This window comes from Lytechinus variegatus, chromosome 5 (genome assembly GCF_018143015.1).
Source record: "Lytechinus variegatus isolate NC3 chromosome 5, Lvar_3.0, whole genome shotgun sequence".
Classification (NCBI taxonomy): Eukaryota; Metazoa; Echinodermata; class Echinoidea; order Temnopleuroida; family Toxopneustidae; genus Lytechinus; species Lytechinus variegatus.
Window position 1 is genome coordinate 38338275 of NC_054744.1, and position 72089 is coordinate 38410363.

Consider the following 72089-nt stretch of genomic DNA (forward strand, 5'->3'; position numbering starts at 1 on the left):
AAATTGTGAGAAGTACTTAAAGGGATGCTCCAGGCAGAGAATAGTATGATTTAAACAGATAAATAAAAAATAGACAAACAAAACACTGAAAATTTCATTAAAATTGGACAAGGAATAACAAAGTTATATTATAGCATTTCAAAGATTTGCATTATTCCGGTGAAACATTTCTAGGCATGTCTTCATGAATATTAAATGATCAAATTGATGATGCCATATCCTCACTTGTTCTTTTCTTGTTTATTGTATGAAATTAGATTTATTCAAATTCATCTTCGAAGAACTGGAAAAAATAGATTGACAACTGATTTAGTTCATTAGATATTCGTGACTGCAACTTATTTCATTATAAAGGAGACAAACTATTCACACATATTTGATCTCATGTAATAACATAAGAAAAAGGAAAGTGGGGATGCGACATCATCAGCCCATCTGATCAATATTCGTGATGACGTGAATGTATTTTCTCGAAATATTGCTAAACTTTGTATTCCGATTTTGATGAGATTCTCGGCGTTTTAGCTCTGTTAATTTTTCCACTCTATTCATTCAGATATGAATATTTTGAGCCTGGAGCACCCTTGAAAGGATTAATACAGGCTAAAAGTAATATTATTTCAATATATAAAGTAAAATCAGACAAGCAAAACAATGAACAGTGGCCTGTAACACAAACCTTAGCAATGATCGTAGAACATTTTCCTACGATCGATTGCATTGACTACAATGTACAAAAATCAAGCGTAAACAAATCAAGCGTACGATTAAGCGCTAACCTTTGTGTTACGGGACTCAGGTCATCTCTACCGGGCAAGGCATAACAAAGTTATGATTCTTTTTTTTACGTTTATCATACTCCGTTGAAACAGGTATATGTTTCCCGTGAATATTTTTTTTTTCAATATGCAATGAGCAAGCCGATGATATCATATCCCTAATTATTTTTGCGTATTTCATTATGTGAAATTATACATGGATCGGCTAACTCGGTGATTTAATGTGTAAGACGATCATTGCTGAAAATTATTTTGTAACAAGGGAGACATATACACACTTGTAAGAAAACATTAAATAATTACGATTTCAGATAACAATGTTAGAAAACGGAAAAATGAGTACCTGCATATGACTATTTTAGGAAAATGTTGCTACAATTATTTAAGTTGTTGACAGATTCTGATGAAATTTTTAGCATTCTCTTTGGTGAATTTTACTCTTTTTGTTAAAACAAAATATATAAATACTTTAAGCCCAGACTACCCATTAAATAAAGTATGTGTCAAGTGGCAGATCGAGGGGGGGGGGCGCCTGAACTTCTTTTACCCATATTTTCCCCGAATAGCCGTTCAAAATTGATTTTTTTTTCTTGAAAGAGGTAGTCCTAACAGTCACTATAGTTTAATTCTTTTAAAACAACATAAATATATGATAATCCATAAGCCTTATCTAAATAGAGCGAGCGCGAAGCGCGAGCTATTTTTTTTTGCAATTTAATGTATTTTGTCCTGAAAACTGATTATTCTTGGCAATGTTTGTGATCCTGAACAAGATGCGAGCGCGAAGCGCGAGCAATAGGTTGGTTTAATGTACAATATAGAAAAGGGGCATGTTAATGAATGTTTGCAGTTAGCCATTAAGACAATACATATTTCAACAATCAATGCGGGCGCGAGCTAAAATTTTTGATGTTCTGACCTAAAAATGAATTACAAGCACTTTTTTTTTAATCATAAACAGGATAGGTATATACATAAACGATTGATGTGAGCGCGAAGCGCGAGCGGAAAAAGAAAATAGATTAAAGAAAAAAATGGGACATTCTATTCATCTTTTGTGAATCATGAAAACTGGGCAATTGAGTGTATTTCTACATACATGCGAGAACGAAGCGCAAGCAGGACATTTGTTTATATTCTGATCCCAAATTGGATGGTTTGAGGACGATTCAAATAAAGAACAAACTGCGTATCTCGGTATACATACGTGGGCGTGTTTTAGATTTAGACCTAGAATATTGGCATTCTAAATACATTTTTTTCATGAAAATCTATAATGCGAGCGCGAAACGCGAGCTGAAAATAATCCATATTCTAATAAGAAAAGGTGCCAATCTATGCACTATTTAAGCACTGTGAAATGGATACGATTGTACTTAATAAATGATGCGAGCGCGAGCTGATATTTTTTTGAATTATCATTTTTACCTAGGATCGGGACATTTTTTTGAACATTCGTCATCATAATGAAAATGATGACTATCCTCCTATTCGTCTTCCTAAGTGTGCGATGAAACTTGCCGATATTCCATTCTGAAAAAGGGACACTTTATAGGAATTCATAGAAAATGTTTATTAATCTAAAAATCTAATGAGAGCGCAAAATGCGTTTATATCAAGGCCTGAAAACTGGATATTTTAAACACTTTCAGTAATTATCAATATGATGCATGGGTAAATATATTTTTAACAATTGATCATGCGAGCGCAAATCACGAACATAAATTTTTCATTGATGAACCGTCTCGTAAATGGGATTTTAAGACATTTGTTATAGAATTATTTTAGAGGTACACATAACCCAATCAAAATGCGAGCGTGCAGCGCTAGCTGATACGTTTTGACAATCAGACCTGAAAAGGTATATGTCTAGAACTTTATTGAATACACGAAAAGTATAGGTACTTGACAAATCAAATAATGCGAGCTGAAAATGTTGATGTTCAGACCATAAACGGACATTTTACAAAGACCTTTTAAGAAAACTAGTTTATAAATCAAACTAAATAATTAAAACTCGATGTCCAAATTGAAATATGCTTTGTCTATTGACTTCAAACTTGATATTTTAAGCTCTATAGCATCCTACATGTTGACCAAGATATGTATCATCGATCAGGCAATGCGTGAGCAAAAAATTTATATAGTGACATGAAAGATTTTTTTTAATTTTTCATTTTCCAAGTCTTCCCCTCATCTTATTTTATTCATTAGTCTTCCTCATCTTATTTTTCTTTTGTTTTTCCTTCTTCCCATTTTTTTCGTTTTTCTCCGCCAATATGGCGGGTGATCGGGCCCCTGGCTCCCCTGGATTCACCTATATGATGTCAGTTTTCACTAAACAAAATCACTTGTACGCCATTATAGTGCAAGTAGTAGTAGTAGTAGTAGTAGTAGTAGTAGTAGTATTTAGTTCCGTATTAAAAGCACAATTATATACAACAAAATAAGGTGGATAGCCCACATTCAGCGTGACTGGCACAGTGACGCTGGTCTCCCGTGGTGTCCAAATTGCAAGACGCAGTTTAAGTAGTAAATATAACATTAAAAAATGACTCATTTTTATAACATAAAAAAATGTAACATTAAATATAACATTAAAAAAATAATACGTAAAAAAAAATGACGTTAAAAAATGACTGTTTAAAAGTAATATGTCAACTGCTAGGAGAATCTTTTTCTCCGTTTGATTTTTTTTCTCATGTAGTGATTCAATTCAATACAAATGCGTATTATTTATTTTAGGGTACATCTCTATTGCCTCTTGTAACTCCTCAATTTTCGAGGATATTCAGTTAACTTATCGGATGATCATGTAACCGCTGAAATGCAAATCTAAAACCTGATGAAATAAACAGGAACATGGGGATATTGGGCTTATTTAAGGTACTTTGAAGAAATGAGTCACGATTAATCTTGCAACTTATCAGGGGCAAATGTAAGAAAGTGATTTTTATTAAACGAATTTTAATTATTTCGATGGCTGATATATGTAATGTATCGAAAATGTGTCTTTTATTACTGTGTTGGTGTGTATAAAACACGCTATTCCGTTAGAGTTCCTTTCTACGTATACAGTAGTGATATCGGGTTTTACTAAAATATTCATTCTGTAAATATTAAAACTTGAATTTTGCAACATGTCAGATTAACGGGATTGGTTTAAGATTGCTAGAAATGATTCTGGGTGATTTTGACTTCCCGACTCCATCCACATGTGAGCAACCTTTTTTCCTTAAAACATATATAATTTATCTCTGTATATTACATGTATGTCCCCTCTAAACTGGTGTGCTACTTATTACAAGCTATTTTCTCTCTTAAATACTTGAATATTCAAAGTAAATTAATGATATATCTCCAGGCTTTTGCCGTTTTATGGGATTGTTTTAGCGAGATAAGGTTTCATCAATGTAATTTCAATTGGAAGAACATAAATCGTTAATTGAAATGGATTGAACAGTTTTATTACACAGGCATAGATGCAGTGCAAAAATGTAGATAGAACTTGCTTTACATTCCACCTCACACTCGTTTTGTAAGATGTCTTTTTCCAGGGACGCGTAAAATATGGAAGATATGACGTCAGTGTTGAAGGTTTAGATGATTAGGGAAATTTGCAACGAAACGTTTTTATCACTTGGGATTTAGTCCTACTTCAAGATTACAAATATCAAACCTGATATTGATCATTATCAACTAGCTAGTCAAGCTAGTGTCATTCTCATCGCATTAGATTTTTTCCAAAACGCTCATGGATAATTATACGTCAAGACATAGTATTTCAATTAAGTAAATAACAAACTTTATCTATATATTGATGGTGATATTATTCCCCCTTCGCAATTCACTCATGGAACCCTACTGTTTATGATTTTTTCGTACTTGAAGTGTGACAATGTATTCGAATGTAACAAAAATAATGCATGTACAGAGAGATATTTCGATGTATTAAAACACGGTCGACAAATTTATCTTATAAGATTTCTAATTAGTAACCAATGATCAATATTCAATTATCTTTTGCAAAACAATAAATCGGGGGAAATCACTTTCTTTATACACATCCCGTTGATTAAAAAGTTCATTTCTAACGAAATGTAAATTTCTGCCTTTTCCTACGATTAACACCAATTTAATAATGCACCACTTGTCTGCTTTCATCTTACGTCTATACGTCTAAATTTCTAAAAAACGATAAGGTTTTACTGCTATTCCATAAGTATTAAAGAAGAGTATTGGGAAACTTAAGAGGCCGGTGAAACAGGTTCAGCTTTATGAGAGTGAAAGTAATTTTCCAAGGAAGCGTTACCTAGCGACCAACCATTGTAAGAGGCCGTTCAACGGGAGTTTGCAGGATGATCCAACATTGTTTTGGCAATGACGCAAGTTAAGGCTATAAAAATATAAACGGCACACCTTATAAAAGGGTGTATAGATGTACTGTACGTGGTTTATTACTGAGCATTTCGTTAGGCATTCTAAATCTGGCTTATGTTATGAAATATAAACACAAAAATAAATACATTCATTTCTGTATTTACCTATTTAATAAAAATTACTTCCACAATCTTTAGCTGAAATATAAAAAGATAAAAATCGATATCAAGAATACTTGTGGGATTGCCAATACAAATGTTGAGTTGTAATGGGACATTAATAAGATTGACATATTGTGAAAACATGTCTAGCATTTGCTAATATATGATATTGAATTAACAGCATTTTTTCTAATGTTTGGTAAGGACTTACATAACATTCATGGTAACAGATAGCAATGAAGATGTCGAGTGTGATAGCAAATATGAACACATAACCTTTTTATCACAATGAAGCGATGTCGAATAAAAACATTCTTGGGGGGTTCACGAGATCAAGAAGCAAAACAAGAGAACTAAAACTCCAAAAAACTTTATAATGAAATTCCGTCGAATATTAAAACTTTTTTCTCAGTGATGATCTAAATCAAATCGAAAATTTTAACGGATTCTACTTTGAATCTACTCGGATAATTATTAATTTCGCTGTAAGTAAAATGTTGCTATTTTATGATTTTAGTTTGTACTGTTGCAGTTGCCTTTCACCTATGACCATTCGGGCCTCTTTGCTGGCAGTAATAATGATCTTTTCTCTGCTTAGAATTATGGTGAGCTAACATCCTTTTTACCTTAGAATACGTGAACACGATGTTCTGAAGGCAACGAATATTTTTTTAATATAAATTTACATGATTTTATGACGCAGTTATATTCATATTTTCTTTCAATTGTATAACTTTATTAGGTTTTTAAATGTTTATTTTGTCAATCGAAAGAATTAAATCGTCTCTATAACATTCTTTGTGATAACTGTGTACATTTCACGAGGTATATTTGACATGGGTTATCTCAAAGTTTTCACTGGCTGAACATGCTGAATGTCGCAAGTTATCTGCTTTCAGTATTGCTACAGTCACAGACGATATGCCATTCGGAATAAATTTAGATTTGATCGGTCTTTAGTCGGTTTCGTTGGAAGTTTATAGTAACCGACCATTCAGTTGCCATTTTACTTCATCGTTTGAACAAATATTTAAGTGGCTAGTTCTGCTTCTTTGGTGTAGTTGCAGCATTCTTTACAGTATCAATATTTCAAATTATTTTCCATGATTCTTTCATTGACAATGGTATTGTTCTTTTTATTTTTTTGGGGGGGCAGGGCGCATTTGCTTAAATCCTGTCAACAGATTATCTCAATGTCGGGTAATAAATCGAATCGACTTTATTACATACTATTAATTTACATTGAAATTACCTTGCGATGACCTAAACTGACTCACTCTGAATGGTCAGAAATTTGTGGATTTAAAGATCAAAGGGATTATGAATCAGCCCGGCCTCGACGTGTTGAAAAGTTTTCGTTGAAAAGATCTAGTTACTTGTTAATGACAAATTTGATAAACATTTCCGTCAATATTTGAGTATATTATTTCAGTTCAATAAATTGTCAGCACTCCCTTTTATAGTTATACTAAAATCATGTAGCTATTTATTTGCATATTCATGGTCAAATTCGACAAAAAACTAATACAAGAATGGGAGAAAACGCAGATATCCGGTTGCTTTTGTTGTTGTTGTAGCGCTATAGCCAACAAATTGAATGATTTCCAACAGGCTTTGACTGAACAGAGAGGGCGTCTTCCAAACCCTTCGTCAAGTTACTGTTAAATAAAATTTTCTAATAGTAATGAAATTTATTAAACCTTAAATGAAGAAAGTTCAATAATTTTACTCGATTATCAATCATTATGTCTTTAGTTTGACAACATCTCTTAATCAATGTTTATTATTAACTGAGCTATTGTGACAACTTCCAGAAACTCTGTGATGTGGTACATGAATTAAGATAAATTGCAAAAAACTAGCGGATATATAATTTACCCAGAAAGACCATGTCCAGTCAAATTTTAATACCTTCATATTTAACAGGACTACAGTGATTTGACTTGCCCCTTGGTTAAAAGACGTGTGACTTAACTTTGCCTCGTAACAAAAGACGTGTGACTTGAGTTGGCCTCGTAACAAAAGACGTGTGACTTGAGTTGGAATTGCAAGAAATGGCTTGAAAATCTTGATCGAACATGCAACAATGATTTGAAACCTTAATTGTACTTTACTTGGACTTGTAAAAAAATGACTTCCATATATCTCTCATAAATTGGTCCATCTGCACGTGTAATTCCATGTTTTACATGTTTTAGTCACACACTGAATGACTATTTTTTTTGTGAAGAGGAACGCTGGGTAGACGCCAGATGCTCGATCAATTCAGAGTCAATTTCACAGTGTAGTGACTAGTGGGTGAATCATTGTCATGAATCTTAATATCATAGGTGATAGGGTGATTTCATTTTGGGTGAGTACATGTAAAAAGGGAATTAAACAAGGGTGAGCAGACACATATGCCAGTCTCCGAGTTATAAAGAAACAATACTTTTATCACATGAGTCAACCATAAAAACTGAAATACCCAGAAAGATCATGTCCGGTCAAAATTTAAAAGGTGCTTTTTTGTGGGGGGGGGGTGGGCTATGAAACCTTTCTTTTGTGAAGTAAGCTAAATGACGTCTGGTAGCAATTAGTTAATCGTATAATTCTTCTATGTAATTTTTAGGTATACGGTATGAATCCCAACACAATTGCAGTTTTGCTAAGTCTTGCCATAAAGTAGCAAACATCTGACAATGTTAAAGGCGTATAATGTCATTATCCGTTTCATCTCTTTCAAAACATATTCATAATTATGTTCACTTTGCAGTGGTGAATATGAAATTCATGAATATTGTATGCTTCTTGTTAAGAATGTAGATCAAAGATTTACCATACAGAGCGGATCCATAATTTGGTACTGACGTCTTGTATTTCAAAACAGCCATTTTATATGACGGGAAGTTAGCGAACCAGAAAAAAATATATTTGTAATATTGTAGCCCAACATGCCCAATGCCTTGCTTCAAATGAGAAGGTACTGGAAGCCACAGCAAACCTCGCAACAAACCCGTCCAAATTTAGTAAGGTTTTATCTTACGAATAATCATTTCACGAAACTTAAAAACCTGATCCCAATGCCTATCGACTTCATACCCTGCACAGATTCCCAGAGGATCTAGAGGGCGTGGTAAAGGAACTCAAAGTCTTCTCCAGCAAGATCTTTTATTGATGCCCCCGAGATGTAGTTAGCAGAAAGGATATAAGTGATGGCGTAGTTAGCGTAGTTAAAGAGGCCAGGGGTAGCCAGCTAAAGGGGAAGGGGGGGGGGCAGAATGAGAGCAGAAAGGGAGAGGCTGTGAAGCTATCTTTCAGAGAATTTTTTCTTCAGACAAGTATCATCTGCTTTCCTGGTTTCAAATTCAAAGCAATACGGAGCAAAACCCCTCCCTCCAAAAACAGGTTAAAGTGATTGGTTAACATTAAAAATCTGAGCTACAAGGTCACACTCGTCACCTGTGTCTGTGATATGTTCCAAAAATGAAGCCCAGAAAAAATTGCGTTCGAAAATGGTTATTTAGTGCTTCAAAAATTGAAATATAAAGTGACCGGAAACACCATCTTAATTTCATCCCGTACACTTATGTGTACTATTTAGGTGTCTATAAGACGCCTATTTACAAAATCGGGGTTTGCCTTGTAGTTTTAGCTTTTCATTCTCAATAATGGTTGTTTTCAGGGTTTATTCGTTCTAATACATGCACTTGTAAACATGTTTCATCTTGGTTTGAGAATTTTTTAAATCGGCTGCTCACAAAGTTTAACAATACCTTTAAGGGGTACTCTGTGTTGAAAATAATTATATTTAAAGTATAATTCACCGAGCAACGTACGGAAAACGTCATCATAATCTGATAACAAATAACGAAGTTAATGAAATCTAAGGTTTAATTAGCAATAATTGTGAAAATGGTTATGTGCTCTTCGTCATATATATTCAATAGTGGGCTGATGATATTACGTCCCCACTTTCCATTTTCTTACGTCATTACATAAAATCCTAATTATTTAATTTTTCATTCACGTGTGTATGACATGTCTCCCTTATCATAAAATAAGTTACAGCAGTGAATATCTAATGCATTAAATCAGTTGTCAATAATTTTCTTTAAAGTTATTGGAGCGAGAACTTGAATAAACGTTATTTCACTACAATAAATTACAAAATAACAATCGGGGATATAACATCATTAGCTTGCTCATTAAATATTCATGAATACATGTATAGAACTGTTTGACTGATATAATGCATGTTTTTGAAATGTCATAACTTCGTTATTCCTTGCCAGATTTAGATTAAATTTTCATTCTTTGTCTGATTTTTCTCTGTCTGTTCACGTTATATCATTTTTCAGCCTGGAGTGCCTACCCCTTTATAGGCCTAGCCTTTGGGCTTCGCACCCCCATCTCTATTGGCACATCTAGAACATGTCAAAGGGAATGTCATCTTCGGAGACCACGAACCGGAAATGAAGTGATATAACCAGAAAACCTGGGAAAGTCCATCAAGAGCTCGAAAGGCAAGGGAAATATCATTACTCATTCAGGATCCCTCCCACTACCACGTGACGTACTGAGTCTTAATATAAAGACATTGGTAGACGTTTTGGGCTTTGCTATGTAGGCGTTTGTTATATTAGTATTTACTAAGTTATGAAACGCTACAACCTCTTGTCTTTGTGTCTGAGCTTAGACTATGGGGTATACGAGCGATAAAATTCACTTCACAATTCTGACGCTCTAGGACAAAATTCAGATGAAAGCAAGGCATGATACCTTACCATTTGTTGGTAACTCACAGTCTTGCAGAACTTTGGTTTACCTGCACCTTCACTGCGCAGCAACTGTTCTGAATTGCAGTGTCCAATTACTTACCTCTAGAATACTACACATTTTCATAATTACAGTGGTAATGCTCTTGTAGTTACTCTGAGAAAAATGTGACGGATTGACGATCGCCATTTTACAGAGTAAGGCCTTGCATATCATGCATATCATGGTTGATATAGATTTGCTATATTGTCTGAATGAAAGGAAGCTAATGCAGAAGAACTATACTTTGCACTTAGAGGTTTCATGACGCCATTTTGGATGACGACCTAGCGTTGACATCGGGCAAATTGCGGTGTTCATGACAGCGGGTGCCTGACTGTAAAGATGGGACACGTGATGTAGGAAACATAATAACCTCGGTGAAGGAAACCTAAAAGAACATGTGATACCATCTCCCTTGACTCCATTTCTCCCAGTGGACACGGGTTCTTAATGGCTGTGTGATAATCTTAGTTTAATTAATGAGTGACGGGTCGAATCAATTGGCTACCTTTTTAAAGAGCTAGTTGTGTTGAAACCCTTTGGCATTTTTTCTTTTTAAATCTCATTTGAGTAAATTGTATTACAACATTATGTATTCGATTGTTATTATCCCGAATAGATAAATTCCTCTAACCATGGTAAAGACTTTGACGCCTGTGCAGCATCCCTCCACCCAACCCCTTCTGATAAACCATGAATCTGTCAGTGAAGGGCCATCAATGGTGAAGTAAACATTGTGTTGGTTTCGTGCGTAAGGGAAAAGTGAAAAATACTGTTAAATTGGCAAACCTGGGGGAGACCAAGCATTGCGTTTGATACGTTTAAACTCATACAAAATGCAAGTGGCTTGACATTTCCATCAGTAGGCTACTTCCAGACAACGAAGTCGTTTGAATTAGGAGTGCTGCAGATTATAAGACTATGAAACTATAACAGAGTGATACCTGTCGTCTGTAATGTCAGCCATTATGACTGATTAACCTAGACGTAAAATGTTTCCTAGGTAATTGGTTATATACCAGCTTGGCGTTTACCAGCAAAATGCTGTCCTGCCGAGTTCCTACGGGAGTTACCATATAAACAGAAATAGAATTCGCTTCGGTAGAAAATCCTATAAAAATACTGGATTATTAATTCAATCAGGCTTCATATGTAATTACTTGAATTCACAGGTTAGAAATCATTCATCGTGATCAAAATACTCCACCTCATTTGATCTTTAATCAATATTAATCAATCTAATCAAGCTTCGTTAAAAATAGCCACATTTATTTCAGATTACAAATGATTAATTCATTGCCCTGATTAGTTCAAGTATGGTTATCAGACTATTCTGAAATTGTTTGAATTTTTTCCAACCATATTTGGAGGAAATTTAATGACCAACCATGGTAAATACATTCACTGTAACATGTGTTATAATTTTTTCTTGACTTACATTGACTAAAACTCTATTGATGCCAAATAGTTACCAGGTACATGACATGTAACACGAAATTGTAGAAGTCAAAACAGCATCCTTTATAAAACCAGGCCTGAATTTGTTATATTCAATTACCAAGCTTGAGGTGACGTATTGATTAATCCCGGGCCAACATGCTCATGATTCATACAAATTATTTTATTAATTAGAAGCTTTAAGCTAAGCTCTTAATCCAGTCACATCCTCTTGGTTGGCATCCAAAATAAAATTTGATGAAATTCCATACACTTTGAACATTCAGGAAGGGGGTTCGAACGTCACGGAAAAACGCAGTAATTCATTTTTTAGACGCCGGTAAATATTGAATAAGTTTAAGAAATTATTCCTTTTGGGGATTTTTTTTTCAATATGTAGAATGCAGTCATCAAGAGGACATTTGACAAGTGGCGACCGTGATTTCTCCCACTGTACCTTAAACAATAATGGTAAGGCAAAAAAAAATATGTCAAATCAATCCTCACATAAAATCTTGTTGACTCTGATCTGTTCATTGCTCTCGAAAACTGAGAAGGAATAAAAAGGCGCAGAGTTGAAATATATTTTTGGAATTACTTGAAATGTAGGTTTTATTGTGAGTTTGTTTGCATTCAGCTTTTGCCTTTCCGTATCCAGCATTTAGCTTGTCGGGGATGCAGATCTACAATTAGAACGGCAGACCACTGGGATCTCCATTCGATAGACAGACGGAGCTGATGCCCCGATTTCGGGACTCTTCATGTAACGATATTATTCATTTCATAAACAAATTATATGAAATATTATGATTTAAAAGAACCTCCATTCGGCACAGCAGACCAAACACTAAAAGGGACAGATCTCAATAGATGGCGCCATGAAATTTACATCACTTAGTGTTGTTGCTCTCCTTTAAACTGTGATTTTTTTAAAGAAAAATAAATGTCAACTCCTTTACAAATCGAATTGCAGACACTCTTCTGTTTTCACTCGCCTTTTCGTTGTGTTATATAAACATGCAAATGATAACCAAATCGAGCAAGAAGATGAAACATTATCTGTCTGTGAATCGACAGTAAGCTCAGACTAGACTAGATTTCCTTTTATTAGATTTTTATGTAAATTACAAGCTTCGTAGCCTGGCAAACTTCCTCTATCACAAATGAAATTATGACATAAAAGGTTTATGAAGTACCCATGCAAAATAGACTCGAATTGAATTTCTTTAGGGTTGTGCATTTATGCAAGAATTTCGTGATTTACTCTGCATGCTTTTGTACTTTATTTAGGCTAGATATTTACTTTTAATGGAAAACAAACCTCTCGATTTCTGCGGAGTTGGGAGAATGGGGAGATGCATGTACCTACCTTCATCATTCACCATTTTAGAAAAGCATACATCCCATTGATTGGCGCGTTGCATTCCAATTACTTTTATTATTCAAAATTAGTTCTAAAACATATATATTTTTTCCCAATCTCAAACTTTATATCCCCAGCATCAGCCATTCTGTGCAATGATTAAGCTATCATCTAAACATAATGTACTATGCTTTAGTGTAAATGATCATTGTTATTCAGGAATTAATATATGACCACCTTCCATCTATTGAATACTCCTTTTAATTAAGGGTGAATTTTGATGGTATTTCTGGTCACCCATAGCAAATAATTAGATCGTTCAAATTACTTATATAACATTATGTTACGAGATATCGAGGGATGTACTACAGTTAGTGTGTTTCAACAGAACAAAATTAGATCCTCATATGCTTATTTCTACTTGAGAATGCAATATCGTAATTTCGAGAACGTTAGAAGAAATTTGGTTACATTACCGGGGACAAGAAGTCATGGGTTTTGGAAATATAAAGTAATAAATCAATGGCATTATTCTAAGTGCATTGTATTAAAGACTGACGGGGTTGAACGGTAGTAAACTAAATAGAAGTATTGCTTAAATTTTGCAAATCGATTACAAATCATCGTATTATCTAGTGCTTGGGAAATTATGACGGGTCTAGATTCACCAGTGAACGAAGTTCAAATGGTCTCTTGATGGGATAATTGTAATTGAATTTACGACCAAATATACGAATGTGGATGTAACGAGGCTTTATCAATACAAACATGATAAAAGTAATAAAGATTATGTATCATGCAGAACAAACATTATTCCTTCAGGTTGTGTAATTCAGATTGTCGAATATGATTTAATGTGTTCATAATTGTTTAGACATAATGTATGTAAACATTTGGAATTTAATCTTTATTTTCCTCAATGCTAGAATAACAGGGAATATGTATCTAGCATATATAAATAGATCGTACTAATCCGAGGAGGGATAAGCGATCACAGAGATATAAACTATGTAAATCTGATGAGGAGATAAAATAGTGTTTATCATCATCCGAAATCATTCTATGCCACCCACTTCTTTGTATAGCCATCCTTTTTATGTGAGAAAATCATTATTCATAATATAAATTGCTACGAACCCGTCCTCTCTTTTGGGGCCAACCCAAGAATTCGAATCTACTTAGTCATTTATGAGGAGGATAATAAAATAATATCATGTCGCCCTCATTTATTCAACTGAGGGTTGAATATTCGTTATTTCATTTGTTTAATGATAATAAGAATAATAATAATGATAATATTAATAATACATATAACAAAAGAACATTAACAATATGACTTAAAGTCGTTTGTTAGATTTGGTTGCCTTGCTTATTTTATCCTTGGCTTCCCCTCCACGTATAAGTTAAGTTTTGTTATGTTATTCCCATTTCCCCAGCCCAAAGTGTGTTGTAGAAACGTTACGTATTCTTTCATCTTCCTTTCTTTTGAATCCAAGATCTGAGATGTGGAGCCTCTAATAATTCGGCTTCCGGGAGATGACGCGATGATGGAGCAAGATACATTATGAAAACTTCAAGATAATCGCGAACATGGACTACTCTTTAATAATACATCGGTCACATTTGCGCTCCGGCGGCCGTAAGGCGAGTCGGAAACAGCCGTTTAAACAAAAATTTCGTACAAACTACATGTAGGTGGTTTGAATTAAAATTGATAAAACGGCTGTTTCTTGACTCACCGTACGGCCGCTGTAGAGCAAATGTGTCCGAGGTATTAATGTCAGCCATGTTTCAAATACAGACAGAAAAACAAATTACAAGAACTCGAGAGTCAATCACGCAGAGATGGCGACATCGGTTGTACGCCCTCATACGATCTACATTTTGTCCAAACCCTCACTGTTTAATGCATTCATACAATTTAGCCGAATTTCCTTCAACAGTGAAGGGATAAGGTTCATATGCCCTTTGTATTCATTAAACTTAAGTGTTCATATAGTTAGATGAATGGGACTATGCCACATCCTACTTAACATAGTGGTTGACATGATCTAAATAGGATTATTCTATCCAAACTGGAACCTTTCATTCTTTTTAGTGCGTGCTCTTTTGGAATTTATTTCCACCTTCGTACACAGAAGATGTCAAAGATATTATTGCAGTAGAAATCACAAAACATCAGAAGACAAAGCATAGTACAAAATACAATACAGAAAAAATAAATTTATCTAGAATGTTGGGGAGCAACAAACAAAGGTCAAATGTTTCAATATGATAAATACAACCGATTTCTTTTTTATTTGGATGAAGATGCATTTGTATATTGATATCTTTATATGTAATTTGAATGATGATTTTTAAAATTATGATTATGATGATAGTGAAACTTATAAAGCGTGTCTCTTTTCATTAATATTATTAACCTGCTTTAAGCTCGACTGCCATCCAGGCGGAGAACCGTATCAAGGAGTGAATATTCGTGTCAGATATTCATTTCCTTCACCTGGGTCGAGTGCAGCGCAATGGAGATGAATTTATTGCTGATGTAGGTAATGCCGTGACAGAATTTCGGACTCGCGACCTACTGATCGAGTGGTGCATTAAAACCGCTGGTCCGAGACGCAACAAACAGTTTTATTTAAAATAAATCTTTTATTTGAGAGATCCACACTGTGCAATTAATATTATTTTTTTTTTTGGGGGGGGTGTTTGATTAAGAACAAAGAATCAAACTTAAAAATTATTTGTTGCTTTAATAATCATCTTATATTTTGTTCTAATTATATGAAAATATAAGGATAAATGTTATTTGATGATATGCATCATTTACAAACTTTGTTATTACTTTGAATTTTTAATGTTCATATGTGGCAAAAATCAATTTGTTACGGCAAATTTTCGTGACAATTTGGGAAATTTACCGAATGTCCAACTTACCAAAATGTACCGCAACAACATTCACCTGTTTTTGTCTTCTATATAGTATTGTCATGTTCTGTTGATTTGAATTTCAGTCAATTTAGTTTGGGTAAAAAGAAAAAATTCGAAGAAGAAATACATATGCCTTTTAACAACTCATTAACGGTGCCAAAATAAAGGAAAATTAAACATAAATGTTGATCGGTTGAAATAAAGTGAAAGCGAAATTAAGAACAACAGAGGGAGGGAGGGAGGGAGAGAGAAAAATATATTTAAAAAAAGGAGAAGGTAAGCATTACAGAAAGGACAAGAAATACAGCGGGAGAGAGAGGGAGAAAGACTCTCGTGCGCATGCATTTAGGATAGAGAGAAGGGGAGAATGATAGAGAAAAGAGAGACACAGGTACATGTATAGAGAACGAAAGAGAGGGGAGAGAAAGGCAGACATATACACGCCCCCACAGTCATGGTGTAAGAACAATTTCGAGAAAGATGTATTTTGTCATATTGTGGCGTCGATAGAAAAGAGTGGTATTGATACAAGTCATTCCATCATTACACAGAATCACGTGTTACCAGCAAATTATTGTCGGTGGTTGAACTGATTCTGAACTCAAAGAAACTGCTGCATAATCGAGCATGCCCTGATTTAGATAGTCTGATTGTTAGATCTGTTTAATTTCCGTTCTCCACCTTCTCCGTTCCATAATTAACATTATTACACCTGGGTGAGAAAAAACTTCAACTATTAGAAGAGTCGTTGAATTAAAGAGAAATGCCAGTAATTGCAGTAAACACTGCTTTCATGAGAAAATCTGTAAAATAAGGCTTAATTGTCAGTATATCATCGAGGATCTATATTTGGTACGGTTACATAAACTGAACTTTGTGAAATCTTCAAATCTACGCTGAATAATGTTCACACTGAAGATCCCCAACATAGAAAAGCGCACTTGGGACAGTGTATAATTAATGCATTGAATGTCGGGCCCGACGCTTGACCAAAATCGTGTGCTTATTTGCTGATTTCTAAGCAGTTACACAATTTCTTCCAGAATCCTTTGGCACATATATTTTATCTATACAAACAGACACTTTGGTGGTCATTTCATTGGATTCTGTACGAACTCATTTTGATATCGTTACCAAAACTGGCATTTACCTTTAAATACATCTTAAGGTAGAAAATGCGCTTATTGTAATATCACAGGTTATTCGATAGTGTCCATTGCTGTCCCAACACATGTGGGGCAGTTGGGTTATATCATTTGGATAATTTCAGCCCATTCCCCCCCCCCAAATGTGTGTAAATATCTATTCAACGTCTCTATTCACACGACGACAAGTATATGAACTGCTTGACACGTAGGCCCTTGCTATTATAACAAAAAAAATATCCATCGTCTAACATAGATTTCGATTTTTTCCCTTGGTTATATTGTTTGACTTTCTTTCGTTCTCGATATCCACTGACAATTATGTACAATTTGGAGCATGAGTCCGTGTCTAAATGGAGTAACTAGTAAGCTCTCCAATGTACAGTTTGTAACATAAGTCCATGTCGAAATGGAGTGACTTGTAAACTCTCCCATTCACAATTTGCACGTGAGTTTGTGTCGAAATGGAGTTACTTGTAACTCTCTTATGAACAGTTTGGAGTATGAGTCCGTGTCAAAATGGAGTTACTTGTAAACTCTCCTATGTACAATTTGTAATATGAGTCCGTGTCGAAACGAATTGACTTGTAAACTCTCCAATGTACAGTTTGGAGTATGAGTCCGTGTCGAAATGGAGTGACTTGTAAACTCTCCCATTTACAATTTGCACGTGAGTTTGTGTCGAAATGGAGTTACTTGTAACTCTCTTATGAACAGTTTGGAGTATGAGTCCGTGTCAAAATGGAGTTACTTGTAAACTCTCCTATGTACAATTTGTAATATGAGTCCGTGTCGAAACGAATTGACTTGTAAACTCTCCAATGTACAGTTTGGAGTATGAGTCCGTGTCGAAATGGAGTGACTTGTAAACTCTCCCATTTACAATTTGCACGTGAGTTTGTGTCGAAATGGAGTTACTTGTAACTCTCTTATGAACAGTTTGGAGTATGAGTCCGTGTCAAAATGGAGTTACTTGTAAACTCTCCTATGTACAATTTGTAATATGAGTCCGTGTCGAAATGAATTGACTTGTAAACTCTCCAATGTACAGTTTGGAGTATGAGTCCGTGTCGAAATGGAATGACTTGTAAAATCTCCTATGGACAGTTTGTACCTTGAGTCCTTGTCGAAATGGAGTGACTTGTAAGCTCTCCTATGTACAGTTTGGAGTATGAGTCCGTGTCGAAATGGAATGACTTGTAAAATCTCCTATGGACAGTTTGTACCTTGAGTCCTTGTCGAAATGGAGTGACTTGTAAGCTCTCCTATGTACAGTTTGTAACATGCGTCCGTGTTGAAATGGAGTGACTTGTAAACTCTCCTATCTAAAATTTGTAACATAAGTCCATGTCGACTAAATGGAGTTACTTGTAAGCTCTCCTATCTACAACTTGTAACATGAGTCCGTGTCGAAATGGATTAACTAGTAAGCTCTCCAATGTACAGTTTGTAACATAAGTTCATGTCGAAATGGAGTGACTTGTAAACTCTCCAATGTACAATTTGGAGTATGAGTCCGTGTCGAAATGGAGTGACTTGTAAACTCTCCCATTTACAATTTGCACGTGAGTTTGTGTCGAAATGGAGTTACTTGTAACTCTCCTATGAACAGTTTGGAGTATGAGTCCGTGTCAAAATGGAGTTACTTGTAAACTCTCCTATGTACAATTTGTAATATGAGTCCGTGTCGAAATGAATTGACTTGTAAACTCTCCAATGTACAGTTTGGAGTATGAGTCCGTGTCGAAATGGAGTGACTTGTAAACTTTCCCATGTACAATTTGTAATATAAGTCCGTGTCGAAATGAATTGACTTGTAAACTCTCCAATGTACAGTTTGGAGTATGAGTCCGTGTCGAAATGGAATGACTTGTAAAATCTCCTATGGACAGTTTGTACCTTGAGTCCATGTCGAAATGGAGTGACTTGTAAACTCTCCCATTCACAATTTGCACGTGAGTTTGTGTCGAAATGGAGTTACTTGTAACTCTCTTATGAACAGTTTGGAGTATGAGTCCGTGTCAAAATGGAGTTACTTGTAAACTCTCCTATGTACAATTTGTAATATGAGTCCGTGTCGAAACGAATTGACTTGTAAACTCTCCAATGTACAGTTTGGAGTATGAGTCCGTGTCGAAATGGAGTGACTTGTAAACTCTCCCATTTACAATTTGCACGTGAGTTTGTGTCGAAATGGAGTTACTTGTAACTCTCTTATGAACAGTTTGGAGTATGAGTCCGTGTCAAAATGGAGTTACTTGTAAACTCTCCTATGTACAATTTGTAATATGAGTCCGTGTCGAAACGAATTGACTTGTAAACTCTCCAATGTACAGTTTGGAGTATGAGTCCGTGTCGAAATGGAGTGACTTGTAAACTCTCCCATTTACAATTTGCACGTGAGTTTGTGTCGAAATGGAGTTACTTGTAACTCTCTTATGAACAGTTTGGAGTATGAGTCCGTGTCAAAATGGAGTTACTTGTAAACTCTCCTATGTACAATTTGTAATATGAGTCCGTGTCGAAATGAATTGACTTGTAAACTCTCCAATGTACAGTTTGGAGTATGAGTCCGTGTCGAAATGGAATGACTTGTAAAATCTCCTATGGACAGTTTGTACCTTGAGTCCTTGTCGAAATGGAGTGACTTGTAAGCTCTCCTATGTACAGTTTGGAGTATGAGTCCGTGTCGAAATGGAATGACTTGTAAAATCTCCTATGGACAGTTTGTACCTTGAGTCCTTGTCGAAATGGAGTGACTTGTAAGCTCTCCTATGTACAGTTTGTAACATGCGTCCGTGTTGAAATGGAGTGACTTGTAAACTCTCCTATCTAAAATTTGTAACATAAGTCCATGTCGACTAAATGGAGTTACTTGTAAGCTCTCCTATCTACAACTTGTAACATGAGTCCGTGTCGAAATGGATTAACTAGTAAGCTCTCCAATGTACAGTTTGTAACATAAGTTCATGTCGAAATGGAGTGACTTGTAAACTCTCCAATGTACAATTTGGAGTATGAGTCCGTGTCGAAATGGAGTGACTTGTAAACTCTCCCATTTACAATTTGCACGTGAGTTTGTGTCGAAATGGAGTTACTTGTAACTCTCCTATGAACAGTTTGGAGTATGAGTCCGTGTCAAAATGGAGTTACTTGTAAACTCTCCTATGTACAATTTGTAATATGAGTCCGTGTCGAAATGAATTGACTTGTAAACTCTCCAATGTACAGTTTGGAGTATGAGTCCGTGTCGAAATGGAGTGACTTGTAAACTTTCCCATGTACAATTTGTAATATAAGTCCGTGTCGAAATGAATTGACTTGTAAACTCTCCAATGTACAGTTTGGAGTATGAGTCCGTGTCGAAATGGAATGACTTGTAAAATCTCCTATGGACAGTTTGTACCTTGAGTCCATGTCGAAATGGAGTGACTTGTAAACTCTCCCATTCACAATTTGCACGTGAGTTTGTGTCGAAATGGAGTTACTTGTAACTCTCTTATGAACAGTTTGGAGTATGAGTCCGTGTCAAAATGGAGTTACTTGTAAACTCTCCTATGTACAATTTGTAATATGAGTCCGTGTCGAAACGAATTGACTTGTAAACTCTCCAATGTACAGTTTGGAGTATGAGTCCGTGTCGAAATGGAGTGACTTGTAAACTCTCCCATTTACAATTTGCACGTGAGTTTGTGTCGAAATGGAGTTACTTGTAACTCTCTTATGAACAGTTTGGAGTATGAGTCCGTGTCAAAATGGAGTTACTTGTAAACTCTCCTATGTACAATTTGTAATATGAGTCCGTGTCGAAATGAATTGACTTGTAAACTCTCCAATGTACAGTTTGGAGTATGAGTCCGTGTCGAAATGGAGTGACTTGTAAACTTTCCCATGTACAATTTGTAATATGAGTCCGTGTCGAAATGAATTGACTTGTAAGCTCTCCTATGTACAATTTGTAATAAGAGTCCGAGTCGAATGGAGTGAATTGTAAACTCTCCTTTGTGCAATTTGTAACATAAGTCCATTTCGAAATGGAATAACTTGTAAGCTCTCCTACGTACAGTTGTAACATGCGTCCGTGTCGAAATGGAGTAACTAGTAAGCTCTACTATGTACAGTTTGTAACATAATTCCATGTCGAAATGGAGTGAATTGTAAACTCTCCCATTTACAAATTGCACGTGAGTTTGTGTCGAAATGGAGTTACTTGTAACTCTCTTATGAACAGTTTGTAACATGGGTCCGTGTCCAAATGAATTGACTTGTAAACTCTCTAATGTAAAATTTGTAATAAGAGTCCGTGTCGAGGTGGAGTGACTTGTAAACTCTCCTATGTACAGTTTGTAACATAATTCCATGTTGAAATGGAATAACTTGTAAGCTTTACTATGTACAGTTTGTAACATATGTCCATGTCGAAATGGAGTAACTTGTAAACTCTCTCGTTAACAATTTGTACGTGATTACGAACTGGAACCCCTAAAAAAATGAAGTGACTGATTTTTGTGACTGATTTTTGTGACTGAGCTCTCCTATGTACAGTTTGTAACATGCGTCCGTGTCGAAATGGAGTAGCTAGTAAACTCTCCAATGTACAGTTTGTAGCATGAGTCCTTGTCAAAATAAAGTGACTTGTAAACTCTCCTATGGGCAGTTTGTAACAAGAGTTCATGTCAAAACGGAATGACTTGTAGACTCTTTTGTGTACAATTTGTAAAATTGGTCCGTGTCAAAATGAAGTGACTTGTAAACTCTCCTTATGCACAATAGTGTAACATGAGTTCGTGTAATACTGAAGTTACTTGTAAACTCTCTTATGAACAGTGTGTATGATATATGTATATATATATATATATATATATATATATATATATATATATATATATATATATATATATATATATATATAGTTTGTTGGATAATAAACGATTATCTTTTTTAAAAAAAAATATCGTAAATTGTATTGAAGCCTTTACACACTGTAAACACATGGTTCCACCTGGGATGAGAAGAAAGGGGCTGACTCAGACACATATGCCAGTCGATACGGATTTATACCGGAATTTAAATTGGTTACCTACGTCAAGAAGAGCAACCACAGACTCCTAAAAATAGCACTCACTCTTTAAGAAACTTCGGATATGGTCATGACCAAAATAAACTAGATGGGCAACATAGGAGTTCGATGGGTGTCAGTAATAACAAACACGTATCATATTGTATCAAGACAGATTTGGTCTTCATTAAGTATTGACCTATATGGTCTTCATATATGGTCTTCATTAAGTATTGACCATGCAAGAAATTGATCACTGCTTCGTATCTATGTTACCATATTTTATTCAAAATTAATGGAAATATAAGATGTCTATTCATAATTTCATATTATTGATATTAAGCAAACTTTAAAAGATGTCAAGATGTGATTATTTTGAAAACCCACTATAACCTCTATCCCCATAAAAACTAAATTTTCAAGACGAAGTATGGACGCAAAATTAAGCAGATTCATCGACCATAAAACTATGCTAAACTGGGAAGCTGTAATTATTGATCTATATTCTTGCGACATTTGGGATATATAATTACACTGTTCCACACTGTGTGAATTCTCAAAGACCGGCCATATTCATTAAGGGTTTGTCGAAGGCGCAAATCCACTACTTCCTCTTTTCTAACTCGTCACTTCACTAGTATTCACAATGTGTGTTGTGCTAAAAGGAGAGGCACCCATCAATGTCTCTGGTGATGCGTTGTTCATTAACGCTACCAAGGCACTTGTCTCTCTAACGAAATTTAGATGAGCCTCGGTATCGATAATATTTCTAATGAGAGTTGGAATAATAAAGTGAATCGTGTGACAAAGAATATTCCAAGGAAATTTTACAAGAATATATGTCTAGATATTATCACACCTAACCACATCTTCGAGATAGTCTCCAGAGCCCTTTGAAAGTCATCACTTCAAAAATCATCACTGAAGAAGTTGAAGACGAAGAAAAAGAAAAAGAAGATGAAGAAGAAGAAGAAGAAGAAGAGGGGAAAAGAGAAGAAGAACTGATATGATGATATGATATTCTTAGGGTAAGGGACATAATACGACATCCACGGTATACATGCACATGAATGCATTAAGAAACCTTAAAATACGCCACACACCCTATTTCTCAACGACCAGTCAACATTTACATTATTCTCTTAAAAAATATTTCACTTATTAGTATATGTTTACTACAACACAGTAATAACGGAAAACAATTGAATTAAGTTGAATTTCCAAAAGGTCCCGCCCTTAAGTATGGACATCCTTTTGTTATCGTCGTAGTAGATAGAGTACACTATACGAGTACACCGAAACCAACTAAAATATAATAATTCTTCTTCCTTAGTGGACATGTAATGTATTGTCTTACCAGCTTTGGCAGTTGAAGTTTTATTTTTCAAATTCAGTCGATTTGTTGGAATTTTTATACCATTACCGCAAACCCTAGAAACAATAATGGGATGTCATGATTTGGCGTGCGTCATTTTTACGTTTGTCTTCTTCACATTCTCTGTCTGCCGTAAGTATCTGACCTATACGTGTAAAGGCATCTCTTTTTGCGAATATTTCACAAGACTTCTTAATGTATATTGTTGTACTCTGATGTATTGAGAATTCAAGGAGTGTTCGTTAACAATTAATAAAAGTACTAAGTGTGGAGTGTTTTCATACTTTCTATTTACTTATTGATTTGTTTCAATTATTGATTCATCCGTATAAAGTATCAATTTCAAACTTTTATATGCTCATAATGTCACATGACATATCGTGACATGTATGTCATACACTTTAATCATATTATGCACTTCATGTCAAGCGCATGGCATCATAGCATGATCTCTATGAGCTAAAAGTAAGACAATGTAAGTGTAATTTTCAAATATATGCTTCAGTCTTCGCTGTTCGTCTATGAAATTCATTAATACAAAGCCATTACAATGTTTACACCAATGCATCTTATAAATTCGTGATCCATCATCCACTGTTTTATTGAAAAAGGTCAATTTTAAGACGTCATGTGTTTTCCAATAATTTCTTTTCCAAACTTTTCCTTTTATTTCGTTTAAATATTCGGTTACCGCTCCTGACCTACACAACGTAGATTAAAACCTTCCTCATATGTGTTATCTGTATAAATTACATGACGATATTACAAAGTAATATATTAAAGAACACGGGACCCAATCATGTTCAATTTTGTGTATAGTTTGGGGTGCAGCCAGGATTATTTGAATACCTTGTTGATACCGTTGCTACCTTTGTGACGCGAGATAATAGAACAGACGTAGGATCACAACCATGAAAAAACTAACTGAATTACGTCATAGCTCATTGATGAAAGATGGTGGCGTGGAAAATTATTTGGGCTGTTAATCTAGATAAAAAGTAATTAGGAATTGCTTTATGATTTCCTTTAAATAAGGAAATTATAGAATGTAAATCAAATCTCACTTGCACTGGTCGAAACGATGACGTATGTGGACACGGTACTCCTGATATTAGCCTCTTACTTTCTGTTCCCTTTTGCTCCAGAACGTGTTCAATATACCTGGAAAACGGGTACAGTACATTATTCCTGCGTCATAAAGAGTTTTGACATAGGTGTGCGTGTGATACGTCGAAACAAAACCCAAGAATCAGACCGAGTATAGTGTTGATGAGACTGACTGGTTCAATCTGCAATTTAATACAGAATAAACAATACTTGTGTAAGCTGAAATTACTACATGTCATGACACATATAAGTATAAGACAGTAATGGCAACAGATTTCCAAACAACAACCAAGAATGACCTTGACAAGTTTCAAGGTCACATCAAGTATAAGCATAATGTAAATGTCATGCTTTGATTATTGTACCCTAAATTCATCCTTCCTGTAAAACTGTTTCATAATAAAAGAAATCAACTACTACTTTAAATGCTTATTCGTTTACTTCTTTATGTTTGCATGGCTTATTACAATGAAGACATCACGTGCCCGAAGGCGCCAAATTCAAGTTACATACACAACTACCGCCACGTACGCTCTCTATTACACAATGCACACACGTACAGGTATACGGCGTTTTCATGAGAACTCACTCAGCTTACATAACTTTGACATATTAATTTGTAATAACTTAAACTATATTTCAGCATGCCACCCGGCTTATCTGATAATATAACTAATAAACTTCAAAATAAACAAAAGCAATACTTACGTCATTGGGCTTGTATCACAAAAATTAGGGAAATTTAACAACTAAACGGACAAGAGACACGCTTTCCATGACTACAAAAAACAATGCGCCCTCAGTCGGTGAATTCAAATCTAAATTAAAATCGATTTACAAGATAAAACAAAACATGTTGTTGTTGTTGTTGTTATCTTGAGTTTTGAGGCGCGTGTCATTCAGATGTGAATATTTACGCCTATGATCAATTTGTCGTTTTTGTGGTTATAAAATTTGACGCATAATGGACTAACGCTGCTTTCAGTAAATTTGAATGAGATCGTGAAAGGCGGCTCATCACAAATCCTTGATTGAAAACAGTATCAAAGCAAATTAGAAATTTCTAAAAACTTCATTCTGCACACGACAAAAGGTTTAACAAGAAATATAAAAAATATTACTGAATTGCTTCACCCTTTTTTAATCTTTATCTTAATATGTCTTTCCAAAATGAGTCAAACAAAATGACGTCACAGTAAGCATCTGATAAGTATTTTAAATTGTCTGCTTTTTGCTTCACTTTTTTTCCGATCGAAACGAAATAACACGTGCTGAATGAGTTCAAGCCATTAATGACAAATGAAGATCACACTGCTCCAATCTATACGTGTAATCATTTGTATTCGATATAGTGTCACGTTTGTAACATGATCGTATTAAATAACGGTAAATAATGCATATAAGCACACCATTTTTGGTACCTCTCTTTTGTTTCCAATCGAAATGAGAAGGAAGATTGGCAGGATGATAGTAAATAAATAAAAAAAAATATGCCGAGATGCATTTACCGTTGATGAAGATATGAACTCTTGACTGTTTCGTTACGTTAACGTTTCTTACACGTTTATATCGAATATCTATTACTCATCAAGCGATGAAGGGTCATGATAAAGTTGCTAATTTCTTGTGTTTTCTGTTACCGTTAAACTTCCAAATTGTCCCTGACTTCATCATCTTCCCTTCTCTCTTCCCTGCTTTCAATTCCATGACATGTACTGTATAAAGAGAACAGGGAGATGATACGATGAAACGATGAACTTTTAAATGGAAGCAAATAATGATTCTAACATTATTCCCATATGATTACCGGATAATCTAAGTACCACTAAATTATTAATTGAATGGTATTTCTATGCTACTAGCATTTATCAAGTAATATTGCAACTGTCCCTTTTGTAATTCAGTTTTAATTGAGTTGTTTGAAATTGTTTCTTTAATCTGCATGATTAGTGACCTACCATTTTTTGCCGCAAATGACAGCTACAAACATATGTTTCAGAATTTTGAACAAAAAGAAATAGTGTTATTTCATACAATCTCATCAGAGAGAAAAAAATATATAAGTTCGGTTTTATAAACAGCTATTTTTGTGGCAATTTTTTTTAAGTTAAGTGAATATCTCGATGAACACAATTAACGTCCGCACGCTAACCAACACAATTTCTGAGTGGAATAGGCCGAAGTTGGGAGCGGTGCACATCTCCTTAACGGTTGTTTGACAATATTATTGTCGATAAGTTCGAAAATATAGAGATGTATTATCAACTACACCTCATCCACCCTCGTAAGAGATCCTTGCCATCTCTTAGTTTACCCCTCTATCTGAATATATCACAGTACAGTTAGTCATGATTGCGTTCTTACAGAAATAGCATACACCTAATTCAATTGCTGTTTAAACTTTGATACGCCCTCGGTTTGTATTTTTGTTGCTTGTTTCCAGCGGCACCTGGTTCTGTCAGTTCTTGAACGTCGTACTGTGTATTGTGATTTGGTACAATTTCTTATTACCATACTTTTGAATGTATGTACGTTATATCAATATCATGTGGGCGCGTCGTGGTCTAGTGGTTCTGACCCTCGCCTTTCAAGCAGAGGGTCGTGGGTTCGAATGCTACCCATGGCGTGTTTTCTTTCAGCAAGAATTTTATCCACACTGTGCTGCACTCGAAACCTTGTATGCTGCAGCACCAAGCTCCATTTAGCAGCTGGGGTTTAGCGAGGGTAATATATAGTGCGCCATTGAATAGGCAACTAGATAAATCAGCGCCTCAAAAATGCAATATATCATTCTTATTATTAAAACCTATTCTTATGGCTCGTGTTAAAATGTGATATCTTCTTTTTCGGTACAATTGGTTTCCATATTAAATCAGGCACGACAGTAATTACAGATTCGTTGTATTGACCCTTCCATCTTCATTTTTTTTCATGATATTTAACGAAACAATAACAAATTTATTCAACAAAATTGACTAATCTTTGTTCATTTATTTCAACAGGAAATTCTTATCTAAATGAAAAAGAAAGTCGTTATATAAAAATTTGTAGTTGAAATAGGAAACAAGTATGTATGTATATTTTCACAGCTGATGTAAATTACCGAAGACTTGAAAGTTTAAGTCTATCGAACATGAAGTATTACTGAATGATACATATCTGTTGACAGTGACTAATTCAACTGATGCAGTAAACCAATGCACCAAGAACGTAAAACTCCTTTCACGATTGGTGGTGCGAATGCTTACAACCGTTGCCATTTTGTTCAACAAATATTGTGACCAAATGATCACAAACTATCACAAGAGCTATTGTGAAAGCCCCTTTGAGCAGCTGGTACTTTGTAAATACTATATTATTATCATTGCTGTTGTTATCATTATTATTATTATTACTATCATTATTATTATTATTGTTATTATTATTTGATTATTTGATTTTCCATAGACTGTAAAACAAAGCGACAAGTCATTACCGATAATTACGTCACGAAAATTCTGAGACAAAGAATAAACGGTGAGGAAGAGTTGCTGTTTCCATACTCAATGTATTGAATATGAATAAAATGACTACAAAGTTAATGTAGCTAATAGTGTATTGTATATATTATTGACCAAAATCATTATAGCATATATAAAATTTTTATTTTGTTTAACATTTGACCATTTATGTTTTCAGGCAGTGCATCCGTCTCTGAAAAGAATATTGCGTCAACGAAGTACTATAGGGGCTCAAATATGTCATTATGGTCTAACTCGAAAACCAGATTACGGTTAGCGGATCTTGCACAAACCGAAGGAGATGATGAGTATTTGAATCACATTATCAAAGCTTTATCATTGAGCAGACGAAGGCGAGATAGTAGCGAAGAGTCAGATGCTGAATCTGAGGTGGAATCTGAATCTGAATCCGAATCATCGACATCTGAATCCGAATCCGAAGTAGAATCTGAAATGCAATCGGAGTTTGGACTGCTGGCTAGCAACCTGACGAGCTCAGCAAATTCGAGATTTAAGAGCATTGGGACTTTTTGGAGGGCAAATTGGGGAATTATACCTAAAACATTTATTGTCACCTGTCTAATTATGCTCCATGAACTTGTGTTGTCGAGATGAATATATTTTGTTAGCACGTTTCATCTCAAGCAACGTTGTTCACCAGAAAATAAAGTTTACACAACCATCAAATTTAATCACCACCGTGGTTATGAAAGCCCGGTCTTGTCATTTTTATTGATGTGATTTATATAAATTATCAACGTATGTATTAACGCGTTATTATTAATTCCGTGCACTCATGACTTTGCTTACAAAATAATTAATATTATTTTATTTGACAATGTATCTGACATTTAAGATATTGGATAAACATGATAAAGGTAATTGTTCGGTCATGTTCAGGAGGGGTCTAGAATTTTAATTTATAAATATAAATGTACACTACTTAAAATCTATAAAAAGTATGATCTAGGTGCCGGGTTGATGTTGTTTTGTTGTTGATGTATAATACAAGTTTGTGAATTAGATACATGTGTTATTTTCATTCAACTGCATGTTGGCATGGCCACTGCTATGGGCGTGGTCTGTGGATTATGCCTCGTGATTACTATTTTTCCCCCTCCCCTATGCACTACATAAATGTCAGATGGATTTCCACGAGTCTAGCATTGAACTAACCCATTTTTCAATCATAAGGAAACTAAGAGTTGGATCATAATCTAGTAAAAATGAACGGTGACAGCATGAATGTCCTTTGGAATGAATTCATGTTTATGAATAAGTATATTTCTTGTAAATCTTATCATGTTAATTACAATCTATGGATGACAAAAGCGCTTATGGTTAAGTACTACTTTATTCTATACATTCTTGATGAACCGTGTATCATAATTATGGAAGCTCTTGCAGCACTCGTAATTTTGACAAATATACTGACGCTTTATAAAGAAATTGCAGCAATGCATATAGCAAAGAAGCATTATGTAATATGCTTCTCATAAGTATAACACGTATAATGTTTGATTTCTTGGGTCCATATGCATGATATGCATGTACAGTTATGAAGAAACCAGTCCTCATATATGCCAGTGATTACTCAACACTGGCCAAGTTCTACTTCCAATTAACAAAATTAATCAATTGATTCCCGCCTTTACAAGATCTTTAGAGAAATGTAAACTGACATGTCATCTGATACTTTAGATGTATACAGTACATTAATGTTTCTACAAAATTTATCCTAGCATCGGACTAAACTGAGAAAATTATATCTTTTGGTCAACCAAGAAGCTCACATTCGTGCATCAAAGACAGTGATCGTGGTGTCAGATATCATTTCGAACCAAGACAAGAAGCTTCTTTTTTCTGAGAACAAAGTTCGATCAGTTAATGCATTTCTACAGCGTTATACTTGGTGTACATAATAAATATGTTCCGCACAGAGAATCCGTAAAAAGCAGGTGACAATTTTCAAGGTATAAGCTATTTCAAAAAAAGAAAATGATATAAATACTCTACTGACATGTCACCTGTGGTAGATACATACGAATTAATGTATATTTGAACCTATTGTGACATAGAGTCATTTATTGTGTCATTTTGCATAGTTCTTGACATAATTGATTTTTTCCTAGAGAATGGTATTACATTCTATTATTTTGTTAATTTATGTAATACAACTCACGTTATGATAAATTAACCTGTCACTACTTTCGACGACCAGAGATTCATACTTAGCGCTCTTCTAGAATTCATTGATGTATTTTTTCACCCAAAATACAACAAGAACAATGCCATGTAGGATGAATCCTGTCATCATACATCAATAAGATTACGAAGATTTTCTCTTTTTGACGGTTCCAACGCATAAATATCCTTTTTTGCATTAAAAAGGTCACACACTTTGTTCGAACGCTTCGCTCGCTTGCCAATATTTTCCAAAAGTTTGTTTCATGTTTGACCCCCTGTAGCTCATTACGCCATTGGCTGTCTTTGTGATATTTGATGATTCATAAGTAGTCCTTGCTCTTTGTCAGGTTCTGTTTTCTAATTGTAGTTATCTTACTTTCAAGGAAGCTTCACATTCATATAGTTTCAATTTTCTCCCGTTCGCGCAGGGTATTTTATTACATAATTCTATGTTACTTAAAACCCTTAACATCTTTATATCATGACAGGTTGGAAATGGTGATTAATGAGTATGTCAGATTGTATTACTTTGTTTTTTTATAATTTCCTGAGAACTTAGTCGAATTAGTACAATTTGCATCACTTCCCTTTGCAAACAAGTATTTAAAATACAAAACCATTGTACGTGACGAGATTTGATAATAATCAAACGCATTATCTTTTTAATCTACCTTGCTAATGCGGGAAGATTATCGTTAGTTTTTTTGTTTTCTGAAAGTCAGATAATATTGATATTTCATATGAGTTACAAATTTGATTTTTATTTGATCCGATGCTTTATCTCTTAATTCCCGATGTGTCACTTCATGGCGCAATTCTAAATTAGTAGAGTATCACTAAGTGTTTAATACCGGGCATATTCCTTACTTTGAAGTATCAATTTCATTTTTTGGCCAACGATGCATACAAGAATTGTGTAGTTAGTTCAACAAGCGAATCACAGATGACATTACCGAATTACTTCAGATTATGATGTGTTAAGCTTATTTTAGCTTGGAATTATAACAAGCCACTAATATGTTGAGACGCGCATGACGCATAATTTGTATTATATCTACGCTATAAGGTTTCTTAAATAAAAGTTCCCAAAATTGCGAATTGTAAATACGTCTTCTCTGAGTCACTTGGTAAATCCTTTTGCTAAATTTAACTCTGATCTTGCCAATCGGACATAGAAAAAAAGATCAGTTAACCCCTTTTCTTATATTTTTGGATAACAAATAAAAATGTCTTCATTCGAATTTCCATCATTTGCTCCATCCGCGGTCAACTTTACCTACCAAAGTTATCCTTCATTTTAATCTTTATTTGTGTTACTGATTAATGTATGTGTTCTTATGAAATGTAAATGTTCTAATCGTTAATAAGAAAATGATGTGAAGTCTCTTTAATTGTGGTCATGAAATGCAAACTATGAAAATAGCTGAAAATAAGATAAAATTGTCATACACTGCAATTAAACAAAATATTCGATCTTCACTGTAAAAATGAATATACATATATAAGAATCTATATTTAAAATACGGTTGGATTTTCCTTGACTTTCAATTATGATATGAATTATGAAGTGTAATAGATTTAATTCACGACTAACCACGTGAATTAGGCAGAAAAGTGTCACTGTTAATTGAACGAAACATTGCAATTGAGGAAATAGAAGACTTTTGACAAAATAATTTATTAGTAATTATTGTGAATTCAACACTAACGAACTGCAATTTGAACAGAAATCCCTAAAGTTTTTGTTTTAACAATGTATTTTTTTTTATTGTAACATAAAAACATCATCCAATAAAGCTTGGGGATTTTACGCATATCCATAACACTTCGTCAAAAGGTCTGACTATTTGAATAAAAATCAATTTATTAATTACGCAAAACTCACCTTAGTAATTATATCAATCTGACAGTGTGAGGATTAAATACCTTTTAAAATCAAGTCATAGAAATGTAGGTGGATCTATAACAAATAAATGATAATGTAGTGATACAATAAACACAAGAGCAGACAGAAAAAATGAATGTTTAGTGTGTAAGATACAATGGGTCTAGCGGTCAGGGGCAAGAGTCTTCCTCACTTGTAGACAGGACATAGTGTCTGTTGAGGAAGCGGACCATACCTATCGCACGTCATAATTGTTATTTCCTAACTAGTTGACGTTAATTAGAGAAAGACTATTCCACGCTATAATAAATCCGTCACTGTTGCTTCGATCTACACAGCAGGTAAAAGTAGGTAAAACAAAATGTGTTTAATGCACGTGATTCGTACAGTCAAGCATTGATTCATCTAAACTAGAAAACGAATTAGCATGTCAAACTTGTGAAATATGATCAATAAGTAATACCTAACAAAAACAACATCAACATTGATTGAAAGCATGTATTAGTGGCGAGAAGTACCCAGCAGTTGTAGAATGGAAACGTAAAGATAAAACGATTTGCATAAGGGATTGTTTATGGAAGTTTTATCTTCATATCTAAAATGTATATACATTTTCTCTTCAAATACAGTATATTATAAATATTACTATTGTATTGAATATGTACGTCATGCTGCTTTGATATTTGAATGTCATTATAACATTAAAAAATATAATCTGTAAAAATTGGAAGTTCATTAAATTTGTTTGAAGATTTCTCGAGATGTTTGCCGAGATAACTATTTAAATAATAATGTTAAGAAGAAGAATAGTTACTCATATAGCGCTTTATACTTTGTTTCTTAGCACTTTGCATGTAACCAACACTGCTCCATGCATAAAGTGCATCATCTCCATTCTCCTTGTGATCCATTTTTTCTCTCTATTGTCAATCTAATCGCATTGGCGTTCACATCCTACGGAGTATCCATTTTACACCTGGGTGAAGAGTGACAAACGTGGTTAAGTGCCTTTCCAAAGAACATTGGCACGGATAGTGATTCGAACCCTCGAATTTGGTGTAAGAGTCTTATGACTAAACCACTATACGTCACCACAGCACCTACTATATTTGACTTGAAACATATGCTTTTTACACAGCAACTTCGAAGTTAACATCAAGAACATTGACCAGTAATATAAACAATGACTTAGATATAATATGGCCAGTAACTTCATATATAAAAAATGATAAAACGATTTCATACATTTTGATTTGATTCTTATTTAGCGAAATAAGGGTATGGATATATTTTTTGAATGTATTATAATTTTTGTCATTATTAAGAAAAATAAGAAAATGATAGGTAAAATCATTCGTATCTGATGAACTGAATTCATAATCCATGATCACAATCTCATATCACTAAAGCCAAAAGGTATTCACTAACCCCGAAAAGTACATGTCAAAGTGATTAGTCGTCAATGTCACCTGTATGTTTCATTAATACCTTTTGCACTTTTAAAGTGTCATTTCCCCCTTTTCTAACCAAAAATTTACTGACCACTTATTAATGGTACACCCGAAGCTTGATATATTTGGCAGAGGCCAAAATATCAGATAATAATGTACAAAGCCTGACAATCTAAAATAATATAATTGCATCTACCTTTCAATTCACCATTTTAACATTGGACATATGTTGTATACAAAAGGTTTACGTCTGGTCAGGACTAAATCTTTAAAGCATTTTTTCGGAGAATTTTCTCACTGTGATTTAAAGAATGCATTTCAAATTAGAAATACGAAGCTTCGGGATTGTAAATCCCGTATCATCCCCTTTATCATATTGTGGGGAACACGTGATGATTATTCTATATTACATTCAAATAAATGGGTGAAAATGAATAGGTCGTTGTGGTCATACATACATACACGACAGAAAATGGGGGATTCGTCATATCCCCCATATCCCCTTCCCCAAACTCGAACTTTTCTTTATTGCGTTCTCTCTCTCTCTTTCTCTCCCTCTCTCTCTCTGACTTTCTCACTAGCCCCTGCATAATCCCCAATGTGCGTCAGAATGCAACCGAAAACAAGCACACGCCCCTTCACCGTTTTGCTATCATGATTCCAACATACAGCCCGAGAGAAAATGGGGGCTCAAGTGCGACCTTCCGACCCACGATTGGCACTCCCCTACTGGCTAAATATAGCACCCCTGCCGAAACAGGAGTGACGAGAATTGGATTTCCTTCCTAAGGCTGATTACCGACCCCCATTATTGGTCTAGTAAGAGGGGGTAGTCCTTAATGAATGAGGAGTACAAACGTAGAAGGCACCAGGCTGGCATGTTGCCCCCCTTAATTCTGAAGTCCGCCCCTCTGTTACTGCACGCAACGTCACCCTGTCTCTACATATAGGACGAGTCTCGCGGCTAATTGTCACCAATCGCCGCTTTGTCTTCGGGATAATAACTTGCCACCATTTTCGGATACTCATCTACTTTTTACTAAAGGAATCCTTCTCTTGTGATCATTTGTGCTCTTTACGTTAGCCCGAGGAACATCATATTTTATTGAGCTTGTTTACCCCCAAGCCATCCTTAATTCTCACAACTTCTCAAGTATAGTACTACACACACTATTACCATGAAGACCATCATCGCTTTATTTGCTTTTGTTGGTAAGTGGTTGGCAATTTCGGACTTCATCGATTGAGCATATGTTAATCATCCTTATTTAATTGTGATGACATTTGTTATCGTTATCTGCATATGCATTTTGTGATTTTTTTTTTGTCTATTTGAAATAATGAGTTACTTTTTTATGCACATTTTTTTTTATTTCTAATCGTATTTTCTTTACCTTTGACATAGACTTTTACCATATTTGATATTGTTTCTTTTATCTGTTCGCTGTATTATTACACTCTAAAAAAGGGTTTTTCCCCATATTGGGTAAATGGGAACATGCATGTTGGTTGGGTAGAAAGATACCCAATATGTTGTAAATTTTACGCAATGTTGCGTTGAAATAGCCCAATTTGGGGTAAAAAAAATACCCAGCAAACATGCATGTTCCCTTTCTACCCAATTTGGGTAAAATTTTACTCAGTGTTTTTAGAGTGTTATACATGTTATTTATAATCAGCAAAAGAAAGTTCAACACTAATTTATTTCAATGTACAGGGCTTCTGCGTCTTACAAATCTTAATAAGTTCTTGATCACAATCCGCCAAACCGCGCTGACAGAACTACACGTGCACTGACTCAGTCACGTGGTTGCCGAGTATGAGTCTGAGCCAGGAAAATCTAAAAATAATTCAGTCATTATTTGATGTGTCATTGATAAATATCGTCACATTTTACATGGTCAGATTTAAGAGAACCATTTTGTGAATGGTATCTGGGCATTAATTGTATTTCTTCCCTTAAACACCTTACGGAGCAAGGTGGCAAATTTAATCACTAATTTGATGGTATAGGTTTAAACCAAATCCAAGATTAAATATTAAATTGCTTCATGGAATAGCGATTTAGATAACAAGTGGATATCCTTCATTAAAGAGATGAACATTTCTGAGAACATGATATTGAATGGCATATCCTAATAGTCATCTTATCATTATATAGCAATTATTTTTGTCGTGTAAGAGGAGGAGACATTTTTAGATTTCCTCGAAACGGCAGCTATCAATAAATCAGTGAAACACAATTGCCGTCTTATTTGATGATCCTCTCTTTATCCGATGTTTACTAGACTTCTATGAGCAATTTCTTGATAAGTTTTTTTTTTACATTTTTTTTTTTACTTTTATTTTTTTCACTTATTAAAAGGTATATATCATAAAAAGAATATATTGCTTAAATTGAACCTAATCACAACCGAACTTTCATGAAATACAACGAGATACATGACATACAAAACAAAATTAATTCAAATGAGTTGAGGAGCAAGCAAGAATCTATCAACTCGAAAATTAATATATTTGTGAAACCGTGTCAATTGTTTCTTCATAGATGATAGAGTCAGCATTTATGACTTCTGTAAAAAGCAGTTGTATTAAGTGTCATTTGTCGTAGGTGGCAAACTGGAAAACGTATCATACGATACAAAACGAAAATGAGCCACTAATTCAAGTCTCCATTCTGATTAAAAGGATATTTTGCGAAATAAAATAATGTAGAACATGTCATATTGGTTGTAGCTAGAAATGGGCTAGAATGAGGGATATCACAAATATATACCTACACGTTCAACTTGATCCCGGGGAAACCACTAGTTCCTCCTCCCCAAGATTTATTTAGAAAATAAACATTCGAACAACATTTTTCAATAACCCTTTATCATGTTGACGAGTTAGATTTTTTTAAACATACTTCAGACTTCCGATGAAATACTGTAAATTAAAAAAAAGTTTATTTGTGTATCAAAATTCAATACTTATGCAATTCCATTCCATTAGTGGCACTGTAATTACGATTATTTATTTTGATGACCCTTTATATCATCAGAACCCAAGATAAAATCAATCGCAATTCAGCGTGATTATTAATCTATCTACAATATACAATTTTGTAGAATGAATGAGATATGTAATCGATCTTACAATATGTGCCTAAAACTGATCATTTCGCAAGGTTTGTCCTCAGATTTAACACCGAAAATTACCTTTTTAATCATTCAATCATTACTGTCATCCTATATGACTGATGTGTACAATGGAGTAAAAAGAGCGGAATTTATTTTCAATAAGTGACGACGAAATTTCGGAGAGCCACCCTGGTAGATGTAGGTGGCTTGAAAACAGGAAGAGGGGTCTTGTGAAGGTTCAAATATAACACTCTTGACCTCGACTTATGACGCAGGCGAATCAACTGACTCATGTTCTGCCAGTACATATTAAGACCAACATTATAGCGTCACATGCGTTGTTGGCATTGAAGGGGTTACCCGCATATATCAAGTAACCTTCATGATATTGCGTCAGCATCTATGGTTTGAAAACGTTTCAACATGTCTTATATTATAATAATATCATGACAAAGATTGTATCTACAGGATCTAGAATGTCTTCAGGGTAATATCTAATAATGTCAGTACAACGTTTACTGTACTGTTTTGAGAGCGTATAGGTCGATAGCTAATGACTGATTGTAATACGGCTCAATGGTGCGAGGCTGAATATGTATACATACTAATTCAGAGGTTCGAGGTTCAGGATTTGGTAATGTCTTTCGGATGGTAAAAGTAAAGGTCAGTCCTAATGACAAAACCGTAAGAATGTATTAGGGACTGTGTTACACCATTGGCCATAGTAGTGTTTTGTGCCTATCTCTAACCATGATATTCGATGTTGTCTTTACAGCTGTAGCAGCAGCCGTACCAGGTACAGGTACAGGAGGATTTCAAGGTACTGATGGAACACAATTCAACTTTGGTAATGGTGGTGGTGGTGAGATAGGAGCCAACGACGCATATGGAGGAGGAGGAGCCATGGGTACATCAGACTACGGAACATCTGGCAGCGCAGATGCGATGGGAGGAACCAGCTACGGTGGTTCTGACACCAGCAGTGACACTGGCAGTGATGACGACAGCATTGACGATGACGGCAGCAGCGATGACTCGTCAGAAGACAACAGCGGCGGTGCCGGCGGAAACGGACTCTCAAATCTCGGCTCTATGACTGCACAGCAGAAGAGTGGTATGGCCTTTGGCATCATCTTTGCCGTAGGAGCCGTTGTAGCAGCAGCAGGTGTCGGATACTTTGTCTACAGGAAACGCCAAAATGGTGCCCAAATGCTTTCAAACGCATAAGAACTAATCCGCTATATAGATTTATCAAAAACTCTTGACGTCTCTTTTTATATTTTACAACCACTGCCAGCCTGAGCTGTAAGTACAGCTTCAATGCCCGATCAAAGACGACAGTCATAACACCATTTTAAAAGACACCCATGTTCGTCAAAGTTGGTATTAGCTTGGCAACGGTTCTAGCCAAGAGCTATGACCTGACATCATCAACATGAATCTTACTATGCCACCAACATCACGGTGCATTGGGTCGATTTAGCGATAGACAGTTATTAACTAAATTTCAAGGGACATGATATGACAAATTCCTCTATCAGGATGGTCGTATTCTCCCTTCTCTTTTCTGATGAGCTTGAAGATACCTATCGCTCAGGGACTTGAATAGAAACTGTTTATCAACTAAGCCCTGTTTGCCTTATAACACCATGACATCCAACCCCCCCCCCCAACGGAAGAAGGTCCTGTCTTATGATTTAAAAATAACTAAATACCTTCTCTTGGAAAGCAGAAACATTTTTTCTTTGTTCTACTAACCAGTTTTTTAACTTCGGTTTTTGCCTTAAGAACTAAGTTTGCACTAAAACAATAAGAATGATTTGCGGTTTATTTGATTACTTTGATTTGTTACGTTATGTTTCTGTTTGATAAAATAAAAATCACCTTTATTCGTTGTCCAACATTTTTTTTAACGGCTTTATGGTTTTGTTTGCCTTCCACCTTCTAAGTTGTGAAGATTCAATTAAAGTATTTATCATGCTGAGTATTTGTCTTTTTTAGTAAAATAATTACTCACATAAATTATTATATACATACTTCATTATATTCCTCATTAAAAGATTTTGTCTTCGTGCGCTGAAATGCGTTTAATACAAAATCGTTTTATAGAGCTGCATTGTATTGTATGGTTTTAATAAAGTTATATCTGTTTTGGAATAATGTTTTGTCTAATGTATTCCTGTTTCTTATTTTGAAATAAATTATCCATTTTATCTGATATCGAAACAATTTCGATAATCTCCTCTGGCACAGTCACATTGGTAAAAGCGGCTCTAGATCATTCAAAGCTATTTACATTAATTCCAATGACATACCACAGGTCGATTTTAACTTGCTTTCGTTTGTAAAATTGTGGCATAATGTTACAGTTACACCAACAAACATGATTGCAAAGCGATCAAAGATTTTACGTTATTTCGAAAGGCATATGATCGGTCGGGATTCAGTCTGTTTGTTTTTGTGACTGCACTATTATGGTTACCAGATGCGAATGAATAATGCTCACGTGTTAAACATTCTTTAAATTGATTGGCTCTCCAGTGCTCCAATGATGACGTGCCAGCGTTACTTTTCATTAAATATCGAATATGATGTGTATGTCTATGCAGGAGGGTGTGCAAGGGTGGATGTTTGAATAACAGTCCAATAACATTTGAAGTAAAAAGTTATACCAGAAAGTGAGAAAGGGATGAATATGAAATTAAAAGGAAAGAATATTGTGACAGACGAATTAGGGACGACAAAATGGTTTTATAGCTGTAAAATATATAGATAGATAACAGGGTAATGCAAATAAATGGAAAGAGTGTGTGGATGTATGCTATATATAGGAGAGGAGAAATAAGAAGAACAGCAATACGAACAAGAAAATGTTTAACTAATGAATCTGTTCCCCCATGTCAAATTTTGAGAATCACCTGTTCTGTTACAATTCAAATTGTCCTGCAAATGAAATAAATTGTGGTCAAGTATTGCATTACGCAATCAATACGCAAATTATTAATTACTTCTTCCGTAATGGTGCAATTGTGAATCAAATTCGTTAGCGGAAAAGGATTAAACTTGTAATAGTCTCGTGGAAGAAGGAAATTTAATTATGTTTAGGGAGATGTCACTGGATGTTGGTGAACTTAATATCACGCGGTATGGCGGAAGAGAGGAAAGGGGGGCAACAATTTACCTAATCCAGGGCTAAACCCTCGTGATATTGTCGAGGGTTTCGAGAGGAAATATATTATTCTTTCCCTTCAGAATGGGGCCATGAAAAGTGTATGCAAAAATTAATCTTAGTTTTATCTTCTACATTTGTTTACCATTAAATATTATTTACGTTTTGTTAATTAATGAGAATTTTTAAAGAATTTCTTTTCTAAGAACTTGATTAATCTAAAAATTATATTATTTCGTCTTCTCTTCATTAATACTTCCAGATTGTTCAGGGAGTAATTTTTAAGGAAACAATATACATGTAGCTCAAATAATATGATTAAGAAGATGATTATAATTATTTTTAATCCAATCCGTATAAAATAATGGACTTGTACAGCTACATGTACATCTGAATCAATGATCTAAGATGTAATCGTTTATTTTTTTCTATTTACTATAATCAGCCTCGTTTTAGGGTGAAAATGATGGAGACCATTGATATATATTCAACTTGTTCAGCATATTTCACTTATCATTCACATCACCACATCTACCAGCACCACCATCATGATTTTCAGACGAGATATTGTTTCAACAAATTTCTTTTCTTTTTTTGGATATGCAAAAAGTACGTGCAGATAACGTACAAGTCACTTCAGTCAGACAAGTGCTAGTTAAAAAAAAAAATTCATGTCTTATTCAATTAAGCGCATAGGGACGCATTTGGCAGTGATATGCGCTATATAAGCATGTTGGCATTATTATCATTATTATCCAAAAGCTGGCACTATAATTTACATTGTTACATGTATATGAAAATTTCTTATCACATTATAGATATACGAAAAACAAAGTAAAGGTACCACCTTCAAGTCACTTCATTGTGACAAGGGCTACGTCAAAACATTGTTTTAATCCAACAGATGGCGCTATAATCTATGTTTATGATTTGTGATTAATCTTACTTATTCGAAGGTAAGGGATATGGGTAAAACTTGAGAGATGTTCTGGGAACTTCTTGACTTGTTACGATACTGCAACAAATAACAATGAAAATTCAGTTTTAAATTTGACTTCTTTTTTATTACAGGAAATAGATCATTTACTTAACAAAATAAAACAAACATCTTACATGTCTTGAAGTGTGAGATGTGCAATCCAAGGTTATGATATTAGATCCAATAAAATCCAAGTCGGTTGGAGAAGATTCCTCAAATTAAAGTTCACAATGATGGCGATGATGAAACAGATGTTGAAGCACGATGAATAACAAGAGTCGCTGTAACGAGTTGAAATGTCAGTGAAGACGATGTTGATGATGATTAACAGTCAATTTCAGCAATCCATGGGTTGAAAAGCGTTTCCGAAAGTTTGAGAAAACTCTAAGAATAATAAAGTTATTAGAAGTTAAATTATTTGATTAGTGACATTACATGCGGGCAACTTTGTTACATACATGTATCCTGCGGGAAAAAAACAATGAAATGTCATTTTCTCCGAAAATTGAAGATGGTTTTTATTGTCATTTCACACTTACAAAAAAACTCATCACGAACCATCAAAAATGAGATTCATGTACTTTATACTACATAACATAATTATGGAGCAGCTGCTCGTTTATGACGTCACAAATCCAAACCTACAATTCTTATAACTTTCTTAATCTTCAATGTATTTTCCTCAAACCTTCAGTAATAATTTTTTAGCTATTTTTTACAACAAACTTTTCTCCAGGGTGAGCTTCCCCTTTAAGTTTTGGCTGAAAGAAATTGTAACCAACCAGGAGGGACAATCGATCGTTGTCCTTGTCATAAAGAATATCCTTATGGTGGTGTCACACCTTGGCGTTTTAGACAGCGTTTGCTCGACGTATCAAAATTTCTCTAAAACGTCGGCATACGCTGAACTTTGATTTTTTGTTTCAACTCTGGGCGTATACTTAGCGTATTCATAACGAGTTGGACGTATACATAACATATTAGTAACTTATATTGAACGCTTCGTTAACTTATAAGTAACGTATTCCAACGAATGCTTAGCGTATTGCTGGCGTACACAACTTATGCCCTACGATAGCCTAACTTACGCATAGCGCGCGGCAGCGTATCGCTGACGAACACGTGTCGTAGCATATAAAAAGGCTGACGCTCGACTATTCAAATCATAACCGCACGATACATCACCGTATCAACACCACCGCCATGCCGAAGAAAACTCCTGTGAACCCCACCTTTATATACCAATTCCTATAAACGTTGTCAATACGCCATTATACGGTAGCTGTAAGTTACAGACACGTCCAGTAAGTTTTGTGGTCGTCCGGAGCACGTCTTCATACGTCAATATACGTTGGAGTTAAGTTACACATACGTTCAAAGTACGTTACTCACAGGTTAGAAGTAAGTTTAAGAGTACGCTGGACATTATCTCGACGTACATCGACTTATGAGTAACTTACGAGTAACGTGTGTCAACGTGTATCAACGATCGCGTAACTTGCCTACAACTTATGGCCCGCGTATGCGGGACGTATGAGGCATACGCTGGCAAACGTCGAAAAATTTTGTGCTTGCACAAAATATTTCGACGACCTCGCCGTATGACGACGTATACCAGCGTGTTTTAGCGTACTCTTAACGTATGCAAAACTTACCCGTAACGTATTCGACGTACGCCAGCGTATTCGCCAAATTCCTCATACGTCGGGCATACGCTGTCTAAAACGCCAAGGTGTGACAGCGCCTTTACATATGGAACGGGTTTCTGTAATTCTAACTCCCCTATTCCGAAATAATGGATTCGCCCATGTTTTCATCTCACTGTCTTTCAAGACGCTGTAAGGGCACACATGAGTATTACAGACCCCCATTCACTGACGTGTTGTATCATAGCTCATTAAAAAATCATTAAAAATCAATCCTTCGATAGATTTTGCTTTAATTCACTGACATTAGTCACAAATAACAGTACATTAAGACTTGATATGTTAATCAGGTACTTGCCCAGCTCAGTCAAAAGTTAAATGGCCTGAAATAAGACTAACCATAATTTCGACCAGTTCATTGCCAGAAAAACCAGAACTGCAGCGTTGTGGGTAATAATAGTTAAAATGAAATACAAAAATGCAGTCTAGCCTCCCCAAACGCCTTAATTATGAAAGAGTATGAACATAGCATTATCTCTATTGTTTATCTTTTGATATACAAACATTTGATCTATTTTTAATAAATTATTTTAATCAATAAAGTCACGTTATCTTTACTTACGCCTGTCCGGCATGCTTTGCGCGCAGATGAATTACTCTCGTGTGCCCTGTAACCGAGAAAGATGAAGAATTTAAGAGCGCCCTCGTTGAGCGTCTGCTGCCATGAAAATTGTGGACGTGTCGAAAGACACCGACGATAATTGGGGAGCACACATTGATTTCATCATCACTACTGGAAGTGCTTCACAATATCCCGCTCTGAAATGTTAGTGAAATACATTTACAGTGAGTTAAAACGTTTCAACATGAAAATTCCTAATTACGTATAGATACTTCTTCTTCTTTCCTTTCTTCTTCTTCTTTTTCTCCTCTCCCTTCTTCTTCTTTCACTTCTTCTTCCTTCCCTTCTTCCACTCCTCCTTTTCTTCGTTTTCTTTTGTCCGCGATCTTCTTCGTATGTTGTTCTTTCAGCCGCCTTATACTTTTATGAACCTCATTAAAACGAACCAGAAACCAATAACAAAAATTACATGTATTTCATTCACCCTCATGCATATACATACACGCTTCACACAGCTATCTGATTTACTCACATTTTCATTTTTTTTTCATTTCGGCAATTTACAAGTGAATCTGTTACAAATCAAACACATTTTAAACCCTTCTAAAGGTTATTTCTCCACGAGTTTCAAAGTACACGTCAGCTGTTACGGACGAGGTCTTTCGCGTAGCACAATTCCGCAAACTTCTGGTTTGTACTGAGGACGAATTGCGACTTTAACTTGACAGTGGGTCTCCGTGACATCAATCCCATTTGAATGCCTGTGGATCAGAAATGAATTTTCATTTTCTATTCAAGACTAAACTTTGCTGTCATCAAGAGATGTACATCAGACATTGATGTTTCATCACAATCTACGATATGGTTTGATAACAGGTGCAGGAAGTTTCAGAACACCATCCTCAGGAACAACTGCATCCACTGATTCTTATCTGCTGTGTTGATTCATCACACGCTTTCTAATCATTGTTACAGTAATCATTGAACTGCAGAATAAAAGAAAAATACTACTGTAGATTTATTTTGGTGTTTTATTCCCTCTCTATTTCATATTTTTACACATACATATTGCTGCGTAGTTACCCTGCTTATAGAAAAAAGTCTCCGTGTATTACTTTTTGCTGGAGGATTGGCTTCCTGGATTATCCACTTACTTGTATTTAAAAGTTCAAAAGAGATCAAGGAGTGTGATATCCCACTGCATTGTGATTATGTTTATGAATATTATTTCACAAAAATTACAGTGTAAGAAATAAAAATGTACTTTTAATTCGCTGAACTACCATGACTTCACATTTTCTTAAATCTTAAGTGATGTTCACGTCTATAGTACAGTCATACCCATAACTATGTATATATATATATATATATATATATATATATATATATATATATATATATATATATATATATATATATATATATATATATATATATATATATATATATATGCAGTGCGTATCAAAAAAAGTTTTACACTTTGAAAAAGTCCTGGGAATTAAAAAATACACAACACGTGGGTGATTTTTTTCACATATAATCTTGGGATTGGGTCTCATCTATCCAAGGAAAGTAAAAGTTTTGTCAGAATGTTACACATGAGTGAGCACTGTCCATTTCTGTAAAGCTCGCAGAAATCTGTTTGCGCAGAAATGCTCGTTTTCATGCTGTGTCAAGTCGAAAGGACGAAATCAAACTGACACTACGAAAGATTGGGGTGGGGTGGGGCAAAATGCACTCTTCGAAGTGTTTTGGGCAAGGAAACAAGTCAAACAATGTAGAAGATATCTTCAAATCACTTTTACTCGCTAAATTCCATGTGTTCTTCATGATTAAGGGCTACTTTTAATTCGCATAACTATTTCATATTTCTGCGCAAATCATTTTCCACTAACTTTTCAAAAATAAGTGGTGCTCACTCAAGCGGAAATATTTTTCGACAGTTATATCGTCATTTGCTTTAATGGACCTGTACCAATGTTAAAATGTGGAACAATCTTCAGAATATTACAAATGTATAATTTTACAGAATTTTTTTCAAAATGTAAACTTTTTTTGATACGCACTATACGAAACTGCAGTTACTGAAAAGTGCTCAACTAAATGTACATATATATAGGAGTTTCACGTAGTATAGTAATAGGGTGGAGCGAGTTGCTTACATTTTAGTTTTACAGACTGTTTCCCCCTGAGGGTTCATCAGCAACTAAATCAAATTTAATGTTGAACGAAAGTACAGCTAAAGAGAACAATAACTCCAGTGCAGTCAAGCAAACAAACAAAAGACACAATGTAAGGGGATGAATGACTACAGTGAACAGGTAATAGCTATTCTTTAAACTGAGTAAGGAGGATTGGAGGTAATGTTGGGGTGGAGTGGGTTTGACACATAAGGGGGGGGGGGGGTGTTCTATGGTTAACCATAACCCGAAAGGAAAAATTTCTTATTTATGATAATCATTATCAATGAACATTTTAAATCGTTTTGACAGTAATGCTTATGGTGTTTACTTGATAATATCACATTCAATTGAGATTAACATTTAACAGTCGGAACACCGATTATACAGTCTTACTATATAGATATTACAAAATGATAAAATGACAAATATGATTACAAAAGTGTTCAAACAAACAACAACTATATAGCAATGCCAAGAACAGAAAGAACAAGTATAGCTACACCCTAAAAAAAATTTACCCAATATTTGGTAAAATTGGAGCATGCATGTTGGTTTGGTAAAAAGATACCAAATATTTTGTAAATTTTACGCAATGTAACGTTTAAATTTACCCTTATAACATGCATTTAACACGGTAGGGAATAAAAATAAAATACCCAGAAAACGTGCATGTTCCCTTTCTACCCAATATTGGGTACACACTTACTCAGTGTTTTTAGAGTGTTAATTATCAAAATTAATAAAACTTTAACATTTCATGTAAAAAACGCATAATGACAATAAAATATTCATGCAATATGTAAGGCATTTATATTCATTTCTTTGAATATTAGCTGATATGAAATAAGCGTTTCAATAAAGTAAAGGATAATTTCCTTTTCGCTTATTCTTTGCTACATTGTAGCTAGTTGATAGCGAGTGTCACTGATTCATATGAAAGTAGCAGTAGAAATATGAAAACTTTTGCACAATTCGAACTTTGTTGAATGACGTTATTTAACGGGGGCAACATGTGATAATAATCAAACTCAGTAGCAAGTGACCTGGTCATTTAATAGAATTCGTATTTCTGTCTCACAGTAGCTTTGGATCTGTTCCAGATACAAGGTTTGGCCGAAGTGCAATAACGTATGTGCCATCATACAAAAATTAATGAATTGTCAAAATTATGACAATCTGAGAAAGAACATATTCCCATTCACCACTTGTCTGCTTTAGCATGAGTCAAAGTAGCCAATGCATAAACATCTTGGCCTCAACGATCGCTTTCTTACTTCTTGTAGATTGCGGAAGATGATATGAGTATACAATGGCGACCTTTCAGCGTGCCTTTTATCATTCATGTATCTGTACACATTCGGTCAGATGTAATCATCATTTCGAATCTAACTTTTGGTCAGAGCAAGCGAGCGAAGAAGGACAAGAAATGTCACTTCTTAACTGATCTTTTTAACAAGGTAAAGAACATTTTATCTCGTGTTTCTAAGCGTGTAGCCTCTCTCCTTTTGGGCATGCATGTTTATAGATATTTCTCAAACTGGTTACTACTAAACCAGCTGTGATTTTTTTTATGGAGAAAATTCTATAAAAGGGACGGGACACCAGACAAGATTCATCAGTCAAATTTTCGACTTCTTTCCAATTAGAACATCAAAATAATTGATTTTGAGCTATTTCATCTTCCTCCATTTAAACAGTTAAACAATCTTATTGGAAACATAGTCTTCGAAAGTATAGGACTTGGCTTCTTTCTCAGCAATACGAATCGTCAAAGCTTCATTAGTATATCGATCAGTGTGGACCAATATTACTACATCCTCTCTGGTAACCTCTACGAGAATCAAAAACAAACAGAACCATCATGTGCTCCAAAGGAAAGATATTCTGCATCCTCGCAACACTTATCGGTAAGTATTCATACACCTGCATGCTCCTATGTCTTGACATAAGACGGTGTCCCATCCAAAAATCATCTAAAAATATAAAGTCATCATCTGAAATAAGTAATCAACAATCAAAAGTCTACAATCATGCTACGATTACATTTTTTACAAGTTCACAGAATGTATGTCTTTGACCAAAATAATTATATGCATGGATCACTTCTAGGCCTACTATGAATTCCAATATTTGCGGTGATGTTAAACCCCATGAAATCTATGTTCGGGGTTGTTGTAAATATTCAACATACATAATCATGTAGTAGTACCTATTGATGACAGATACTATTACCGAATCCTTACACGGGGAGGGGAGCAGGCCTCCATTATCTAGTGCACCCCTTTCCCCCCCCCCCCCCTCTCTCTCTCTCTTGTTTTAGTTCATCCAAATTATGATTGTTTTATTTTTGTTGATATTTGGTTCTTCTGTAATGATTATAGAGAATTGCAATAAAGGGTAGACTTTGTCGTGACTCGCATACCACATATACCTCTCGGGAAGGGCAAATCGTTATTTGTATTGATGAATGAAGAGAAAAATATTTTCAAAAATTGAATTGCTATCGTCATACTTTTCATTACCGATAATCCTTTATATGACACTTCAATGCACTCTATACAGCTTGCTGCATGGTTGTCGACGCAAATCCCGTCAAGCTCTCAGGCCGCCACCCAAGACACGCCAAGGCCCAACATGCGATTCCTCCACCGGCTGAACAGAACATGTTTGACGCTCCCTTGAACCAGATGGACGCCGGTGGCAGCGCAGGTGACAGCAGTTCCTCTGGTGAGTCATCAGCGGAAGGCGATGTCAGTGCTGAGGGAGCTGATATCGGTGACTACGGTGGTGGCGTAGAGCCAATGGGTAACCGTCACAACGACCGTGCCCATGGAGGAAAGCTTCCAATCTTTGGCAGTCCCAATGGTGAGAACCCTGGAATGGAACCACTCAAGAAGGCATCGACGTCCAGTTCAAGTGTCGGCATCGCCTTCGCCGTGCTCGCTCTGATCGGAGCCGCTGTCGGAGTGTCTGTGTATGTCATCAAGAGAAACAAGCTCCGTATTCCTTTCATCAAGATGACCAACTGTTAGAGCAGCAAAGTGATTAACCAAAATCAGGTGCCTTTCGTATTGAAATGTTGTCCATGATACATGTGTTTACGTGCTGTCAGTTGATTTTCAGGATATAAATCCTTTTTTAGAAATGCAGTCTTCTTAATCATGTTTACTTAAAAAGAATACTATAACTACATTAGTTTTTTAAAAAGATGTTTTATTGTTTTTCTTTCAAATCATATTCGTAAAATGCAGTTAACAAAGTAAAAATTGTAAAATAAAAATATTCACCCAATTACTTAAACTCATGCAATATTTAAAGAAGCTGTATCATACCAGATGAAGTATCACAATTTAATGACTCACAAATATCAGAGAAAAAACTTATGAAAGTACAGCCGATTTTCTACCTGCCCCCTCCTTACCCATCCTCCCCATTCCTCTATGATGATAGGCCCTGGGCGATCAGATAAGATATACAGGGATGAGATTTGACAAAATAAGACGTAATTACCGTAGTACAGACCTTACAAAGATGTGTGGCATTTTTACACTTTTGGTTCAGCGTAAACACATTCAGTAAAAAAGTAGTTAGAATTAAGAAATATATAAAACACGTTTCTGAGATCCTCATCAAAACACGCACTTTAAATAAGCGTGTGGACATTTAGGTTTTCCGCTAATTACAATTAAAGAAACACCCGAGGATCACACACACTAATGCACTTTAGATACAGAATGGAGAGATAGCAAGAATAATGCAATACCGACCTACAGATGAGGGCGTCCCCCTTTAATACGTCATCCATCATGGCCACATCGCAGATGTGATTTATCCATATATTTTTAGTGATCTAAAAATCTCAAGAACAAAATATTTATCATTTACAAATATCAGATTGTTTTAAGACCTATAACCTCACATTCGAATTTTGTCATAACAGCGAAGCAGTTTTGGATAAGTTGGATAACCCAGGAAGAATATATTTTGGACATATTTCATCAACTGCAATGGGAAGAATTATAAAGCGATTGGAAAATGTGACCAACACAGCACATAACATGCATAATATCAATCCTGCTCTGCCATGTCCGCAATTTGTCAAACTTGATCACGTGATAAAACCTAAAATTGCCTACCAACCACCAACAAGATTATCTATAAAGTCACAATACTTTGACTATGTTTGAAATACCGCTTTATTGCTTCAGAGTTTTAATATGAAATATAAATGTGGAATATCAAGTGCATTCTAGCTTTTCTTCCAGAAGAAACATGCTATCACCTAATTTCAGATAGCCTTTGAAGCGATGGTTTTCATATTATTTTCTTTAAACTTACTATTTGGTTACTCACATATAAGAATGATAGGCCTATGTGGATTTATAATATATAATTTTTATATTTTCTTAAATCATAAACATGCTTGATAAAGGAAATCACGGAAACTCTCACTGAAATGTGTATGTGGTACGATATTAGCATAGGATGTTTATCGTTTTAATATAGCTATCATTTTAATTGTAATGGTCATATATGTAGGTATATGTACTTGCTTACATTTCTAGTTTATACAACCAAGCCAAAGATCATACCCATAAATAGTTGACTTTGATGGATAATTTTAAAAACCTATTGACGATATCGAACACGTATTTTGATAACTTGTGCTAGAACACACTCAGTATCTATTGTCAATAGGTTTTGGCCATAATAATTCTAATTTCACAGAAGATAAGCTACATGAGCAGGTCTATCGACATGTAACATTTGTTTATTTGCTAACAATTAATATCGATGAATCATGCAGACAGTTTAAACTGGCAACGACCTCAGAAAATGCAGCTAAGCAGTGTTGTCAAAATGTCGAGCCACATTATTAGTATAATGGTTGGATATGTTCCAATATACTTTACAAGGTCAGAGAAAGCAGTCTAAGCATTAGACATTGCAGGAGAATACAGTGATTGTCAGTATTTTGTCAAGAAAACAAATATGCATGAAATACGATATTTCAGGATTTTTGCACTTATTGACCAGCACACCATTCATTCCAAAGCATTTAATTCGACACGTACGTTTAACCTTATTGAAACAGGTTATTAATTGTAGCGTCTCTGTTTTGTATGATTAGTCATTATTTACATGATCGATGTGATTGATTTATTTTGTGCCAAGTCGAGTCTTTCATGTCTTTGAAAGACTGTTTTTGTTTAATTATTCTCTATCTCGACAAGTTGTATGCTGCACTGAACATGTTGAATAATGATTGTATATTTATGTCGGTTATATATGTATATATTCCTTAAAGTTCTTTTTATTGTAAATTAATGAAATGCAATAAATTATTGAATCAGTATGAACATTTTCCCCTCTCTTTATTGCGAAATAGTTTCTCCTTTTTTTTTACATTTCTATCCCCCCTTCCCTCCCTATCCTTCATATTTTCCCAAATCGTGAAATTGCCCTTGTTCTCTTAGCAATGCGTGGTGCATATCATTCTACTATTATGTTTCATTGTCATACACAAAATTACTTGCAATGGCCATTTTCTGTTCATGCATATTTTTTTTCGTAGTATTTTCAGTGGTTTTCATAAATATATTTTTCGCATAACATTTATAACATAATAATGAAAAATAGTTCCTGTTTTCTCTTGAAAAATTGAAAATTTATATGCAGTTCAAAATAGAAGTTCAACACATCAACATACGAATTATGTTTTCAAATTCATACTGCTTAGTTATTTCATGATGTTTAACCTCTCACATTTTTTCTCACGTTTGTCTTCAAGCATTTATTAAGATACTACTCATATTGTTAAGAATTCTTAATTTCATGTTTTATTCTATCAAAACACTGTCTTTTAGCATCTTTTTCTCCCTGTTCACTTTTCCTGTCATCATTGTTATCCGTTCCTCTCTCCTTCTCTCCCTCTCCTTTTCTCTCTCTCTCTATATGCCCTCTCCATACTCAGTTTGAACATTGTTATTGGGTGAAAGTGCTCCAATGAACACGGACACCAAGGTCATTTCGTGTTAGATTGGTGCATTTTCACTTTCATTAAGTACGTGTATGATGTGTCACACTTGTTTTGTTTTGTTTCTTAGAGTCTCCCCTTTCTCTATTTTTTTTCTCCCTGAATCTCTCGGTTTCTCTCCCTATATCTCCATCTCTATTTCACCATTAATTTTGATCATGCAGTTTTTATTCTACAATTCTAGCTTTTCCATCTCTTGATATCTTAATGATAACTCTATAACTTTTCCATCTATCTATCTTAATCCATATTGATCCATCTTCTACCGATGGTCTCACTATTCCTTCCCCCATTTGTCTACCCCCCCCTCCCCCCCCATCTCTCTCTCTCTCTCTTCCTATCTCTGTAGAGACTATAGTCTTATTCTCACTCCCTTGTCTCGAATTTTCCTTCACAATAATTACACGTGCTGTTTTCACTTAAATACCAATCAAATCTAAGCCAAAGTGAAAATACTCCAAAATTATCACAATTTAAAAGTATGAATCAACCAAGTAGTGTATATCTACAAATTTATTTTTATCATTGTAGACGAGAATTAACAGTAAGGCATACCAGCTAATTGATATTCCATCATTTACGATTCATGACACTCAGTGCCTCTTTTATACGTAATGTATTTGGGTAGAGATGACACAGACCAAAGGATGGCAATTATAAATCAATTAATTTTTATCTTCATGTTGCAGATTCATCAAGAGTCTATTAATATCACTCGATACTTCTTGCATGTTTCAATATTCATGTGATTGCCATCGTCCCTTGTCACAAGCCAAAAAGGAAAGCTCACATTAATGATTAATACATCATGTATATCCAAAAATTTCTTAAGAGTGTCCGGCAGTCTGTAAGAAATTCTGGACGAATGCGCGGGAGGTGATTTACTTAAGAACGATAACCGGAATATGGTGTCTGTACTTTTTGAAAAAGAAAACCCCCAGTGCGATTGTGCAACCAATGATAGCGAGCACGGCGAAAGCGATGCCGACACTAGATCCCGAACTCGAACCCTTCCTGTATTCGGTCATCATCCCCTGACCCATCGAGCTAGGGGCTTTACCACCAGTCATCATGAAAGGTGCTTGGGCAGCTCCTCCGAGAAAACCGAATCCACCATCCGAGAAGACTCCTGGATTTTCATGTGCCCCAACGTCTGGTGTATCAGGAGGCTCGTACTCTTCATAGTCCGGTGCGTCAGGAGCGTCGGGTGCATCGGGTGCGTCGGGTGCGTCAGGTGCGTCAGGGATATCAGGAGCATCTGGGATGTCTGGTTGATCAGGATAGTCAACTTGGTTGAATGGACCGTCAAAGATTGTTTGACGGTTGAGGGCTGCAGGAGATTTGGGTTGTGCAGGATTAACGAAGTCAGCTCCAAACGTCTTCAAGAAGGCAAATGGCTGTACGGGCCCTTCTGGTCGCTGTGGCTTTTCAGGTTTATCTGGTGTTGGATATTTCCCGTATGGTCTTGCGTCAGCAATGGTGCACAAGACTGATAACAACAAAAAGAAGAAAAAACAATATCCAGTTAATACTCACATAATAATTTTCGTTATTCATGTATTAATCCATCTTCTTGGATGCGCAATAGCTCATTCGGTAGAGCGGGGGTTTCGGATTCCGGTGACCGGATTCGATTCCCACTTGGTGCGCTAGTGACGTTTGGCAAGGCATTAATCCTCATGCTTTCAGGTAAAAAAAATCACCACCATTAATCATTTACCTCATTCAAATATATTAGTATTTAGTTTATTTCATTCACTTGACAGATATCATGTTTACTTTGTTTCTGTCGTCTCATGAGGTAAACAACAACTGAATACAAGAACATTTGCCTGGAGGACAAGTCGACAAAAATTACAAAAGCGGCATGAACTTCATTTTCTTGACTCTATAGGTTATTTTGGAGATGGTCGAATATTATGACTATGTACATCGCATGTATATGTATTTATGCGATATGAATTTCCGGTAGTTGCATTAATTTTACATTGTTTACATTTATTTTAGCATGTCTATCGTTTTTTAATGAGAAGAAAACTCTTACCAAAAGAGGTAAAAAAAATTAAAACATATGACGATGAAAATTACTATTTCTCAAAACAGTCCTGCAGTAAACAGGAATAAAGAAAACAAATAAACATTTCAAAAGTAAGAAGGGTTGACAAAGAGGAGTGCTAGCGAAATTTACTTACCAAGAACTATTATCGATAAACAAAGAACGGCTGAAAATGTATGCATTATGCTTGATAAAACTCCCAAAACTGACTGAAAGTGTATTTCTTCAGAGCTGAATGGTTAAAAACCTCATCCCTGTGATCACGAGCAACGACTGACTTATACTTATCGAATCAACACAGATACACTAATACATCACGTTGTAAAAACAAACTTTAATGATTCCGCTAAGTTTTACACTGCTTTATAAGCAATTATATTCTCCATCGAAGCAAACCATCCAGCTGTTATCCTAGAGAGAAACTCGCAACTAAGAATTATACCCAAATCCTATACCTTGACCTTGTTCCATACAGTCGCATCTATCTCCCACGTCAGCCCCGGCGTTCGGGGGGCACGTCTTCCCACCCTGACACATGCACGAATCCCCCTAAATCCACCATCTTAATCCACGTGTCTTTGCATTCCCATTGCAGTGATGATTCGTTACTTTGATGAGGATTTGCCGACTGAAGAAGTAAACTTCTTAGTCATTTCTATATCTGCATTCATAATGAGCTACTTTAAAAACCAGCCGAATTCCATGTCCTTCCGTCAATCAATGTTACTGCGGACGTTGCAGTCATTCCCAGAAACTATATTATCATTGTACATCTCGTAACATATCTGAGTAAAGACTAGTTATGTGGAGTTTGATTAATTTATTCAATAATCTTTAAATTTCATAGGTTACAATATGATGTAAATACTGTCATCGATGGACGTTGTAGTCACCACTGAAAAAATATTCCAGACTGATTAATGTTATACGTCAATACGTTGACTGACAAACTATAGGTCGGTTCGAAGTTTGTTGTTCTGCTGTGGCTGTAAAATTACCCATCACTTTATGACTTTTCCTCATCGTACGGCAAAATTTATTAGAAATTGAATAATCCTTCGTCTTATTTGGATGTTAGGGAAAAAGCTCACTGTTCATGTTAGCCACGAAAATACAAAGCTTGATTTGATTTAACTTTGACACAATATTTTTGTCTGCTGGGAACCAATTGTGCATGAAAAATTTCGTTGTAGACTGAAGAGCACTGTTCACATTATAACCATTAAGAAATGTATGCATTTCAATTTCATTCAGTTGATGTAAAAAGTACCAGTAATAATTAGTTTTATTTTAATGTGTAACTACTTGTAGCAATAACTTTGTAACTGAAATTAGACATTACTAACTGAGTATTTCCTCTCTTTTTTGTGATAAGATCCCGGCCAGTATATTCAAGTGCGAAGTTTGTCAACGGTTCCATATAGTTAGGGGATACTATACCTTTTCTTTTGCAAAAAAAAATGTGATGAATATCGTAGACAATCATCATTTTACTATATAAGATCCCATGAAAGTAATCGATCTAATCACTTTACTTAAATAAACATTCCCTTGAGTGGTCTTCTGCATTTAGCCATTTACAGATGATATCAATGAAATAGTGGCTTAAATAAAGCAAGGACGAGGACACAGCCCTGGGTCACGCCAGTTATTCAGAGCCATTTTGGGATTTCCTTGAGAGACTTCCAATTTCTCATCGATATTGATCAGCAATATATATATATATATGTTGTCCCTCCCCCTCTCTCCTCTCTCTCTCTCTTTCTCAGGATTTTTTTGTAACAAGTAAAGATGATAATAACCAGGATGATAATGTTATTGGTCTCATAGTTATGATAATTGCTTGTTAACACTTGTTGCTATGATTCTGACAATTGCTCTCTTAAAAAAAATATATATACTAGTTGCCGAAAACTCCTAAAAATTACTGACAATGGCCAGATGCGTAATTGTTTTCAGAATGAGGTATAAACAGATCTTTCAAATGACATCTGTAACGTTTGAAATAAAAGTGTTACGATTTTTTAAATTCTTATTAGATGTTTATAAAATATCTGAAAATAAATCTTCATCATATTAACGTTATGGGAAATGTGCATCAGGCTTATGATTCTACTGATGATTTCAATCACACATAATGTGATTGAAATCATCAGTAGAATCATAAGCATGACCGTCATCATCATCACCACCACCATTGACATTGTCATCATCACAAACATAATTTTCATTATCATCATTATCAATTTCATCTTCAACAGCATTAACATCATGAGAATATCTATTTTCATCAAGATCATCCTCTTCATCATTCTTTTTACTCTCCTTCGCTTCCATCTCTTCATCATTTATCCCACTAAAATAAAAACACATCGTATCAGCAACTATAACGATTTAAATCCATTTAATAAAAACTTTCAATCACAATATATATTTATCTTTATCAAAATGTTCATAAAACAAGTTCGTGATCGAATCGAAATACAATCAGGCAAAATTATCTGAACCACGTCATCCCATGAAAGAAAGGGTGATATGAGGGAGGAGAGAGAGGGTGGAATCTAGAGAGAGAGAGGGGGGGGGGAGGGGTGGTTAAAGAAGGGGAGAGGGAGACATGGGGTATATTGATATCTTCCAATTTTATATATATGTTAATTCAATTAAAGACAAATATGAATCTTAATCTATATTCAGTTCGGGAGGTATATCACTGGTATTACTTGAACCTGGCCTCTTAATAGCTAATCCAGAGACGACCACCACTGCGATCACGAGGATGACGACCCCAAAACCAATTCCGATGTGGGATACTTTACTCTCTGTGGTCAAGGGGCTGTGTTCGTTTCGCTCTTTTGATTTCCACAAACCAGATCCTGTCCATCCGTTACGACCGATGGGGTTTGGAGGTCCGGCATCAACTTCAACCACATCTAAATCGGCATCAACATCGCCAGCGACAACGGATTCGACTTCAATGTCGTTTTCGTTTTCATTGTCCGCTTCTTCGGGGTCGTTGCTGGAGGGTTCTTCTATGTCGCTATCATAGGCATCGTTATCTGCTTCCATTTCCATCTGTGTCTGAGCGAGGGTAATATCGTTGACAGCGGTTTGCCTCGAGAGGGCTTGGGCTGGCTTCGCCTCTATCCTCAAACATAAAGCTGTCAGGTATTGGAATAAGGACAAAAAAGTCATTAATATTAAAAACATTTACTATTGAAAATCAGTTAGTCAAACAATTGGTCCTCTTCTGTCATAGTCTACAACCTCATGTGCTCCATCTCTTTTGGTCTACACTACACTTACTTTGTTTCATCAAGTCGAATTTGATTTCCACTTCGTCTTTTGATTACTTTGACTTGTCAATATATAGACATTTTAATCCATAAACAGTTCAACTATTTCAAGTGCTAGACCAAGAAGATATTCAATAAAATGCTTACAACCAAACTGCATATAAAACAAAATTATAGGAGCGCTAAATAGCCGTATGACCAAATGGATAATAGATGAACTGATGATAGACGGAGTAGGATTATATCATGTGGAATGAAACCAAACGGAAACTAAACAAAGTGGGTGTAGACCACAAGGCAATTTTACTGGTTATATTTACATTTTTTTTCTGGAAAAAAATGATAATGTAAATTCAAGCAAATATTTTTATTTTTATGTAATGTGTTTTGTCATACATTGATCGTTCAAAAGATCTAACATGGGGAACTGTGTCAATTACTGGATGTCAGTTAAGGGATTAACATATATTTTAAGGAATCATTGACCCTTAATTTAAAAATACGATTTTTTTTTATATCATAAAGTTGAATTACATGTATTCATTGTTTAATTGCTAAGTTAATTTGTTCTTGGATTTATGCCATTTTCTTGTTTTGTTTGAAATATAGTTGAAAAAACAAGTTGCTATATTCATTCATTTGACAATGAAATAGTACACTTGCGCCTTTCATTAACACAAACCATAATTGTAGCGAGCATCAAAGAGAAGCAAAACAGACGTTTTTCATAATCATAGCACATGTTATTCGATATTGCGGGATTTAGTGTGGCGAGCAGCAGCTTAAGTCGGTAGGGTATTCATGGTATTTGTCATCCCTTAGCCCACTGATAAAATATAAAACTAATTCTACTCCTCGTCGACAAATATATAACGCAATTCATCTGCAAATTGATATTCATTAATGTAAAAAAAATATATATATAATAATAATGATAATAAATGAAAATCACAAAGTTTTAGAAACAATAATGACGGCAAAGAAGTAAAAAAAATCGTTCAAAAGAGAAAATCTGGGGTGAAAATGACCCTAGCGATCTCTCGATAGCGGAAAGCCTTTGATGGAGCACGGCGATGAACCAATTTCCTTTCAAGATTGATAGATCCTCCCTAAAATGACAAGAACCCGTTGCTGAGGATCTATTCTGGTACAATCAACGATATACAACCTCAAATTAATGTTAAAAACCCATTATTCCAAGGATAACCGTTCGTGTCTCTGATCTTTCACGAGATACCATACGAGGTGCCTATTCTCAATTCATCATTAACTATCAAAATATTTAATCTCACTTTAGATCAATTTTCATAGTAATGACGTGAGACGTCACATCACCCATAAACATTAGTTTTCTTTCACTACAATGGATTGATGAAATAGGTTTGCAAATACTTTTGTGTAAAATGTGTCAATCGAGGCATCGCAATATATGAAAGACTCTTCAGATCCATTTCATGAAATTGAACACTGGGTCGCAAAGTTGGTATTGGATATGTTATATTAAGATATATTTTAAAATATAGTAACAACAACTACAACGAAACAGGGAAGTTTAAGGCTTGGAAAGCTGTCTGAAGATAATTTATATATCGCATGCCTGACTGAGCTCATGAATGGTGTACTCACCGCAAAACAAAGTAATCGTGATGGAAAGATGGGTTGAAAACTTCATCGATGCCGCCATTTTTACTTTCTCCATGTATAACTCCGACTAATTAATGTCACAAGTAAAACGTTTCCTGTTTAAATGGCACAACCCTGAGAATCCCATAGACCATGTAGACCGATCGGGGAGATGAATCACTTCTTTTTATACCATCCGAAATCCAGTTCAATCACTTTAGACTTAACAGCGTGTCCACTACATCATTTTGACTGTGCTTTACAAAGTTTGTTTCGACTAATAATACACTACTAAAGTTATGAGTATCATCTGTCTCCCCTACCTTCCCCGCTCTGTTATGATGTCTTTCCGTCCCCATCCCCGTTTGACTCTCTATTTCTAGCTTGTTTAACAAAGTACCGAGTTGACCTTAAAATGACGGATTTAATTAGACGACCTCATAGTTTTTTTCACCTCTAACGTGCGTACAATTTCTGAAAAAGAACATTGTTATTCATTATGATAGAATACCAAACAGTTTTTTTTCTGTCTAATTAACGAGGTTAGGATGCGTCATTGGAGAGAAAAAAGAAAAGATATGTTTATACTAGGATACATAGTTTCGCCACTGAAGTCACGGAAACTACCACTACTCCCTCACTACTATCGTACTTACTGTGTAAGGGACTCTATTATGTTATTACATCGTCATGGTATCTTTTACATTTTTTAGAAAAATATCAGAGGCAAAATTATTTGATGTGAGTCAATCAAATAGTTTCTTTTTAATCTCATCATAATGATGAAGGAATGGATGTGGTTTACTTCTGAAAACAGTTCAATGTGAACATAAAACGCGATGAGATATAGACTTGCTTTGTACAAAAACAAGGTGACCAACATGGACTTATCAATAAGGATCATGACCAATATACCCAATTGCCCAAACAGATCGACTTGGATTTGAATTCGAGCTACACGCCTACATATACGTCCGATACCCTACCACTGAGCTATACCACACCATGAACCAACTTATACGTTTGTCTGGCAACCCTGTGAGATCAGTGTCAAATGATTTCCCTTCATAATGAACAATCGGACTTTTGAGGAAGTTCTTGCCATATTGAGTGCCAATAGAGGCGTTAAATGCACACATTTTTTGGCAGAGTTGGGCACTTGCGTCTTTCTCTGTTCGATACTACGTGTGAACTCTGTGAAGAAAACTTACAGCATGTTGGTATTTTGTCAAGTCAATCATTGTTAATCCAAACAAGACTTCCTTCTAAACACGTAAATTACATATACGTTAAATGTTATGATCATGAAGTTTTTTTTCTTTGATATTCACAGGCGGGCATGGCCGTATATGCAGAATATTTTTTGGGGGGGATGCAAGAAACAGATTTTCTCGAAGTAACTCGAAGGCAAGGGAGCGAAGGGACCGAGCTTGTCTTTGGGGCACCTTGTACTTTATAAAGTGGATTTGAAGAATATTGTGCACACTTTAGGTGCATTTTGTGGTAATGGGGTTCCTCCGCCTGCCCACAATGCAGCGTGCAGCAAGTTCCCGTTATGGCAATAAAGAACAAAAACAAATTGTCAATAATTTGTGAATTAAAACAGCAGTTTAGTCCTTGATTCTGGACGAACGCCTTGCCTTTTTCGTCAACTCTGAATCTTACGACGAAACTACTGTTACGGTTCATCAATTTTCGACAAAGACTTCTTAATTGCGTTTTTTATCATCATTTTACGGGCATTAAACAAGACATTTACTCTGTTCTTGTACCCTCCGTATGTCGCAGCTGAGCGGAAGGTCCCTATTTTCACAATCCCAACTTTTCGCATTTACTACGGGGAAACTCTACAACGAACCAACTCCATTGAAAATACAAGTCAAATCACAATGGAGAACTGTTTCCATGGTTTCTGTCGAAAGTTGGTGGACCGGGACAGCATCGGTATTTCTTGACTCTGGATAACGATATATTTGCAATTGTGCGCCTGGTGCAAAGCTTCGCATTATCTGCTGTCCCAGTCCACCGACTTTCAACAAAATCCTCTCAGCTCTCCATTGTGATTTTAATTGCACTTTCAAAGGAATCGATACGTCGTAGAGAATTAGTGAATACGAAAACTACATATTACCGCAGTAAAGACACACATCCACTCTCTGCATTCAATAAATAGCGGTTAATGCATAGCACATTGGTAACAGGTGGAATGCTAACGTCAATGTCGCTTGGCCATTACATCATCTTTACTGCTCAATGATGGAATACTTTCCAGGGAGTGGATATAGTGCTGACATGTACCGAATGCCGACAAGCCAGAATCCGATGTCCGGAGTGCGCATGTAATTTAAGCAAAATGAGGGGAGTTACAAAGTGATGGAGAGGTTCGAGATTCGAGCCCTGGTTAGTCTTCGGGATGTAAATAATGATAATAATAATAACGTTTTATTTACCCAGGGTAGCCACTTCAGTTAGGAAACTGCTCTACCAGCGGGCCCTGCATAACATAAGATGTTATTATTACCCTTCTCCAATCTATATGCTGAGCGCCTAGCAAGAAGGTCCCATTTTTATAAGTCCTTGGTATGACTCGGCCGAGAATCGAACCCATGACCTCCCGTTCATGAGGCGGACGCTCTACCGCTGAGCCACCATAACCGGTAATCACATATGATTGATACAAGACAGTAAAAGTAAAACTTTAATTCAGTTCTGTCCATGAAGTGTTCATTTAGACATTCGAGAGCAATGTTCCAACCTCCAAAACCAAATAAACCCTAATCCTTATATTTACATCATTCTGAAACAAAAACTCAACTAGAATTACAAATACAATACAATTACATTACTCTGAAATAATATATGACAGGAGCAATTGTCTCAGGAGCTTTTTGTCTTGTCAAAAGTTTCTTACCTGCACAGAGTTTGTATCATTCCACTATTCTGAAGTCGTATTTTTGGCAATAAACTATACCTCCTGCAAATCCAAAGAGGGCGATATCAGGGTCAGCGCAGGCCAGCGTAGATGTAGAAAGTAAGATAGATCAAAACAGGGAAACACTTCCCTGATCAAAACATGATTTTGGATGACGACTTACAAGGGAGGGGGATGAGTGAACATACAGACGGGCACTGCTGCTGATAGAAAAGAGAGGTGAGACATATGAAATATGTACTGCGATGGAGAACGTCGAAATCATCGCGAAGAGAGGATAAAGATTCTTGTAATATGTAGACAAAGAAATATAGTAAGGGTAAATTGTATGGTTTTAAGTGATCATTTCACTTTGTTCTGATTTAAAAAACAAACAAACTCATTTTTGTTCTAGAAAATGGGGTATATATTAGGCTTATAGTGTGAAGATACAAACACAAAAGCTTCAAATATCTAAAGGAAAATTTTTCAAAGCATGGAGATGTAAACCAAAGTTTGAAAATAATTGGGGAGTTGTTACAATGACAACATGTATGCAGCGAATCTGTGCTCCACAACAAACAAACTCTAGATGAAACCAGCATGACCTGCATACAATGTGCACAAGGTACACGTACACGAGATGAACAGTCCAGCTGAAATAGTGTGTGTATAGGACTTACACACAGCAGAAGGTAGACAACACAGACAACGGACTCTGAATTTTAGGAAAACTGGGCATATAAGTTAAATGCGTCTTACAGACAGTTACTCAAAATCACGCTAATAAATTATTCCTTGTGCCTAAATTAGAGTTTTTCATCCTATATTGTGGTTTGTTTCAGTGTTTCTGATGACAAATATAGACACTCATACTCATGTTTCATCTCAGTTTGAGATTGTTTTTAAATCAACTGCTCACAAAGTGGAACGATCTCTTTAAGGTCCGTGGTCTCATAGAGAGCGAGAGTGAGATTGAGAGAGGGAGAGAGAAAATGGGAGGAGGAGAAAAAAAGAGAAAGAGAGATGGGTTGTTCCTGATTAGGCTTATATTGTTTCATACTGATTCATGTGATATTAACCAATAAAAACAATATCGCACGCTCTTTAATCATATTGAGCATTAGGTCTCCACCCTCCCAGGGTGCCTGTGAGTCATAAATTTGAAAATTCAAAACAAGTTAAAGGCAAATCTACCCAAAGTGAAAAGTTGCTCTTTGTAAAGAAAAGGAAAGGACAGAAAAGTAAAAATGGATGTCGAAAAAATGGATTAACTTTAACATGGTTATTATTCGAGATGCAAAGGTTGTTATCATATAATAAGTAGGGTATATCGATTGGGCAATGGTGACGCCATTAGTAGTGGTCCTATCACCCTTCACTTAGAATCGCATTTTGCGTTGACATGTTGTATGAGGACATAGGTGACGTACCATCCCCAAATCAACGATAAGTCGCCCAAAATAACTTTTTTTAGAGTGTGATGCAGAAGAAGAAGACGAAGAAGGAGAATAGTAAGGAGAAGAATAAGAAAAAGAAGAAGAAAAAGGAGGAGGAGAAGAGGGGGAAAGAGGAGAGGGAGGAGAAGAAGAAGAAGAGGAAGAAGAAGAAGAGGAAGAAGAAGGAGAAGAAGAAGAAGGAAAGAAGGGAATTAGATAGATAGATAGATAGATAGATAATGCTTATATTTGACAAATCTGTAGACCATTCAAACTCGACGGAAGTACCCCCTCAAAGAGGCACATCTCACAATATACGTACCCAATAGACTCTATACCCTGGGAATTGCACTCCCATTGCTACCATTACCAGGGGTAACAACCTCACAGTTGCCAACTTTCACAAAAACAATATAATTTCCCTATTCACATGGTTTTAACCCGTTTATACAGAAACAATGTTAAAGAAATGAAGTGTGACAAGCGGCAAGGGTTGTTGGATGGAAAAAAAATAATCTCCCATTTAACGAAAAGAATCTGATAAAAAATGGCAATAAAGAATGAAACTACAAACATATATAACCCATTAAAATTTGAGCAGTTGCACGAAAGCATTTTCAATTATTTGTGAGATACCTTATATTATGGAGTGCCAAAGTAAGAGGTCATAAGTCTTTCCTCACGTTTTATAAAAAGGTGACAGTTTTCCATTAAAAAAAGAATTCAGACTAATATATGTTTAGTTCGGAAATACATCAGTGACATTTGCAAACTTCGATAGGAATTTTTTGTTGTTGTTTGTTTATGAATCCTAATTTGCCTGCCGGTTTTATCTCGTTCTTTTATTTTGAACAAAGCAATGTATGACTACAATCGTTGTAATTGCCATCTACTCTACTCTCTCAGTTGAAAATGTTTTTTTTCTTCTCTGTTCTCATAATATGATAATATCTTTATAAAACTTCTTTTGATAATTTTTCCTCAGCCTTTTTGTTCAGCTAGTTCTTTTATCGGCAGTGCCGTGGGTCAGGTCAAAAGTATCGAAACCGTTGCCCACGAATCCAGGGGTGCGAACATCACTGCATCACTTGTGTAGCCTGTATTCGTTCATTTTATTGGGTGAAACGTTATTCTGCAATTTCGCAACAGTACTTCCGGGTGTTGAATGGCGCCTTTGTTGCAAAATAGATTTTTTTTTCACTCTTCATCTATAGGTGTTCAATGAGTGTCTGGTAATTACCCGGGGGGGCCACTTCTATTCACGAGTGGATACCATGCGCGACCATGGGGTCTCGAAAAGCACCCTAAACACGTAATTTCCATATTCTGAAAATGCACCCCTTAACAAGTATTGGCGTGTGAAACCTTACCCTGAACAAGTATTGGAAACAAAACGATACTCTTGGCAAATATTCCCTGAAATGAACCCCTAAACAAGTACAGGAATGTTTTATTGTTACGGGTCCTTCGGTCGTCGGCTTTACCTTATTTGGTTTAGTACGAACCCACCTTCTACACCTCGCGCAAATAGGACTCTAAACACGTAGTGTTGGGGCAAAAGAGGACATCCTTTATAAAACATTTTAATTTTGTTTTATCATCCCCGCAAATTCGACCCTAAACACGTAATTTTCCTAGCGAAATAGATACCCTTTTTTCATTATTTTTGTGTTTTTGACACCCTTATCACGTTACGTACGTAACGTGCCCTATCGTGAAAAGGACATCCATTTTACGTGTTTTTGGGGTCGCGCATGGTATCCACTCGTCAATGTAAGTGGCCCCCCGGGGTAATTGCTACATTCCAATGTATTATTATGATAACAAGAATTAGTTTAGTTCGTTTACTTTAGAATTCGTTTAATGCAGTCGACCCACTTAAAGTTTGTTGAACTCACCTAATATTTTTTTCCGAGGTGACACAATTTGAAAATATTGGACGACTAGAAGGGGTATCCCCGAAGTTTGTAAACTGCACTGTGATTGGTTAAGGATACGCGCATGCATGGCCACAAACAGCTAGTTTATACATACCGTACCGACCTACGGTATCGGATATAGGCTAGTCGAGTCGAGTCTAATTCTAGTCTAGACCTAGACTAGTTAATCTGGTGGAAATAGATCTCGGCCTAACATTAGTAACAAGTAACGTGGCTGCTGTCATGGATGCAACTCGTCGGAGATTTGCTGATCTGGATTCTGATAATTATGAACAACTTCTGAATAACAAGGACGGTAAAAATACTCACAAAGCCACCAAGATCTCGTTGAGTGTATTCAAAGATTATCTGCGTGAGAAAAACTTAAATACAGAATTTTGTAAATACATGTAAATAAAAAACTGGTGTTCAAGTTAACTTTACAGACTTTTGTGTTAATGTTATACGCTACTTTGAGGCTTCTTCCTTTGGAGTTTGGAATGTACATAATATTTCGTGACTATCTAGACATTGGAAAACTTTAGACCTGCACTGAAAGCATATCCCAAGATCGAGTATAGGGGCCTACTGACAATGTAGTAGGACATCGTACCGTAGAGCAGAGTCAGAGTCTCAGGGCGGGAGGGTAAGTTAAAAATTATTTGCTAAAATTCTCTGTATGAATAATAATCATAATAGTGGATGTCCCATTTTTCGGTCAATACAAGGAAATATAGGACTCGCTTTGCAAAATATTGGACTCGTCTTCGACTCGTCCAATATTTATGCAAAGCTCGTCCAATATTTCCTTGTATTAACCTCAAGGCCATCCAATATTATACAATTATCAATCTACCATCAATTTTCCCCTCTGCATGGCCTCAAAGCTGCCAGGGAATCACAAAGTTTTTAAACTTGGCACGCTACCACTGCTGTCAAAAACAAAACTTTTCCCATGAGGTTATCGGCGGCTTACACATCTTATGTATGTTTTTAATGGAATATTCAGAACATTATCTCGCTTTTCCTCTCATATATCCGAACAACTTTTGAGTAAAAGTCTTTTATTTAGTATGTCGAAACGATGCCAAGAAAATGTAACTTACTTCCGAGCAAGGCTCTTTTCATCTCCTACCTCTTTCCATCTCTGTCTGTCTCTCCATCTCTCCCTCTCTCACTCTCTCTGTCCTATCTCTCTTTTTTATCTCCCCTCTCTCCATCTGCCTCTCACGTTTTCTGCATTTCTCTTCATCAACTTCTCTCTTACAATTTCTCCTTCCCCTCTCTCTCCTCTCTAGCTATCTTTCCCTCCTCTCTCTTTTTATTTCGAATCTGAAAGATTGAATGTGACGTAATTGCCCCCTTGGATGCAAGAAGTACCCCAATACAAGAAAGTGAAGTGATATTTAAAAGATAATTCGTTCTACTAAGACCTCAGTTCGGAGTCTGCAATCTCTTGCGGAGAGGACGGCATCACGAGTTAGGACACCATCTTTTCTGTGTATGCCTATGGTCTGCTTCTTTGACTGAACGCATCACTGTTTCACTTTTGTGGTGATTAAAACTTAATTAGCAATGGCTTCTTCCTTCAATGTCATCTGCCTCGCTGCGATTGTGTCTGGTATGTTGAGTTAAGATATGAATGTTTTTTTTTTAATTATTATGCCATATTTTTGTTTTATCATAATTGGTACTGTTTTTTGTAACACGAAATGTTGCAGTCTTCAGTCTCATCTATTGTGGATTATCCAACTTTTCGCAGATGGTCTCATTCTTAAAAGGTATATATTTCTTTTCTAGTTATGATTTGGTCTCACTAGGAATAACTGTTATTCTAATTCTCGCATGGTCTGATTTGTAGTTTGTCTACTTACAATTTTGCACTTTGTCAAATAAAATTTTGATTCAAAACAGCTCATAGGCCACAGTAAATTAGACAAAATTGCGAATGGGCTAAATTGTAAGGCGTCTACTCTATTCAAAAGGCATCAGCTTCCCGATTATTTTGTTCCAAAAGCTGAATGATCAGCTATTGAATAGAATCCCGAAATTGTTATCCGGTTTCCAGAAAGCCGGAGTCAGCTCGGCTTTCTGTATCCGTTGCATTTGATCAAATCGTAAGAAGCAGAAGCTGTTGACGAAACAGAATTCTACCATGTGGGATGAGACCAAACGTTAATTCGACAAAGAGGGTGTAGACCAAGCAGCAATTGAACTGTACGGCGAGCATCTTGCAAAAAAGGCAGAACGTTCCATGAAAAAAAAATCTTTGGTGTCTCGGCCTCATGGGATTGATGATCTCCTATACTTAAGAGGAGGTTGTCCTCATAAACGAGCAATCATGCCAGGTGAGCACTGCGAGGGATAACAAGCGACACATTCCCCACCCTCTTTGGCGAAGGTTGTACACGAATATATTGATATTATCCATGTATAAGATTAGTAACAACATGTCCACTGAATATATGAAAAGTGTGTTTTGTACAAAACCTACTCCTTACCCTCTTAGAAATGAAAATAACATATGTTGACCAGACCTAGAACCAATAGTTGTAAAAGATCTTTCTCTTACCGAGCTGCCTCTGAATTCAACAGAATCCCTTTGTACGTGCGTAATGTCACCACTTTTAATTCTTTTAAAAATACATTTTTGAAATATATCTGTGCTAAATGAAATTAAATCACTGATTTGTACCTGGGGAAGGGGGGGGGGGTAAGTGTAGGTTATATGTTTTTTTTTTCTTTTTTTTTATGAGTTCACTTTTATGTCTGGAGGTCAACTTCCTTTTCATTATGGTAATCATAGCCTTATTGCAAGTAAACTGGCTTCATGGAAGACCAGCAGCAATGCATTATTGTAGCTGAAAATGGATTACCAGCCGTATAATTAATTTTATTGCCTTATCTTTTATTCTTGTATTTTAACATTGACCTCTTCATCTCATGTTATATGTATATGTACTTTGTATTTGTTATTTTATATACGGAAATAAAACAAAAAAACAAACAAAATATAGTCCCTCTATTTCTCCCCCTCCCCTCCCTCCTCCAATCATTTGAAGCGATGAAAATGGATCCCGAAAGTGAAAATATTTTCTCTTTGTCATTTTTGTGTGTGTGCTGGAAAGGTATTGCTCCAGATATACAGTGCGTATCAAAAAAAAAGTTTACACTTAGAAAAAATCCTGTAAAATTATACATTTGTAATATCCTGAAAATTTTTCCAACATTTTAACATTGGTACAGATCCATTTAAGCAAATGACGATATAACCATGATAACTGTCGAAAAATATTTCCGCTTGAGTGAGCACCACTTACTTTTGAAAAGTTAGTGAAAAATGATTTGCGCAGAACTTTGAAATAGTTATGCGAATAAAATTAGACCTAAATCATGAAGAACGTGTAGAATTTAGCTAGTAAAATTGATTTGAAGATATGTTTTACCTTTTTAACTTGTTTCCTTGCCTAAAACACTTCGAAGAGTGCATTACGCCCCACCCCACACCCCCACACACCGAGGCCATCGTGACGATATTTGCTTTACACTGAGCTGCGATTTACATGAAATGGCTTAGGCTTGATTTTCATTTTGTTAATCATTGTCAAGCTTGGGAAAAGTGTGGAGAAACAAGTATTAAATGAAAAATGACATGTAAACCCACTTTAAATGATAAAAATTTAATGAAAAAAGGTGAAAATGTTTGAGATAAACTTTTATTCAGATTCAGTTATGTCCTCAGATCCAGCTGGCACAAAAGGGGTAAAGGTTGTCCTTACTAAGTGTTGAAATTTCAATTTGGGTGGCTAATTTGTTACAAAATGCTTGAATGTATCCCTTTTATTTCAATTGACCAAAAGTCCGAGGGAAATTTATGAGAAATGTTTAGCAGGGTAAGTTTGATTTCGCCCTTTCCCCTTGACACAGCGTGAAAACGAGCATTTCTGCGCAAACAGATTTCTGCGAGCTTTACAAAAATGGACAGTGCTCACTCAAGTGTAACATTCTGTCAAAACTTTTACTTTCATTGGATAGATGAGACCCAAACCCAAGATAATATGTGAAAAAAGTACCCATATGTTGTATATTTTTTAATTCCCAGGGCTTTTTCAAAGTGTAAACTTTTTTTGATACGCACTGTAGAGTAAAAATTGTCATATCGTAATAAATTTCTTCTTTTTTTTTTGCTTCTACAAAATTTCGGAAAATGTCTGTGTCCTTCCCCTTCCATTCTGATCTGTCCCTGCACCGTACATATGGGACACACATGACAACAATATTCAGGTTATTGGCTCTTATCGGGAACTTTAAACGGTAGGTCATTGGTTCCTTTCCAGCCAGGGTACTAGTAGTTCTAACGTTTCCTCCATCTCGGCATTCCTAGATGACTGTGGTGAGTCATTAACCACAAAGGTATACCTCAATCATCGAGAACAGGACGCCTTTTAAAGATGAACTTGGCAAAGGCTTTTAAAGTCTACCCGTCGAGGCAATCAAGGGAACAGGGATGCAAATGCTCCCCCTTCATATGTTAAAATTGTGATTGTATCATCCCTTTCTGTTGTCGTCATTAGGGCGCAGAAACATATCATCCCACTGAGAGCGTTTCTTTAGCAGCAAGGCCGCTTGACTATCGGGTGATCAGATGGGTATACGCTAACAAAACTGGCTTCCTGGACCGGTTTCCACTAAACTAGTTTTTTGAGAATTGAAATGAGAACGGGGTCCTAGTTTCAGTTATGTTTTATTGAATAAATTTACATAGTTCAAATTTTATCAAATCTTATATTTGTTGCAAATAAAAAGGTATATCGTCAAATATCAATGGTTGAGATAATGCTGAGGGTGTGTGCAAATTAAAGAAGCAAGAAATATTGGCACGAGAAGGATGGATGGTTCGGGTAATTGAGGTAGTTGGGAAAGAAATGAAATAAAGCAATGTTAGCAGATTTATCTCACCATTTTCTTTTGAATTAATATTTAACATAGCAGCTGTACATCTAAAATTGTATCCTTACTATAAATTGGCTAATCTTGTGTGTCCGTCCGTTTGTTTGAAGCAGCTTTTCTCCGTGGTTTTCCACTCAATGGAGCTGGAATTTTTTCTAAACATGGTTAAATTGTTCACAGATTGTCATGAGGGGGGTTGTTTGTGGTATTTTGGTCGCATTATTTAAAGTTTTTTTTACAATTCGTAACTTTTTGGCAGTCCTTTTCGCAGCCCTGAGTATAGCTTCGAAGTTCCCAGTCCCTTTTACCTCTCTCGGGTCAGCGAAATACAAAGCATGCATGCCCCGCTGAGGATACCGCTACACGCGTCACACGCTGCAGCAGCAGTAATCGCAAACGCGTAACACAACTCACAAGCGATGTGTATTTCTTGCGACGGTACATGTTGCAAAACACCATCACAAAGGTTTTATCTCCCGATTTCTTTGACATACGAACAATATTCTCACTTCACTGTCACCTGCTTGCTGATCAGGTGAGAATGAAGTGAGAATATTATTTGTAGGCCTAGAATCTATGTCAACATCAGTGAAATCGGGAGATAAAACCTTCATGATGAATCTTTGAGAAGGTTACCTTTTCTTGATAAGGTAGGTCAATCCTATGACCTACCTACCCAGTTTCATTAAATAGACAAGACCAATATGGGGAGAATTTGAGTTCAAGAAGCATTTTGGGGTAAAAGTTGGAAACCGGTCAATTTCACCTAATTTGAATGTGCTGAAAGTGATAAGACCGGTTCCCAAGCCAATTTTTTATGTTTTGACCACCTAATTTGCATAAACAAAATGGCTGCCAAATTGACTATTTATAATCATATTTCTGCAATATTCTTATATAATATTCCCTTTTACCGATATGGATACTGCAAAATCCTGCTTACATAACATGTACCATTCAGGAAAATTTGTTATTTCTGTTTGCTGCTAATTAATTATTCAAATTTATGCATATTTTGCAAAAATGTGCTATAATTTGATAATTACACCTAAATAAATTATTATTATGGGTACAAATATCATTTGTATCATTGTGATAACTGTTTGGCCCCGAAATATAATATTTAAGTCAATTTTTATATGTATTTTATTATTTTTTGATGTTTTTATGTTCTTGTATATTTTGCCATTTTCTTTATGTTTGATATGAGATCTTTAAAAAACTAATATCAATGGCAGACAAATATTAAGCTTCAGTTGTTGAATCATTGATAAACTTCTTTTGCTAGAATTGTTAAATGTATTCAGGAACAAATACACACACATACTCCCACACCCACACCTGTATATAGAAAGTAATATATTTGCAAGGTATGCCCAATATAAAACACATTAATGCTGATCCTATAATTATGACAATTACCAAATTCAATGAACCCGTCAGAAAAGAAGGGTTTAAAAGTTAGAAAACCTGTATTCATGCTGGAATTAGATTTCTTGAAATATTTATATCAAAATGTCTGATATATCCTTTATAATTAGATAACAGACCCAATAATCAATTAAACGTATGATTTATGCAGTGTAGTTTATCAATCGGACTTAAGTATCAGTACATTGTTAACATCCTTGTAGCAAGATTATATATTTGATTTGTTTCCATCAGAACGGCAATCATGTCAGTTAACAAAAGAACAAGTTGTTATAAAGGCAAAGGGTCTGTATTACCGGGTCACTAACTCGTTTTTTATCAGTACCGATATATTTATTTCCTCTGAGTCAACCATCAAAGTAATAACTGAAAACCACAGCTTCTATCCAATCTTTGCCATCGAAGATTCTTTGCCAAACGATACTGAATACAGAAGAGGAAATGATAAAAATAGGGGGCTAAACACAGATTAGCTCCATGGTAAAACATGGGCAAAACAAGGTTTCCAGCCCAGTCACTGCCCAATGCAGAACAAATTTTCACACTGCGTACTATGGTTGAAAAGTGCTATAAGGATGCCTGATGAAGGTAAGCCAGCATGGAGACAGTTTGCAGAAGTCCAGTCTAGAGGTTATCTATGGCCATGTATGATATTTTCCGCACCACCTCATGTACGACATTGTCTGATCTCATCAATTCTGTGAAGCTGGTAATATGCAGATTGGCAGACATGTGATGTGAGTTTCTTCATGCTCATTGTTCTATCAAAGACTACGCCAAGATATCTAGCCTTGCATACTGGAGATATATAGCTTCCTCACCTATTAAGACTGGAGTTGTAGTATACGCATATGGAGATGACAGAACAAGATACTTCGCTTTTAATCGTTAAGCTCCAAGAAGTTGACCTTCATCCAACATCGAATCCTCTGTATCTTTAACTTTTGGATCAAAAGTGAGGTATACAGCTGGATGTCATCAGCATAGAAGTGTACACCAAGACCACGTTGCCACATTATAGAGCAAAGAGGAGTGATGTACAGTTTGAAGAACAAGGGACCAAGGACCGACTCCCAAGGAACTCCATAGCGAAGGATAGTAACAGGAGACTGCATGCCAGTGATGAATACAGCCCGGGGCCACTTACAT

At 35.6% G+C, this 72089-nt stretch overlaps 3 protein-coding genes across 3 annotated transcripts; 1 reads left to right on the forward strand and 2 right to left on the reverse strand.

Moving 5' to 3' along the window:
- The first annotated feature begins 34374 nt into the window (after nucleotides 1–34374).
- On the forward strand, nucleotides 34375–38400 carry LOC121416091 (glycine-rich cell wall structural protein 1.0-like). The gene is made up of 2 exons (XM_041609548.1): nucleotides 34375–34772; nucleotides 37458–38400. The coding sequence occupies exons 1-2, from the start codon at nucleotides 34739–34741 to the stop codon at nucleotides 37907–37909; spliced, it is 486 nt and encodes a 161-aa protein (XP_041465482.1). The 5' UTR covers nucleotides 34375–34738; the 3' UTR covers nucleotides 37910–38400.
- Nucleotides 38401–51813: 13413 nt separating this feature from the next.
- Nucleotides 51814–53841, reverse strand: LOC121414932 (actin cytoskeleton-regulatory complex protein PAN1-like). Its single transcript, XM_041607978.1, has 2 exons — nucleotides 53511–53841; nucleotides 51814–52807 (listed from the first exon to the last, which is right to left on the reverse strand). The coding sequence occupies exons 1-2, from the start codon at nucleotides 53554–53556 to the stop codon at nucleotides 52200–52202; spliced, it is 654 nt and encodes a 217-aa protein (XP_041463912.1). The 5' UTR covers nucleotides 53557–53841; the 3' UTR covers nucleotides 51814–52199.
- A 1953-nt stretch (nucleotides 53842–55794) lies between these two features.
- Nucleotides 55795–58630, reverse strand: LOC121414933. Its single transcript, XM_041607979.1, has 2 exons — nucleotides 58294–58630; nucleotides 55795–56532 (listed from the first exon to the last, which is right to left on the reverse strand). The coding sequence occupies exons 1-2, from the start codon at nucleotides 58364–58366 to the stop codon at nucleotides 56054–56056; spliced, it is 552 nt and encodes a 183-aa protein (XP_041463913.1). The 5' UTR covers nucleotides 58367–58630; the 3' UTR covers nucleotides 55795–56053.
- Nucleotides 58631–72089: the final 13459 nt, after the last annotated feature.

Coding starts and splice junctions, on each gene's coding strand:
- LOC121416091 (XM_041609548.1), top strand. CDS start 34,739: ATGAAGACCATCATCGCTTTATTTGCTTTTGTTG. Junction 34,773..37,457: donor CGCTTTATTTGCTTTTGTTG/GTAAGTGGTTGG, acceptor TTGTCTTTACAG/CTGTAGCAGCAGCCGTACCA.
- LOC121414932 (XM_041607978.1), bottom strand. CDS start 53,556: ATGCATACATTTTCAGCCGTTCTTTGTTTATCGATAATAGTTCTTG. Junction 52,808..53,510: donor TTTATCGATAATAGTTCTTG/GTAAGTAAATTT, acceptor TGTTGTTATCAG/TCTTGTGCACCATTGCTGAC.
- LOC121414933 (XM_041607979.1), bottom strand. CDS start 58,366: ATGGAGAAAGTAAAAATGGCGGCATCGATGAAGTTTTCAACCCATCTT. Junction 56,533..58,293: donor CACGATTACTTTGTTTTGCG/GTGAGTACACCA, acceptor AATACCTGACAG/CTTTATGTTTGAGGATAGAG.